Source organism: Anas acuta, chromosome 2, assembly GCF_963932015.1.
Source record: "Anas acuta chromosome 2, bAnaAcu1.1, whole genome shotgun sequence".
NCBI classification, from domain to species: domain Eukaryota; kingdom Metazoa; phylum Chordata; class Aves; order Anseriformes; family Anatidae; genus Anas; species Anas acuta.
The window spans coordinates 106988010-107060098 of record NC_088980.1 but is presented as its reverse complement, the minus strand read 5'-3'; the positions used below and the strand labels follow the sequence as shown (position 1 = coordinate 107060098).

The 72089-nt window shown below is 41.2% G+C and overlaps 2 protein-coding genes across 9 annotated transcripts; one reads left to right on the top strand and one right to left on the bottom strand.

The window, feature by feature from the left end:
* Positions 1–3381: 3381 nt before the first annotated feature.
* TMEM200C (transmembrane protein 200C) lies at positions 3382–9966 on the top strand. 2 transcript variants are annotated; one of them, XM_068671581.1, is made up of 3 exons: positions 3382–3848; positions 5199–5310; positions 5963–9966. In XM_068671581.1, the coding sequence occupies exon 3, from the start codon at positions 6006–6008 to the stop codon at positions 7653–7655; it is 1650 nt and encodes a 549-aa protein (XP_068527682.1). In that variant the 5' UTR covers positions 3382–3848; positions 5199–5310; positions 5963–6005; the 3' UTR covers positions 7656–9966. The 2 variants fall into 2 exon arrangements, with proteins under 2 accessions (XP_068527682.1, XP_068527681.1); XM_068671580.1 differs by lacking the exon at positions 5199–5310.
* A 10130-nt stretch (positions 9967–20096) lies between these two features.
* Positions 20097–55476, bottom strand: LOC137850963 (involucrin-like). 7 transcript variants are annotated; one of them, XM_068671576.1, is made up of 6 exons: positions 55123–55476; positions 39032–40171; positions 34898–35034; positions 32004–32161; positions 27609–27676; positions 20097–22891 (listed from the first exon to the last, which is right to left on the bottom strand). In XM_068671576.1, the coding sequence occupies exons 2-6, from the start codon at positions 40079–40081 to the stop codon at positions 22319–22321; spliced, it is 1986 nt and encodes a 661-aa protein (XP_068527677.1). In that variant the 5' UTR covers positions 40082–40171; positions 55123–55476; the 3' UTR covers positions 20097–22318. The 7 variants fall into 7 exon arrangements, with proteins under 7 accessions (XP_068527677.1, XP_068527678.1, XP_068527674.1 ...); XM_068671577.1 differs by having other exon boundaries at positions 27609–27721; positions 32109–32161; positions 55123–55475; XM_068671573.1 differs by having other exon boundaries at positions 27609–27721; positions 55123–55473.
* Positions 55477–72089: the final 16613 nt, after the last annotated feature.

Below are 72089 nucleotides of genomic sequence, written 5' to 3'. Positions count from 1 at the left end.
ATGTAAGGGCCTGCTCTCTGTTTTGGTTTTGTAAGCTCTCTGCACCAGGAACTCCTGGACCATGGCTGGAACCCGTAGATGCTACAGTATTTCATGTAAGTACACCAAGTACTTTAGGTTGTCCTTTGAATCATTTTTGGACCTTAGGCCTGCTGAAGGCTGAGATATATTAAATTGGCTACAAATCTCCTGCATTAGAGCTGACATATCCAGCCAGCCTGGAGTGGAACTTATTCAAGTGGATACACTAAAATTGATGGCATGGCTGTACTGAAGCACTTTCCAAGAAGGACCACATGAAGGTTACCATCTTATGCTCAATCAACCTAATAAAAACAAGTGTATGCTTAAAAAAATAGTGATTTTATATATTTAAACAGGGAGAGGAGAGGAGAGGAGAGGAGAGGAGAGGAGAGCAGAGGAGAGGAGAGGAGAGGAGAGGAGAGGAGAGGAGAGGAGAGGAGAGGAGAGGAGAGGAGAGGAGAGGAGAGGAGAGGAGAGGAGAGGAGAGGAGAGGAGAGGAGAGGAGAGGAGAGGAGAGGAGAGGAGAGGAGAGGAGAGGAGAGGAGAGGAGAGGAGAGGAGAGGAGAGGAGAGGAGAGGAGAGGAGAGGAGAGGAGAGGAGAGGAGAGGAGAGGAGAGGAGACCAAAAGGCAAGGCAAGGAGAAGAAGAGGGGTGAATGGAGAAAGGAAATCCAGTTCTAATAACCTCTTTACAATTCCTAATAATTATGTAGGTACATCACAGTTTAATGATAAGTAGCATCACGTAGAAAGTTATATAAGGGTAAGGCATGGGCTGAGCCTGCCAGAAGCGCTCAGTAGTCAATCCAAATACTGCAGAGAGAGTTACAAATTAACTCAGGCAACTAGTAAATCAGACCGATAGGAAAGCTGTCTTTTGCAACCATTCTGCTCCTGGGAGCACACAATCCATGTCAATTAAAAATAAAATAAATGTTTCATTAAAGCTCCCAATGTGTTTGTTAAAACAACAAGAAGAATCTGCAGGATACATAAGGATATGTAACACAGCATGGTAACTTGCTCTAAGGGATTCACTCTGACGTTGTAGAACTGGTCCTTATGATGTAGAGCAAATTAAGTCTGCATTGCTAGCTGCTGCCTAACAACATTTTCAGCAGCTTTTCATCCAAGAACATATATATATATTTTTTTTTTTCTCCCCAGGATTTGGACTCACCTACAGCAAATTTTGCTAGGAGTAATTTGAAAACCGTGAATGTGATGATAGCCTAATCACTCAAAATGTTAGCAATGAAAATATGGAAAGGCCGTTGTATAAAAAAGATAGCTAAATAGAATGGTTTAGTTTGACAGAAATAGAAAATATGACTCAGATAGGGAAAAGAGCTCTTTGCCCTTTAAAAACTCACTCTCATTCTCCCTCTTTCTCTAACACAGGAGCTTTTCAGGGAGAGTCTGATGATGCTGCATTATTGATAGGATACAGGTCTCCAGTGGAAACAGATGTGATATGTTTGGATTTCTCTGATAGTCTGGGCTGAACACAAAGCAAATTACCGAACGTCAGAAGGCTCACGTTCAACAAGAGTGTTCGAAGCACAGTTTTATAAGAAGTTCTTAAATAGTAAATCTTAAATTTCAAGCCTGTTGCATAACCAAAAGTTATATATGTACTAAAAGAAATGTGCCCCAAGTGGTTCTGCTGAGACAGACTTCAACTGAGATTAAAATGCATATGTGCAGCTTTAGGATTTGTTTGTTCTCAAAATAGGTGTTGATGGTTGGGGTGAAAGACACGCAATAGCACAGTCTGGATTAAAATTCACAGAATCACAGAATTGTTGAGGCTGGAATATATACAATTTAATTGAATATTCATAATCTCTCCTACATTTTTTTCCACCCTCAGTTAGAACTATTTTTTTTTAAAGCAGCACTATTTTAAACCATAAAAATTGTCTCAGTTTCTGGCAGGTTTTTACACACAGCATAGTCTTCCCATGCAAGAGGTCAAGCAGAGGTAGAAGAGGGCTGTTCTGGCCTGGGCTAGATCTCACTCCAACTTCAATAGTAATCCCAAACCACGTACAAAAAAAGGTGGGTTTGGCCTATTCACCACTGCAAAACAGGCAATGAATGTTGGGAGCAAACACAAGTTTTACAGGAGGAGTTTTCTAATTTATTGAGATACCTGCCTAAGATTTGCCGTTCAGTCTCACAGTGGACCTCTAACAAGACTCTACTAAAGCAATCAACAGCAGTCTTTTCTTATACATATGAGAAGCAGTGTGATGGGACATGCAAGATTATATCTCACTTATGCGACAGCTTAATGTGGCTTCAATTTAATCAGAATTTCCAAGAAGGTGCTCAGAAGAGAATATTGTTTCCTGGTCTCTACTGAAAATGTGAGATCCAGTGTAACACCACTGACACATCTTAGCTGTGACTTTCATCTTTCTTCCTTTATTACTCTCCTCATCATCTCATCTGCTTCTTGGCTGACTTCCTAGTCATTCCTGCAAACTTGAGGGGAAAAAGAAGTTGTGATCTTACTGTATTTGCCACTTCTCCTTTCAAAACCACTGTATTGTCACTTGAGATGCACACTCTCCCTCTTGTTCAGAGTAAGTATTTTGCAACCAAAGGCAGGACAGCATGCCACGAGGTCACTGGGATGTCACCAGTGCAGTCTTCCCACTTCCACCCCACTATGATGTTCTGAAACAGAGACATGACAGAGCCCAGAAGGATGAAGGGCCTAGAGGGGAAGATGTATGAGGAGCAGCTGAGGTCACTTGACCTGTTCAGCCTGGAAAAGAGGAGGCTGAGGGGAGACACCTCGGTCTACAGCTTCCTCATGAGGAGGAGTGGAGGGGCAGGTGCCAATTTATTCTCTTTAGTGACCAACTGGTCACTTTGCAGTGAAACAAGCTGCAACAGGGGAGGGTCAGGCTGGATTTGAGGAACAGGTTCTTCACTGAGAGGGTGGTTGTCCACTGGAACAGGCTCCCCAGGACGTAGCCAGGGCACCAAGCCTGATGGAGTTTAAGAAGTGTTTGGACTGTGCTCTTAACCGTGGTCTGAGTGTTTGGGCAGACCTGTGTGGAGCCAGGAGTTGGACTCCATGGTGCTTGTGGGTCCCTTCCAACTGGGGATATTCTGTGATTCTGGTTCTGTGAAGGCTCTGAGGTGAGGCAGAACCTTGGGCTGTTGGACTGGGACAAACACACCCCTCTGAGCCGATCTAATCCCGCGGGCGCGCCTAGCTCGGGCACGCACGACATGGCGGGGGGGGGGAGGAGGGGGCGAGGAGGGGCCGTTAGGGGCGGGGCGCGGCCGTTGGGGGCGCGGCCGTTAGGGGCGGGGCGTGTCCGTTAGGGGCGGGGCGTGCCCGTTAGGGGCGGGGCGTGCGAGGGCAGGGCCGCGGCGGGCGGGCGCAGGTGCGCAGGTGGGGGGGCGGCGGCGGCGGCCGGAGTGCGGCCATTTCCCTGTGTCACGGCTCCGTCGCCTAGCAACGGCCCCGAGGCCGGCCGGCAGCCCCGCGGCGGCGCAGGAGGAGGCGGCGGCTCGGCCGGGCCGGCCCCGCGGCGGGAAGGATGCGGCATGGCGAGGGGGCAGCGCTCCCGCCGAGCTCCCTGAGGCGGCCGGCGGTGGCGGCGGTGGCGGCGGTGGCGGCGGGGCTGGGCCGAGCGCTGGGCTCCCCCTCGGCCCCGCCGCCCGCCCGCCCGGGGCCGTGAGGGGCGGCGAGGCGGCGGCGGTGGCGGCGGGGCGGGCGCCGCGCGGGGATGCCCGCTCGGGCCGGAAAGTTTCTTCCCCGCGGTGGCCGCCTGGCCGCGGACTCCTCGCCGGTCTTCCTCGGTAAGTGAGCGCGTCCCCCCCCTCCTCCTCCTGCCGTTTCTCCGCCGGAGCCCCCCGGGCGCAGGTGGTCTCGCAGCAGGAGCGCTTTAACGCCGCAGAGCCTCCCCTTTCTGCCCCTAGTCCGGACTGAAAGCGGTCCCCGGCCAACGCAGCGCCTCGCTCGGCGTTAAAACTGTCCCTGGGCGCTGCCGGGGGGCCCTGGGGTAGCCCTGCAGCGCCCAGCCCAAGCACCGAGCGGTCCTCGGGGACTCGTGCGAGGAGCCGGCGGCGCTTTGCCGGTGCCCGGAGCTCGCAGCCGGTTCGTAGCGATGCGGTGTGTAGCCCCGGGATGTCTCCCCGAGCCCTGGGTTATTCCGCTGCGTTGCGATCGCTGGTAATGGCTGGGGGTCGTAGGATGCTCTACGCTCTTTCTGTAAATCGGAAAAAACTAAGTGCCGAGCGCTGCCGATTTGCAAAGGCTGCTCTGAAACGCTTGCCATCTGGTTTTGTCGTCGTAGAGGAGAAAAGCGCCTGTCTAGTGGGGCACTAGGAAGAATGGGATCAACGAACCGGCAATTAAAGCAAATCGTGCCCCGGTAATCACACTCCTCTCCAATAACTAATGCCTTTTTTCCCCCCTTTTTGTTTTTTTTCAAAGTGAATAGTTCAGTGATAGGAACGAGAAGGCAAGTCTCTGCTCTTTGTTTTGAGTATGCAATACCTCAGAGAGTAATTTAACAATGTCCTCGCCAACAACACCCTTCTTTTCCAGGGAAAATACGAACAGAGTAAATGGGACACAACATTATTGCATACGTGGCAAATCTGGGAATAGAATAGAAAAGAAATGAGACTTAAAAGCTGAAGAGGGACACGGTATTTTTTTTTTTAGGTGCTTACTTAATCATCTTTCAATGCAATGAATAGAAGTTTATAAACCAGATTATATTTGGTGCTGTTATCTTTTGCTCCCTAAAAAAAAAAAAAAAAAATCAGCTAAAAAGAGAAAGGGGGGAGGGGAACCTTCTCGGTAGCATGAAGGAGGATTCTCTGGAAAAAGAATTGCCACGGTGCAGGAATTGTTCCTCCATGGTGCCTTTTGTAGCTCAGATCACTGGGACATGCAGACGACTCCTGATGGTCCAGGGAAATGAAAGCCATAAATGCTAGCTGTTTAGTCCCCTGCCAGTTTCTCTACAAGCAACCCTTGCTGTTTCCCCCAGGTGATTCACAGGGGTTCGCTCCTCCTTTAATAAGATGTGACATGCTATCTCGTACCTGCCAGCCCCCATCTCCCCTTTCTGGAGGTGGGGGGAGCTGGCCAGGGTTACATAACACTTACCTTGAGCATCGCACATGTTCCCAAACCAGGCGGCCGTCCTGATGCTCCCCAACCACAGGCAGGAGATGGATCTCTGTAATGTTGCAGATCGAATGCAAAGGAAACGGCTAGGAAGAAAGTTCGACAGGGCACCACTTTCTGGTATTCGAATGTTTCCCTTGTGCATTTCACAGTAATTCCTTTGCCACTTATTTAGGAAAGGCAAGCAAAGCAATATGTTTAACCCTCCCCTTTCCCCACAGCAACATGCAAGTAGTGTAATAAAATAAGTGGTATCCGTAGATCAAATATATTGCCTTCCTGCTTTTATTTCCCTCCTCCCCTCAAATCCAGTCCCTGCATGACATCACTAACCACAGTCGCCATGTAGCACAACCTGACCCCATGGGAATGGGGCTCGAGGGTAGGGAAGCTGGTAGCTGCCTCTGAATCCTGGTGCTTTGCAAGCTTCTTCTGAGAGCAGCAGGATCATTTTTTTGTTTACACCGCAGGTACCACCCCATCTATCATTTACCTGAAGTATAAATAAATTAATTAGCTGTTTGCCAAGGGTCTAGTGGGGCACATGGTTGCATCCCTTCCCAGATTGCTTAACTGTCTCATGGGTCTACCAGTCTCTATCACACACAGGAGCTGTGTGGACAAGGGAGATCAGCCTGTTGGTGCCATCCCCTGTCCCATTTGTTGGGGATTTTAGCTATCAGGAGGTTGAAAGTTAAATGGGAAACAGTGGCAGCTGTTTTGCTGTGGATCTTTCCTCAGTCCTCACCCTTTTCTCTTTTTTTTACTGCAGGAGCTGGAGCGGCTGTAGGGAGCAGTGCTCTGGGTAGCCAGCCATGATCGCCACTGGAGGTCTCCTGAGGATCTCAGCTAGGAAGCAGGACCCCTTGCGACCCCAAAGCCAAGCCCCCAAACGCAAACGTAAGACCAAGAAGAAACGCAAGAACGATGTGGTGGTGGTGAAAGGCAAGCTCAAGCTGTGCTCCCTCTCGGGGCTCATCGCCCTCTGTGGCATCCTGGTACTGCTAGTGGGCATCGCCTTGGCGGTGGTGGGCTACTGGCCCAAGCCCAGCCAGGTATACAGAGAAGGTGGCGTCAGTGGGGGCAGACACCTGGCACCGCAGGGTGGCACCCCCAGGAACCGCTCCCGCAGCCAGGAAGGGGCACAAGCAGACATCCATCTGGAGTCACCCCCCAGAGCCAACTCCTCCACCACTGCTGCCACCCGGGGGTTCCCACAGTCCCGTCCCACTTCCTCATCCCCCCAGGCCTCCGTGGGTTTCCTTTTCCGTCTTTTCTCAAGCTACCTGCATTCAGACAAGCTGAAGGTGCTGGGCCCCCTCATCATGGGTATCGGCATCTTCCTCTTCATCTGTGCCAATGCAGTATTGCACGAGAACCGTGACAAGAAGACCAAGATCATCAACCTGCGTGACCTCTACTCCACTGTTATCGATGCCCACAGCCTGCGGGCAAAGGACGGAGGCACCCCGGCCTCAGCCCCTCTCAACGGCTTTGTCAACTACGTGCAGTCCCGGGGCCTGGAGCTAAAGCCTGGTGGTGAAGGCCTGGGTGCCACGGCCATGCTGGCCAAGAGCTCCTGGCCACCAGGGCTGGGTGCCTCCCTTTCTCCCCCTGACCTGGCATCCTCGCCACGGCGTTCCTCCTTCTGCACCCCACCGCAGCCTCCCAGCCTGGCTGAGGCCGTGTACAGCATCTACCGGGAGCGTGCAGCCCTTGCTGGCCGCACCTTCACCAGCCCACCCTGCAGCCCACCGGAGAGCTGGGGCCAGCGCAGCACGGCCAGCTCCATCGTTGGCTCTTCACTGAGTGCTTTCACCCTTCTGCCCTTGGCGCAGAGTGGCGGAGGGGGAGGCTGGCGGAGGCCCCCTGGTGAGCGGGGGGCCCGGGAGATCCCACGGGGGGAGTTTGAGCTGAGCCTGACTGACCTTAGCAGCAGCCACGTCGAGGGAGGCTACGGGACAAGGAGGCACAAGCTGGTTCTGAGGCGGCAGAGCACCAGCTGCTTGCCTGATGCTAGGCGTCCCCTTTCCCCCGAGCCACCTCGGTCTCCAGCTGTCAGCAGGGGCATGGACTCCAGCCTCTTGGCAAAGGCATCTTCTAGCTACTCCAAATCTCTGGATCTGGGGGGTTCACCCCCCTCCACTCCCCCTGCCGTCACCAGGACGGACTCTCAGAGCTCCCAGTCTGATCCTTCCAGCAGCAATAAGGGCTACAGCCACCTGGAGGAGGCTGGCACCTCCTTGGAGTCAGTTGCCAACATCCCAGCCAGTAAAATCCAGGACTGTGAGGAAGAAGCAGTTGAGAAGACAGACCCCCTCAAGGCTACCAGCAGAGAACAAACGGGGGAGCAATCTCAGCAAACGCAAAGACAGTACACAAATAAAGAGAAACTCTTTATGATTTCTAGGTCGCACGCTGCATTAGGGCTGGAGGATGGGGAACTGGAGAGTACTGGCATCTAAACGAAACAGAGAAGGACACCTTGCAACCCTCCACACCTTTCCCCACTTCTCCAATGTTTTTGTGGACTTAAGAAACCAATCTATATCCAAAGAGCTGCAGTATGCCACCCTTGAAAATTGAATTCAATAAATCCTGTAGATGACTTCAGGAAGAAAAAGAAAATCCTTCTGTCCGATTGTGATTGTATGTTCCATGCAAGCCAAATTGTATTAAATATCCACAGTCCAATAGGTTCTTTGGATCAGATTAATACAATTTCGGACAGTATAACAGTGCACTTTACTTGTCTTGATTTCCAAGTGCCCCTTCTTCTCCTCTGATTTCTTTCTTGCTGATTTGCCACTAACTGCTTGAAAACCGCAGGTACCTTTTTAAGCTCAAGAGCGACGTGGTCTTCAGATCAAGAAAGCCTAGCTCTCTCTTTGTTTTGGTTCAATCACTCTAAAAAGTTTGCAAGGCCTTAAGGATGACGTACCTTGACAAAGAATGAGTTTGTTTAAATTCTGGAAAAATGACATTTTAGAAGAGACTGGAGCAGAACAGAGCTCTGAAAATTTAGTTAAAACCATGACATTCCTGAATCCAAAATACCTACTACGACGTGATACTTTATTAAGTATTATTACACATGTATTGACTAATAGCATTAAAAGCTTTTTTTAATAAAACATTTACAAACAAAACTGAGAGACAAACAATCCTTTATTTTGGTAAGTACATACAGAAACTAGAAACCTCTGTTTTTATACTGTGGATGATTGTAGAGATGCTACAAGGCTAAAGTTTGTTTATGTTTTTAAGTGGATAATAATCATTTAGGAGTAGTTTCAAAACAAATAGTGGTTCTGACTCTGAGAAGCTGTCCTTTAGTTCAGTCAGCAGATTCTGTCTGCATTTCTAGGAGTGCTTTGTGACAGTGGAAGAAATCTGAGATTTAGACGTGCTAGGGAAAAAAACAAACACATTTAAATCAATATTATATTTTTGTGAGTAATGTATTAATCTCAAACTGCAGCATGTTCTTTTTGGATTTTTCACTTACAACTGTTGGTTTAAGCCTTCCTGCTGCTAAAGGTTTCCAATTTATGAATGCATATGCATAACCTTAATTTTAAAGCATAATGGAAGTCCTGAAAATCTCTTAGCCGTGCACCCGATTGAAGTCAGTGTATGTTTCTCACTGACTTTGATGCGGTGACAATTTCTTCATGAGTGAGAAAAGCAAGTTTCCTTAAGGCTGGGCTCTGCAATATTGTCTGTGGGCAGATTTTTAGTAAATTGGTGAGCTGTTTCATTTTTGTACCTGCAACACAACAGGCATTCTTTTATTTTGCTAAAGCAGCTAGCTAGCTTTAGATCCTCAGAAGATTTTGTCACTATTTCAGATTCTAAATACAAATATGGCATTTCATTGGTACAATAAGAGAAACTGACATTAAACAAATACAATGTGTAGGCAGGAAATAGTTTTTCTGTTGCAATTAAAATTTATGTAATGGTTTCATGTTTTAAAATGTTTAGTTTTATATTCAAATACTTCTATTACAGCACATTGCAAAATTGAATATAACTGTCACAAAATACAATGCAAAGAGTAATCCAGCAAAATTATTTATTAAATAAGGCTAATTAAAATATATATATATAATAATAAATGACTTGCCATGTCAGAATTCCGAAAGTGGGGAAGCAGAAAGTGCTTGTTCTCTTGAGCAACAGAGACATCCAGATGGCAATATCTTTTCTCCTGTCGGTGGCAACCAGTAAAATGACAACAGGAACATCAGTACGACATTTTTTGCTATCAAACTGCTAGCACACAGCTGGCAAAAAATGTGTTTTAAAACTGCAGGGACTGGAAGGGGTTTGATGAAGCCCCACATGAAGTGGTTGGCCTTCCCTGTGAGAAGGGAGCTCAGCTGGAACTGACGTTCACACAGTTCTTTCATTTCAGTTCCAAATCAGCAACGGACCTGCACTTCTGCTCAGTGTTTCTCCTGTGATTCCCAGCAAGATTTATGAGATGTATCTGAGCAGTGTTACCTGGTGCTGACAGAGATGCTGATGGCAGCGTTATTTACACAGATGAAGACACCCTGTTATTTTCCACATGAAAACTTCATAGAGGTGCAGGGAAAGAGGCTAGTCGTGGAGGCTGCTTCCTGGAGGATGAGGTCCTCTTGACAGGTTATTTTTATTCTGAAGGGCAGACAAAAGTATTTTATATGTATATATGTATTCTCAGTAAATATTTATTCAGTCATCTGAATTCACAGTGTGCTCTGAAAAAACAAAAAAAAACACACACAACTTTAAAAAGCCTCTGGGAACTCCTTAGACTAATTTAAAATAAAGCAGTCCAGTAATTCTTCTGCTGATTAGTTTTCCGCAAAGCTTTCTGAATAACAAAATTACAGCAAACTTTGTTTTTAATAAGGACATTTTTGCTTTTTCCTGTGTTGCCAAGAAAAAGGAGATTTGAAACATGAACTTTCATCACTCAAGCTGGATTTTTAGAACAGCAGCTAGAAGTGATTTGTAACATACGCATTAATAAGCAGATAAAGCCTTTGCAAGTAATAAAAAAAATCTCTCTCCTTAGTTTTATGAATATATTAATCAAATATATTTGTTGAACAACATATGCAGTGGTGGATTTGAAATCAGAAAATTTTGTTTAAAATTCAAGATGGGCAAATTAGTTTAGCACACCAATATTGGAAAATAGGTGAGGAATTCAACCCTTGTGCATGATGTGTGACTGCTCAGAGTACCATCAGATTTGGAGAGAAACAGAGAATGGTCAGCATCTGAACCTTTCCTGATGACACCAGCAGGAGATGAGTGCTCAGTTTTGTGCATTAACCTCTTCTTGATCTTCTCCCAGTCGACCCTGACTGCTTTTCAGGACTGCCAGACTGCCTGTTGCTATCATTTGCTCTTTTTACTCTTGCTTATTCATTTTCCTCCACTCTAGTCTTTCTTTTAACCTTCCCTCTGCCACCAAGTGCTTCCACCACACGCCTTGTCAAGAGTTGAGATGTTGCTTCTGCTTACCGGTATCTACCTGCCTACGTGTTGCAGAAAGAGAGATGTTTGCACGCAAAATACTTTTTAAGATGGAATTGCTAAGCTGGAATACCCAGGTGTAAATTCTTACAATGGAGGAAAACAGATTTTGGTACAGAGATGTTTCCTTTAGCACAGAAGAAGTGCTATGATGCTTATATAAAACTTCCAGAGGAAAAGATTATTTCTACCTGAACTCTCAGAGTATTCCCATCACTAGGTACAAGGCTGCATCTGTGCATTATGAGTGTAGATGCTTGGACAAGTCTGAGGACATAAGCCAATGCCCTCAATATACTTCAGTTGTGCTGCTGTTTATTACAAAATCCTCAGGACGCTAGAGAAGCTGCTCACATGATCATATTGTAGCCCAGTTCTGGCTCAGTTTTCAGTGTCTAACAAAATATTTAAAATCCTTGTCTTAACCTGGCTCACTTGACTCAGCTGATCTGCTGAACGCTTCCAGAAGCAACTCAGCTGACAGACCTCAGCAGGCAGCAAAAAGGGCAGGAGTAGCAAGAGAGAGGAACGAGGGGGAGACATCACCCCCTGTGCAAGAGCAGCTCACACTTTCAGCCAAGCAGCAAAATGGTTTCTGTTTCCTAAATCAGAGGAAAGGAGTTTGAATGTTGTATTGTGAGGGGTGACACAGTGGTTATCAACCACACATAAAAGGGAAAGCAAATGTTTGTCTTGGGTGGGATATGTTCAGGAAATAGAGATGCATTTAGGGAAGCACCTGAGGTTCGTAAAATGTGTTTAATGCAAGTTTTGATACACTTTATTAGGAACTGTATTTGTAAACTCTAACCCTTGTATCCAACAGGTGCCATATCAGCTGTTATAGTACAAAAGACAATAGCCCAGATTTATTGCACTGTATTATTTAGATACATTTTTAACAGCCTTTTCAAGAAACCATGTTGTCCAACAGTGAGTAATAGTGCATGTGCAAACATCTAATTAGATAACTATTAACCTAGTTGTAAGTCTGCAGGCTGTGATAGAGTACTTCCATAATAGCTAAAACAGTTTCAAAATGTACACAGAACATGACTTCAATTAAACAATAATTTTATTAAAAATAATGGAGATGACATAGTAACTGATAAAAGTTATTGGATTCCAATGTGATGAATAGTCTTTGATAAAATTTACAAATTTTTTCTTTCTAAACAATAATATATTCATGTGGCTGCAATAAAACAGGACTATTTATAGTGAGAAATGAAAATTGCTCATCATGTAAGTAGATCACCAGTTAATGCTTTGCATCATTACCATATTTCAGTCCTGCATTTTTCTTTCCCTGTGAAAAAGAGGAAGAAAGAAAGAAAGAAACACCCAATCTCTGGCTGTAACCAAGCCAGATGTCAGACTTTATTACACGAGAGGTACAAGAAATACAAGTTCTCAGTGGAAGGTGACAAATTAAAATCTTAAAATATTTAGGTAGTGCCTTTTTTTTTTCTTCTTTTAGAAAAAGTGCATCAAATTTCCCTCAGGAAAATAAATAAATTAATAAATCTACCTTCTTTCTCTCTTCTCCATGACTGTCACAAGCAATAATGGAATGCTTTATCTAGTCTGCTTAATTATTATTTTTCTCTACAAAGGATGAGTCAAGAATTCAGTTTGGGCCTGCAAACAGTGAACAGAAGCACAGCATGTGCAGGCACAATCTGAGAGGATAAATAGGGTCTCAGCCACAGGAAAAAATCTGCCATGGAAGGGTATGCTGTTATCTATTTTAGTTCAGACGCTACCCTTTCTGTTTACCAGTTTTTAAATTGCCAAAGCAGAAATATCTAAGTGCACGAGAAAATGTCTCCTACCATTTAGCTCTCACTGTAAGAGCAGAGGTAGAGGCAGGCCCTGGAAGCCCAACAGAGGCAGAAATGATCGGGTGAGATGGCACTGAAGTTTCTAGGTTACCAGAAATGAGCTGACTGGATCAGGCACTGGAAGAGCACGGCCTCTATTTGTCCACTAGTCTTTTATTTACATTTTAATTATAGACTGTGGCATGTGGGTGCCATCGTGCCTACTTTTAAAGTTTTTATCTCTATAGTTCTTCTTTTTAAATTATTTCACAATGAGACAGAAAGCTTGTTTGGTAAAATAGTTTTAGGAAAGAAGGTATCAAAAGAGATGCAAACATCAGTGCTTTCTTCTACCAGACTGGCAACTAGGCACTCCCGAGGCAGGGCCCTCTCCATAGCATTTAAATTATCAAGTCAAGATCTGCCAATGATTCCTCATGTTCGAGTTACCAAGGAAGAAGTTTGGAAAAGCAGTTTGAAGACTTTTGGAAAAGTGGTCAATTCCAAGCTAAGCTTTACAGCTTACATCAAAATCACAAGAAAAAGCGATCATTTAGCATTTTTGTCTAATGCCTTGTTTTCATAATGGTTTCAATGAACTCCAGTTTTGAAGAAAACAACATACAAGGCCAGAGTATAATTACTGCCAAGCAATTGGAAGTAACATCACATTAGTTACTGAAATATCTCATTATATATACATTATTTTTAATATTTTAATGGGTACACATGGACAGGGAATTTAGTTGGCAGATAAAAATCAGTAAAATACATACTTGAGGGGAAAAAAAAGTTAGAACCTAGGCCTATCACTTACTGCAATAAGTATATGCATGATGGTGGCATGTGCTGTACTTGTATATTCTGTGCCTAAGTACAAAGTTCATAGGCCTGTTTCTGTAGCCAAAACTCTCTTACTGCACATACCGGAGATTTTAGTTTTTATTTCACTCTGGCAAGTCTTCGGCTTACAAGTCTTTGAAGTGACAGCCATCACAGAACCTAGGAGTGCTGTTTGCTCATCACCCTTAGTAAGATTTGGCACGGTGCTGACACATCCTCCCCGGCCTGTCTGGGAGCAAAGTGAGGCCAAGCCACACAGCATTTTTTTATTTTTTTTTCCTTCATGCAGAGTTTCCAAGCTGGTACAAGCCTCATCAGCTGTTTTCAAGGGAGCAGAACTTCACAGCTTGAGCACAAGTGCTGGTAAGAATTAGAGCTGGTAATGACTTTGCAGACGGAGGTGGCACACTACAGGGTGTGCAGTGCAGCTCGCTTCACACCTCAGAGCAACACAGAAACCTTCTGTAAGGGTCTCACAAGGGACTACCTGGCAAACTAACCTTTCTGAGATACGGCACATAAAAGTCACCAGAGGTGGCTACATCAGGATAAAAACCCCATGAGCTAATGTGGTACTTCCACAACACCATAAAATTGCCTCTCTCCATCCTGAAGTGTACGTTAGGTCTCCCTCTGAGGGCTGTAGCATATGTTTTTTACTTCACTGACTTTACAACAAAAAAGCACTTTAAAGAAACACAATTTGGTCTCAGGGCCTAACAGAACCTATTTAAAATGCTTATAGAGTCCCCATTAAAGTAGCATCAGATCACCTCACAGTCCTTAATGCATTTCTGTCTAACATGCCTTGGGAACAGAGAGTGATTATCTTCCTCTTTAAAAACAAGTCACAGAGACACAGCCACAGACGAAGTGCAAAGACAAAAATTATGTTTTTTAAAGGGAGAAGAATATAGGCACCAGTATGCAATGATGACAGCATGCAAATACCTGCCTCTAAGTGACTTTTCCAAACCGTGAAAGTAGCCTGCTGAGGAACAGAAAGCCGTTGAGTGCTTTTCTTCAAAGAGGAGAGCCATCCCTCATCTTTAACATAGCCTCTTTCTGCATGCAAGGCACTGAAGTGTTAATCTATTTAATTATCTTTCAGATATGTTGCACACAATATTATAGGAGACAACAAAAGAATAAGATTGTCCTAAAACATCCCTGCAGAATATTTAAGGACAGAGGCAATGCTGGACAGCTGATACCATTTTGTTTCAAATGGATAACTTAAAAGGGGAACAAGTCCAGTGCTGATTATTAGTTTGCTGTGGTAACAGGAAAAGGTGATGATAGTAGCAGCTCTTTGGGGTTGGAAAACTTAGATCTGCCTGCTGGCATTGCCAACCACACTAGAAGTGACCTTGGTGCTTGAAAATGCAGCAGAACAGTTCATGTCCTCGTGTCTGTCCTTACAACTTGTACAGCATCTGGAGCAGCAGCACTGGAACAAGGGCACAAGCTAGGGCTGCATCTCCCAACCCATCAGAGACTAACAGGTACAAGCTATAGAAGAAAGTTGCCTCTTTTAGACCCTTGACCTAGAGTTTTGGTCCATCATCACCTTAATGAAGCAATTGAGCTTTTTAAGTGTTCAGGACTAATACGCAGGAACCGTGAGCACACCTTCTTAGCAATGGTCTTTGCAAGGATCTAGTGCCTTGCCTCCGGCACAGAGGAATACAACCCCAAATGAATGCTGCAGCACAGGTCTGGGATCCATCAGCTGCATCAGTGCTGTCCCTTTGTAGCACTCTGGCTTGTCCAAACTTGACAGAGGTGAGCTATTCACTGATATTCTGGGGTGAAAGGGAAAGGGGCAGGTAATGAACTGTGGAAAGGTCTGCAGCTTCTAGCCCTCACCAGTTCAAAAGGCATTCTTTCCCTTGAATGGGAGAATTTGGTGCAACATCTAAAAGAAGCCACCTCCCTTCTCCCTCTCCATCCATCATTACTCTCTGGGAGAAGCTGGATGACCCCACTGCCACCAGGGTTGCAGCAGTAATTTTGTCACCAATCCTTCCCACGTAGCTGTTTGCCTAATGAAGCTAGTGGAGCTGAGGGGCCTGAAGTCAAAGGAAGCTCACACATTTCAAGTAATTACACATGTAAGGCAATATTATAGTAGTGTTTACCCTATCTTTCATTTCACAAGCAAATTGGTTCAGTCCTCTGCTCAAATAAACATTGCATGCTACCTGATAATTCACCAGCAGGATGAACCAATTCTTATATGGGCAGCAGATATTTCAACAGCAATGTATTCCTGCAAGGTGTAGTAGGTAAACATCCGAAGTGTACAGTAGAATATCTTTATTTATAAGGCATGTTTATTTTGCAATTGTAGACAATCTCATTGATTACTTAGGCAATCATAGTTTAAGTAACTCTGCCACCACAAGAATAGGATAGAACTATGCTTTCCAGCAAACCTGAACACATTTTTTTTTTTCAATTCCCTCTTAGAGAAATGGTTGGGTAGGAGACAAAGATCTGATTTGGATCAACCATGATTTCCATACTCATCAATACCATTTTACAACTGTCTCTCTTACTGAGATAGAAGTGGCATTTCCAGCACAGTGGAGTTCAGAAATCCCCAGGTACTTTGGTAAATTTGAGATGTCACAACATTAGGAAATTAAGGCATAAATTATTCAAATTATTTTAAAATGAATTGCAGATTCCTCTACTCAACTGGAATGGTTATCAGCTGAAGTGAAAATAAGGATTACCTCTATCTATTTAGGGGGTAATATTAGGAATATTTTAGATATTCCTAAAACATTTTTTCTTTAACACAAAAATGGAATACAACTAACAACATTGGGGATGAGACAGGTTTTATCAGCAGGAGTTTCAAGTGTCCTGGTGGTATCAGTAAGTAGTATGCCCATTTTGAAAATATGCTGTTAAGTACTCCATGTCCTGATATGGGATTGCTTAATCTCTTTTGTTTCCTACCACATGTGATGATAAATTATTTGTATTATACACAGTAAATGGGCACACTATCCAATAAGCAGCCTTCTCTTTGAGAGTCTGTGGTTGATGAACATAGACAGTACTTGGTCTTCATGACTCTGAAACAGCCATTAATGCACATTTTCTGTATTAAAGTATAGAAGTGGTAGCAGGTCTTGTTCTGTCAAGGAGAGGCCCTTAGAATACTCAGCCGTTTCTCCTCTGACAAGGGCTACAACCTAATCAGCCTTTGTTTAAATGAGTAATTCTTTTACAGCACAGAGTGTAAGCAATTACATTACAGGTGCGTGAATCTGCATACTGCAGCAACACAGCGTATATAAATCATCGTGTTTATGCACAACTAAAATACATTACTTCTACACAGCCCTGAGAACTGAGCCAAATGATGAAAAACTGAAATTCTGGTGCAACACATGGAGTAACATATGCACACAGGGTAAAACAGGTGTCCCAGACAAAGAAGGTAACAAGGAAATAGCTGATCTCATCATAGCAGTGATTTAAAGGCATAAGCATGGTAATCAGAGCTGTTCAGTCTAACCTCTCTTTTCAAACCTGCCAGAAGATACCCCAAAAAAATAAAAGTGCAGCAACTGAAGGCATAGCCAAGGAGCTTACCCACAGGCCATGAAAGCAGTGACACCCTAAGGGGGGTTCCCTACCAGAAGTGCTTCTTGTCCAGCAGACCCCCCACCCTATCTCAGGCACACAGGTTCCTGTAAGGCAGCAGCAGTTACCACAAGCAGCAACATCCCTGGTGCCAAGTCGCTGCTTTTAGACATTGCACTACCATGGCTCTTGCATCATTCTGTCCCCAGTGGGCATTACTCCTTCCTTCAGAGACTGGTGGAGCATCGCCTGCCCTCGCAGACTGCAGCAGACACCAACTTTCAGCAAGGAGCTGGGATGCTGGCAGCAGCAGCCTAAGTACAGCATCCCTGTAACAGAGCCCAACAACCTCAGGCACAAGAACATGGCAGAAACATTTCCTCCTCCTCCATCCATTTTGCACTGGCTCCCCTTCCCAGCCACAGTAAGGCAGGGGTATGCTCAGTTGTTCTCTGAGTAGAATTACAGGAACTCTGAGATCTTGTGACAACCCAGTACTCCCATTACAATAGGGGCTATGCAAACCAGAGCAAAATGGGCTTACAAGCAGCAGCCTAACAGTTGCCAAAGCGAGCTCAGAGACCCCATGAGCTCAAAGGGATGATGATTGGTATCCTCCCCTAGAGCAAGAGGCTTTCATGAAAGACTCCTAGGGATAAAGAGAACAGAGCTATTCTTACTCAGCAGTATTCACTACCCAGAACAAGGAACAAAGGGATACAAGCTGGCAATGTCAAGAAGCATCATGGAAGAGGCACAAGTGCAGGAACCCAAGCCAAGCTAGATAAATGCTGTGGAGGGAAAGTAAAACAGGAGCAGCATAGAAAACAAACAACAGGAAAAGCATTAAAGGAAGGTCCAATAGCAGGGTAACAAAGCAACTTTGGAGACTCTACAGTGGGCGAAGATGTGTTTTTATTTTTCTAGATGGACAGTGGAGGAAGGGAGGTAGATTTAAGTATATCTTCTGGGTATAAAGGACCTAAGAAGAGCTGATTTGAGCTGATTTTAAGAACCACCTTCACAAGCACTGCTAACTGCTTTATATGCAGAAAAATTGGTTGGTTAAACAATGGCTCTCACTTGCAGCTCTTAAAAACCAGCACAGTGCCACTTCAAGTCCTGCAGACAATGAGGGGAGCAGTAGTATTGGGGTGGTGTACAAGCCAAGAGCAAAAATGTGTTTAATACTTTTTTTTTTTCCAGAAAGCATTTCATTCCCCTCCTGCAGACATAGAAAATATGCTCTAATCTAAATACATAGGCTTTTTAGAGTCTCTATGAGACTTATTCTGTATTTCTGCTGCGCAGGTCAGTGACTGAAATCCATGGTAGGAAGCCAGCTTCTGAGGTGTTAAGCCTACACAATGCTTGGACTTGAGCCCATCTAGGACTGATTTTGAGAAGGAAACTGCCCAATACAATTATACAAAGTCACTTAGGATTTATGGGCCTGAAGATGTGTGCTTTCCTGGCTATAATCCTGAATAACCACTTCCACAAAAAGAATATTTACCAGAGTTTAACAGTCTTCATCCATCTCGAGACTCAAGTACCACAGGTACTTGAGCTATTCTTGGCTATGCAACCACAGCCATTGAGTTGGGTTTAGGATAAATATGTAAGAATGGATAGGTGAAGAAATTATTTCAAGGCTAAATTTAGAATCTGTCTTATGAAGATAAAAAAATAAAAATCAAGATTAATAACTTAAGTATGTTTACACACACTCACTGAATTGAGGGGTTATTCCATCCTACCTGCACCAGTAAAAAACAAACAAACAAAAATATAAGGTTATTATTGTATGGCATACTACAAGCAGAAGCTTTGACTAATAACAGCAGAATATATGCATTAATATGAACTCCAAGAAGAACAAGCAAGAAGTAAGGCAGACTGCTTCTCACCCCCCTCTCCTAAAGCTACCTGCTCCTAGTCACAGGATCAGGCACTTAGGGTACCACAATAAGAAGATCACAGGACTTCACAAAGTGGAGCATGGCATCCTCCTGACATGGGGTATAGGTGAAGGATGTGTTTGAAGGATGTGTTTCTGCTGTTGTGTATAGAGCACGTACAGGACTATGGGAAGAAAAAGCCAGCTGGAACAGCTACAATCTTTATTTATTTTAATTTAGAACATATACAGGACTCTTGCTTAGTTGCATTTAGCCCCCAAAAATGCAACATCCAGAACCAAACTACCCTAGCTGTTCAGACTGTAAACGCCCATCTGATTGTCTAACAGCACCCAGTAGCACAGCAGAAAAAAATAGAATAAATACCAGAATAAGGTATTTACAGGACACTTTCAGTTTTTACATCCTGTTTATTAGAACTGCTAGTTTAATACATATCCAATTAAAAAAAAATCAGCCAAGAAATGGGGAGAAGCTACTGTTAAGGCCTCCTTTCAACTTACTTGGAAAACATTAAAACAGTTCTTTCAAAAAAAAAAAAAAAAAAGATCACACAACCAGTGGGTAATATTTAATACAAGTTCTCTCTCACTCTGAAGTTGTACCATTGTTTCAAAAACTCAAGTTACATTAAGCTAAACTCAATTAGAACAAATTAGCAGATTGCATTTATCTTCTACATAAACTACTGGTGCCTGTAAAACAAATTACTTAAAGTGAAAAAAATAAGCAAGTTAGCAGCTATAAAGGAAAAAAATGTCATGAAAAGAACAGTAAATGCAGGAATCATAAAGAATGACTCGAATTCACTTCTGAACCTAGATTTTAGTGTTGTTTCCCTACAGAAGTCAAAGGGCAATTAATCTTTCCTCAGTGCAGTTATTTCAATTTAGAAGCTTTTTCTCACCTGCCCTACCCTCAAAAAATACCTAATAATCAACCATATTTCAATTACTTTCAATAAAAAAAAAAACATTAAGTTACAAACACATGGATCCCCACGTCCTAAGCAGAGTACTAATGAAATTTAGGACTTGTTCTCCATCACAAGGCTGAAAATATGTTATGACTTGAACAGCATTATAGGAACTCATTTTGAATTGGCTGTCATTAAGGACTAAAGAACTGAATATTTGGTAGACTTTTTGGTTTAAGTGTTATTTTAAATTATCAAGATAAATTGTAGTGGCATAGCTTAAGTATTTATTTTAATTTAATGTACCAAAACAAGACTACTATACTCTTAAGATAAGTGAAATTAATTACCCTGCAATCATCACAATAATCCTAAAACAGAAATAAACTTAAATTGGAACCTGTAGGCATTAAACACCCAAACGTTTTTGAGCACAGGTTCACCACGCATTTGCTACACTCCAGTGCCATCTGTCTATAAAAAGATAATTAACATTTTCAATAAGAACAAATGCAGTTTATTGTAAAGTGTACTTGGTCCAAGGCCATTGAATCCACTTAAATTCATAAGATGAATGACTCTACTGATCCTCTTCTGAATTAGGAAATCATTAAGAAACACTGTTTCCTCGGTGTATTTAAGGCAAAGTTTTCTGGAAAACTGATTCATCCAAAATGTGCTGATATAGAGATGCAGTACTGAAGCCTCACTCTAACTACTCTTCAAAATTAACCTTGAAGCCTTCCTCTAGCATTGAGCAATTTAGCTGCATTTTAAGACCCCAGAGCAGCTGTGAATAACTGCTCTCAAATTTGCATTTAGAAGACCATTTGGGGACAGGCTTTTGAAAGTCCACAACCTTCCGTGGACTGACAAAAAAATAAATGCTCTGCCAAGTGCTGCAACACAAGGCGCCTGACCCAAACCTCAGCACAGAGCACAAAGCGGGCTCATTAAATGCAGAGCCTTCCCTTTCCTCCTGCTCAGTGGCAGCCTGGTAGGTTTGTCTCTCCCTCCACTCCCCACCAAAGGGGCACAAATCCAGGTTTATAAGGCCAGTAACAAGCTGGACAGCTTTGCAACAACCTGGTGTTAATTTAATAGAGTGCATCCTAAACACTCTGCCCAAAGCCGTATTCCCACACATCACGTATGGAAGCCAAACACCACATGCTTAATGCTTCTTTTGGGAAAAACTACTTGAGGACACTTCTCTCCCCATATAGGCGTGCATTTTTAAAAGCTTCATCTTTCCTCAGAAAAGGTCAAATACACCTCTTTTCAGTGATCGGCTAAAGCAAATCAGGGATGTGCAGGATTTTCTAGGCATCCTACTGCCTTTACCCCATGCTCACTGCCCCCTTTTCAGCCGCCCAAACCGAAAGTGAGCCGCAGGGGCCTCGAAGCAGCTCATTCCCTCTCGTCCCAGCTGCAGCTGTTTTTCCAGTAGTGCCATCTACTGGCTTCGCCCTGCCATGAGGCTCCGCAGAGAGATTATTTGCCGTGCAGCAGGTAGGGCAGGCTCTGCTTGTTAGCCACAAGCCATCTGCATGGCTTCAGTGAACAATATGCATAGCAAGGAGGTTTCAGCACCAGCAGTGGTACAAAGCCCTACATTTCTTCTTGACAGAAGTGAATACAGTGAAGGACAGGACAAAACAGAGCTAGCTCATGTATATATTAAAGATTACAACATTACTTCAATTTAGAAAAAAAAAAAGCTGCTGTGCCTCATTTCCTCTAAGGCATTTTACAAAAACAGTTCATTATGGATTCCTCTTCCTCTGCTGCCATAACTTAGCGGTTTAGCTAAAGAAAAATACTTTGTATTACAATATTTCTGGAGGGATAAATCGAGCTATTTCCATAAGTCAGACAAAATAATTAAGTAGCTACTATTTGAACTGAAGCGCATATTTCACAGACACATGTTAACAACAAAAGTCATACCACTTACAACACAACATGATCGATTTCTTGTGTCTTTGTCACAGAAATGGCTTGGAGCCTTAAGGTCAGAGCAACTGTGGGGATCAGGAGAGCAGTGGTCTGTAGGCAGTCCTGGGAGAGAGAAAGCAGGCAGGCATAGGAAGGAGCAGAATTAGGGGAAGAGGCAAGGTAGAGTAGGAAAAAGAGAAGGGACTATGGTAGAAGTGTGTAACTGGGCAACAGAAGTGTCTGACAACAACTTTGGTGCCAGAGCAGAGCTTCTGCCTGATCCTGTAAGCCCAAACATTTACCTTTCTAGTACACTGGCTCTCACACGCCTGCGGTTTAGGTTCTTGTTACTGAATGCTGCATCCAAACATTTCCCCTCAGAGTTTGTTCTACATTCAGTTTTATTAGTCTCTTAGAAAGACCATTTTCTGCCAAAGATTAATCCACCATCCATACCCCCATCCAAGTTCAATGCAACTAAGCACTGCAGTGGCTGCCTTCCTTCCATCACCAAGGGTGGGATCTGTTCACCAAGGACTACGACAGCTTTACTCTGAACTTGTTGGCAGATCAGGTGCACACACTGTTGCTTCAGTTTTCTGCAGTCTATTGTCTGTTATCTTTGCTTTTTCTTGATTCTCTTCCACACTCAGCAATGCGTCTAATCTTACTGGCAGCAGAGCAGGCGCTGACTCTGAGCAGATCTCTCCAGCAGCAAGAAAAGTCTCATCTGTAGCTTCAGGCTGTCCATTCACCTCATTGATTTCTTTCTCTTTACTTGCAATTAAAACCTCAGCAATATTTTCAGATGGTTTGTCATCAGCTGCTACCGGATGTGAGGCAAGGTAACAGCTTGCAGGAGTTCCCTCTGTTTCAGTCCCTGCAGCACTCCCTGGGGGGTCTTCACTGCTTGTTTCTCCCTTATCTTCTGTCTGCATTTCTTGCTCTTTGCTCTCTTCTGTACCTCTGGAGCCCACATTAATAGAACACTCACAATAGTAGTAACCAGATTCCTGTTTCTTCTTACGCATGGCACAGAGATCAATTTGACTGAAAACCTCTGTGCCAAAAAAACTGTCTTCATATTCTTTATACAGATCCGAACAAATTTTCCTGAAACCCTAAAATATTGAAAGAGCAATAAATGTGTATATATACACGAATTATACACACTTCAGAAGAGTACATGACATATCAAGTAGTATCTTATGAATTCTTTTCTTAAGAAAACTTAGGAAAAAATACCCACCAACCCCATTAGGATAGCAATATCTACTACATTTTGTAGTACTTAGGTTAATACTGATAACACAGTACTGACAGCTGATTATTTTTAAGTTTGTCTTTTTTCCGAATCCCTCACATACCCTTCTTCCCTCAACAAGCCACAAACACACCAAAAGAACTAGAGATAAAGCAACAGTTCAATTTAATCATATTATTGAAAAGCATTCATGTAATTTTTAGATATTTCAAGCAATTTAGCAGTCACAACATTAACTCAGAAACTATTCCTTCCTTTCTGAATTGCCTTTAGGTGGAATAAAGAAATCTTCCTAAAGTTTTCTTTGCTCAGTTTCTCATCCTGTTGCTACTTCTACAGACTGAAAAATGCATCCTTTTCCTTGGTGTGCACATGTCACAACAGTAATTAAATTGCATGCTAGAGACAGGTTAGAAATATAGCTGACAAAGCTGTATAGCTGACATACATTAGCAAAATATTCAAAAGAAATTTAACAGTGGCTTATTGTGAAAGCAAGCTAGACAAACAAACAAAAATAGAAAGCCAGAGCAGCTCTTAAATCATAACTAAACACTGCTAATATCTCAACAGCCGAACACTACAACAGTCACAACATATAAATGGAAGTTTTTACTCCTATAGATGCATTTTGAACTGCTTACATGATCGTTTCAGATTGAAAAGAAAAAAAAAAAAAAAAAAAAACAAACTTCCACTGCCAAAATCAAGGCATATCAGAAAGTATTGTAATTTAGGACTGTCAAGATGGAAATCATTTCCAAATTGGTGTTTCCCCACAAGACAAGTTCAAGTACAGCAGCACCGACTCAGCTGTACAGAGACCACCAGGGATGGCTAAACAATCCCTACATGTTTCCACCAGCCACAACAGGCTGCTAATTTGAACTAGGGGCTCCCACAAAGCATTTAGCCTGTAACAAAGCTCACGTCTGAGGGGCACACACGGAAGTGAAGGACAGATGAATCATTAAGCAACAAGGAAGAGTCTCCACCTTCCCTTAAGGAGAGCACACTAACAAGACCCTGAGGAGCCCCTTGCAGCACAATTCTTTAAGGGAATCTCAATTATTTTCAGCCTTGCCCCCAGATGCTCAGGAGTGTATGTTTATAAAACAACAAGAGATCTCTTTACAAGCTTCCTTCCTTGTAACAGCCTTTTTGGCAGGTCTCTGCATGAGTAGGCATGCACCATAGGGGAATTGCAAGAGATAACTGTTGTCACTTGAACAGAAACACATGTAAATAGCTTCAAAAAAAAAAAATCAAAAACTTCAAACCATTTAGACACTGCTGCTCCTCAGAGCAGACCTAATGGCCAAGTCACTTCAAAGTTTAATTGAACAAACTGTACATCTTCTACTGTGCCCTGGAGGTACCCTGGTGGCAGCTAGGGCCAGGCCATTGGTCACACAAGAGACACACATCACTTCTACACCAGCTACAAGTTCTGCTTAAATGCAGAGGTACATTGTGCATTGGCTGCTTTCTGGGTAATTCAGGAGGACAATGGAAATTCAAGTAAGGCCATGTCATTTAAGATAACTTATCAAGTAGCTCAAAGAGGCCATGTTTAGAACTGCCCTTTCCATTAAAGAGCCAGAATATTTTAATACAAAGTGATTTTCATAGGATTGCTGCTCTCAACAACCAGGATGGATAGCAGCTATTTGCAGACCTGCACCGAGTGAATCTACTTTGAGCAGCATAAAAGCAAGAACAAATGTTTTACCCTTTCAAGTGGTAGCACTTAAAACCCAGCTTTGCTTTGTCATAGGTGAGCGTGGGCAGTGCCCATCACTGGAGACCAACAACCTGCACTGACAACAGCAGTCTGAGTGCTGGAAAAGGCTCCACAGTATCAGGTACACATTGAAGTGGATACTCTTAAGGTGAGCTGTTCCCTCTTGGCTCTCTGGAAAGACAGGTCAGAAAAATTTGAAAAGCCCGTATTTTAATATTTATGCCAGAGGTGTCCTACACAATTTGAACCTCAACAATAAACAGAATATACCATTCCTTCAGCAGCTTGTCAAGCTAAATAGTACACAAATAAAGCTCCCTCCAACCTTTTGAGGTCTCTAGACACAAAATCCAATGTGCATAATTTCCTGAGCTCAAACTTCGAACATATAGCAGTTTTAAAGAGGAATGAATCCTCCTTCCCCACAAATACAAACAAGGTTTGCAACAACTTCATATGCATCACATATCTATCTTTTATTAAAACGTTTGTGAGAAGTAAAATGTAGCAGACAATACTAGTAATTGTTTCTCGAGCTTCACTTTGGAAGCACTGAAGTTGCATGAAGTACCTGAATTGCATTCATATTACATGGAAACAGTTATTTATGATATACAGCAAGTAATTACAGCCAGTAGATGGCATCATAATAACTAAAACAATATTTTCTCACACTTGGCATCTTCTAGTATTTAGGAATTTTGGTTTCTCTCCTGCTGTCTTTAAGAACAGGGTATTATAGGTGTATAGAGTTTTCCTTCTTTAACCCATTACATTTTGACTCTGGAAAAGACGAAGCAAATACTTAGTATTTTCAATTTGGTATGTCAGATTTCAAACTCATACATTAATATTCTGGTCTGATCTTTGAGGTTAAATCCTGTGTCTGGGGCTGAGCATTAACTATGGTGAGATTGTACAGGGACATACAGCACCCATATGTGCCCTGATAACTAACTTAACATGCAACCCCATTACACTTAAATTTCATGGTCATGATGTGTAGAATAGTACTTAGAAGCAACAGGGTTAAGGTGCATACAAATCTGGAGACAGGAGTGAACAATACATGTACTCTATAGATGAGAAAAGCAGGAGATATTCATAGACTATCTTTAGTAGCCTAGACTTAGCCTAGAAGTAATTCTTTTGTCACTGGCTCCTGTAAGAACCTCACAGAGAAGCTGTTGACATATATGGGCTGGATGAGCAGACAGCAAGGTGGATTAAAAACTGTGTGCATGGTTGGATTCAGAGGATCCAGGTCTAGTTGGAGGCCAGTAAATAGCAGAGTACCCCAGAGATCAATACCGGGTACAGTCCTATTTAACACCTTCATTAGTTATCTGGGTGATGGGGCAAGGCACACCCTCAGCAAGCTTGCAGAGGGCAAAACGGATAGGAGTGGCTGATACACTAGGTGCTGCCATCCAGAGGGACCTGGACAGGCTGGAGAAACAGGTCAAGAGGAAGTACATAAAGTTCTACAAGGGGAAGCATCAAGTCCTGCACCTGGGGAAGAGCAGTCCCATGCACCAGGACGTACTGGGTCTGCCCAGCTAGAAGGCACCTTTGCAGGAAGTGGCTTGGAGGTCCTGGTGGACACAAAGTTGAAAATAAATGTGTAACCTTGTCACAAAGAAGGATAACTGTATTCTTGGCTTCCTCAGGCAATATATTGCCAGCAGGTGAAGTGGTCCTTCCCCACTACTCAGCGCTGGTGAGGCCATGCCTGAGAACACATTTATTTCTGGGCTTCCCTGTATGGAGCTACTAGAAGGAGTTTAGTGAAGGGCCATGAAGATGAAGTGACTGGAACATCACTCCTACAAGGAAAGGCTAGGAGAGGTGGGACTTGAGCCTCGAGAAGGCTCAGGGGAATCTTGTCAATGTATATTAAATATCTAAAAGGAGAGTGCAGAGAGGATGTAATCATGCTTTTTTCAGTGATGCCCAGAACTGTATGTTCAATGGTGGAAGGAAATGTGAATTATTCTAGATAGAAATCAACAGCAATTCCTACATTTGTACTGTACTTTTTTTTGCATTAGACATTGCTGATGCCTGTACTGATGAAATTCTCTGTAGGCAATATAAAAGAAAAAAACCTCCAGCACAGAACTACTGTTACTATCCAACTTTGATTGTACAGAAGGCAAGTATCAAGTCAATTTGAAGTACTTGATGTGCACAAATACAAGGTCATTTTCCTCAGCTATTATAACATTTTCTGTTTTCTTCATGCATGCTCCTTTCGTGTTTCAGGTTTGCAATATATTGACCTCATAAATACAAGAACTATTCCTGGAAACAAGCAGGACAATATTCCACTGGGAAATGAGCAATCTAATCAGAGTTGTTTTTTTACTTTAATTGTATGTGATAAACCATACAATGCTGCAGTAAAGGTTAAGAAAGCACATCACACATTTCTAGCATAAATCAAAGCACCAGACTAGCTTCCAAAGTGACATTAATCTTGTTCTCAGATAAATATTGCTTGAAGCCATCCTGCCCTATGGAAGCAGCTTGACATTGTATTTTCATGCAGATCCAACTGCCCACAGCAGAAGGAAAGCACTCTGTATTCTACCATTAGAGCCATACACAATATGGACAAGAAGTCCCATCTCTTCTAATTGAATATGAAGAAATAAGTATTTTGGCCAGTTGAAATAAAAGCTCTGTTAAATAGATTATTTTTTTTCTGTAGTTGAAATGAAAATTGTTGAAGTGTATAGCCCACCCCTCCCCCCCCTCAAAAAAAGTCATTAAAATAAACATAATCTCTAGAACTGATACCAGTAAAAAGAATTTAAAGCCTACTCACCCTTCTTTTCAATCTCGGTGCTTTGGAGAGCTTTAGAAAAGTAAGATGGGGTTTGAAATCCTTGCTCCCTGAAATGTCGAGATTCATTTCATTAAAGCATTCTTCCACAGCTTCTGGTAAAAAGATAAAATAAGGGATAAAGTAATAACTGGGAGATGTGGGAACATATTTATAAGAAGGTTAGACAAGAATCCCACCATTCTGTTCTTGAAGACAGTTGAAATACAGTATGAGATAAGTAGTTGTCATACCATCATGGGAAACAGACAAAATTAGTGAAAACAAAGTTGGGCATGACAATACAGCCTTATGTTGCAAACCTGAAAATAGATCTAAACTTTCATGTTTGCAGTGCTGTTGTCTGCATTCACAAAACCTCCTATCACAATGGTAAGTTCAGGAAAATATGTGCCATGGCAACCCTTACAGGAGCAGAACGCAACAAGCTGTGGCCACAATGGGACAGTTTTGCAAACAGCAATATGAGGGGCAAAATGCTTTCAGAAAGAAAAATAGTGGCAAGATCCACAAAATAAGTGCATATCTGCAAAGACCAATTCAGAAGGAAAAGTCACACAGACATATTTCTTTCCCAGAAGATAAGATAGGAAGCATTTACACTGGTGACTGTTTAAAAAGGTTGACTACAATTTTAAAGCAATAAGGTTTTATTCTCCTTTGAATGAAGTGACTGTGAGCAACTCCAGAATTTATATTCAAGGTCTTTCAGCTTAGGACTGCAATGCCCAGAAATATTAAATCAAGTTGATCTATTCTTGGTTGTCATGAACTTTGAAATGGGGGATGCAGAGTCTCACAAGGATAGCAAGGAGAAGTCTGCAGCAGATAGACCCCACAAATTTGGCAGATACAGGAAGTTAAACAACTGTTGCAGAACAAGAAACACTTCAATGGTGAAGAATAGTTCCAAAATAACACTGAAATCCTTAGCTAAAGGTGGAGTATTTAGGATGTATCTGGCTTTCTTTTTTTTTTCTCCTATTAATAGAGGTCTTTATACTTTGGATCTATAAGGATGATTATAAATACGAAGATCAACACCTGCCCTGAGATCCTGCAACGTTTATATGTTGCTTCTTGCCAGACCCCAGTCCTTCACACTAATATGTTACTCCTAAATTACCCAGGCACTGGGAGAAGCAGGTTCCACGTGGAAATGTGTGTTTAAAGAAAAGCTATCATATTTGATAAGTGGCTTGCTTGAAGTCACCCTACTTTCATTTTATGTTACCATCAGGAAGTTTAACTACTGTGTTTACCAGTTTGTCATAAGCATTTGTATCAAGTCCAAGTCTCTGGCTTCCAAGTCTCTGGCTTGTAGTTTAGCTAATTAATACATTAAAATATTTCATCTCCGTATTTATGAGAGAACAGCAGCTGTGACTGCCTGGTCACTTTGCCAAGGCAACTGCTTTATGCTTTCCATCTGGAAAATATATGAAGAATAGGCCCCAGTTGCCTGAATAAGCTCCTGATGCCATTTCAGATGCCCTACAGGATGCCCACCTGCCACAGCTCTGCAGAAGGATGGGCATAGCAGATACTTTAGGCCATCTAAAAACTATACTAGGCTGTTATGGTTATGTATCAAACCACCCCTAAAGTGTCTCAGGCACTTCATGGAAAAAAATATAACATGAAGAAACACTATGATAAAGCCTTCTTGTGCCCATGCCACTAGGTGAAAGCACAGCAATCCCCAAAATACATGTGCAGCAGCAACATATTTGAACTCCTTCTAGTAAAGAGCTGTTCCCACACACTCACCTGGGCAAATGATATCCTGAGGGTGCTCAAAAAAAGTAAGCCAGAGGTTAACATATCAAAACAATGGATCAGAGTCTCCTCATGCTCAACCAGCTCCACTCCTACCAGACAGCCATGAGCAGTCATTGTTGCAAGGTGAAGGTCTTACTGCCACGAGCAGAGTTTCACCAGGAAGGCTGATAATGGGAGGAAGGTCAAGGCTAGGAAGTCTCTTCAAGAGGTCAGTTTAGGTACAAGGCTTGTAGCTGAGGTTTTGCACATGTCAGGATGGCACTTAATTTTCCAGGACCTGAACCTCAGAGGTTCAAAACCTTCATTAGAACAGGCTGAACTGTTAAACTGTTTCTGACAAATTATCAAATAAGGACACTGAGGTAGAGGCAGATGGCAGGAGTGGCTTGATCTTTGCCAGTCAAATCATTTGCTCATCAAGCTGCTTTACAAGGCAACATTTGGAAAGCCACATCTACTCCATGAGCAACCAAGTATTGATTAGAATTTGAGGAAAACATTTGCTATCCATTATATAATTGATTCTATGCTGGGGGGGGAGGGAAGGGAGAAAACGGGAAAAAACATTCCTTCACAGATGTTATTAAAAAGATAGATTTTGGTATATTTGCATAATCCACAGACTTAAGTGCTAGGAATGGTCAGAAATTATTCAGAAATGAGAACAATGAAAGTTGCGTCTCTCTGAATAGCAAAGCCATTGGTGACAGAGCTAACAGCTTGAATACTGGCAGCTTGTCTCACAGTCAAGGAAGTATTTTAGGCAATCAATGAACAATCATATTGCATGAAATAAATGCAAGTACTGACAGAATATTCCTGGGGTTTGCAATCAAAATGATTCTTTTCCAGCTTATCTGGAAAGAGGTTCAGATCAGAAAGTAGACGCCAGGTTTGTAGAACCCCAAAGATGCAGGTGATCCAGGCAGGGAACAAGAAGGAATCTGCCACCCACTATTGTAATGGCTTTCAGAGTTAATGCAGCTCCAATACTCTTTAAAAAATAAAGTAAAAAGATTATCATAGCATACATTCTGCAGAACCAAATTTAAACATTTCTGCAGATGCTAAAATAGCACGCAAGATCAACCTTTACTATGCTATGATTCACTGGGAATAAAATCCTCCATAAAGCAAAACAGAGTAGGGGGAAAACAGCAATAACCAAGGGAGAGGAGCAGGTATTCACTTCTGCATCTTTCAGAAGTGATGGAGGAGAGTGTTAAGGTGAGGGGCATCAAAAACAGTTAAGTGGTCCCTTTTTTCAGTGGTATTGAAGCATATACCTCGTGGGCTGGCATGTAGGAAAACTGATTTCAAAAGAAACTGCATCATGTGTCTTGTACTTAGTCATACTCAGTCCAGATTATTTTGTGTTAAACAGATTTTAGAAAAAACAGTTTGGGCATGGGGAAGTTTTTTTGAGGCACAAATCCTAATAAGCAGGGATAATGTCAGACTACTTTCAACAAAAGCACAGCTAGTTTGAATCAAAATTGTCTCTGTCATCAATGGAATAAGGGAAATGAAGGCTAGAGTCAAGCAAAAGGTAACAGTGAAATGCCTAATTTTATCTAGAAGACAAAGAAGCTGGTCATATTATGAGGTATTTTTTGTCTAGTTGCAACACTAGTTATTTAAGAGAAAAATAAAATAAGAGTGCAAGAGTGCAGTCAAAGCTAAGAACTGGAGGAAGGGTGAAGCAGCCTTTACAAAAAAGAAAACAGACTATTCTGAAAAAAAATAAATCATTTGAATATTACATAGTGGTTGTATTGCATGCCTTTTTGAGAAGCATTAGTAGAATGATGCTTCTTTTTTGCTTAGTATGAAAATAGCAAGCAAAAAGCATGTATTGATTATTTCTGCTCTGTTGGAAGTTGAAGCCCAGGACACAGATTAGGTTCTGCATTGCAGGCTAAACCAGCTTCTAAAAACAGAACAGGGTGAAGGGAAGGGGAGAGCACCAAATCCTTCAGAGACTGCGTTCAGATGGAGGTAAGCTGGTCACACCTGAAATACCTTCATGAACCCATCATTGCTTTGGGAAGTTAGAACTGAGGATAGAAGCTATTCTTGTACCTTTGTTCCATCTTCTATAATGGAAGTAAAAATGTATCTGCAGATTATATATGCAGTCGCTATTATTTGTCATCTCCTGTCCCATGGATAATAATTTCATGCATGCTCTAATTTACAGAAGGTAACTCAACTCAAAGTCAACACTTGCAATGTTTCCAGTTTATTAGAATGGATAGGGCACCAATTATGAGGTGTCTCTTTCAAAAACTATGTACACTACAAATCTGCAAGATCCTGACTGCAGGGTCTGCTAGAGTAGCCTTGTAGCGTGATCTTGACAAGCCAAATGTCTGTGCACCTCATCCCTTCCAATTTAGTACACAACTTATTCTAGCTCTCAAGCTCTGCAGGATCTCAGTTTCAGCTTCATATTTAACAATTAAGAAAACAACACAGTGAGAGGAAAGGCAGCACTTTATAGGCAAGCACAGCAGCTCAGGCCAGTATGTTGAAGAGCTGACAGACTGCAAACTTGTTTACTGCAAGCAGTAAAGATTTAGGTTAGGTACTTACTTGCAATTCTGCTAAGCATCTTCTGGTTTTCCTCTGACATTTTCACATATATCACTTGATTGTTAAACTGTCCAATCCCATGAAATGTCATAATAAGGTCTTTACCTTGCAAAATGGCTTCAACTTTAGCCTTGCTTTGCTTCAGTGCCAGAACAGCCCTTCAAAAATACAAAATCAAGTCTGAAATAAGGTTTTGACTATTACACCTAAAAATATCATTACATTTCAAATATCAGATTAAAAAGATTTTGGCCATTCTGCAACACTATAGAAGGTGTACCAAGCACACTATATTCCAGTGCTAATGGTTTTGTATCAATTAGCAGATGTGCAGACATTTAAAGTAAACTGTGTCTTTTAACTTCAACTTTAGTTTATACACTAGAAGTGAGTTTTGCTAGAAAAGTGAATGTTTAAGTCATTAACATTCCAGAAATGGCTGTGTGACTATAGTGTTGCTAAGCAGTCAAAGGGATAAATGTTGAACTTATATTCATCATGAAATTTAAACCTTTATCATTGTAATTTTCATCTGGTTCACTAACTTTGTTCTTAAACCTAAGTAAATCTATTCTCTCAGCCGAAGTACATCAAACATTTGTCTCCATTATATTTTATTATTCAAGTACAGTTAACAAAATAGCAAACTGTTTCTTGTGTTGAAAGCTCTAGGTCCCATTTCAACAGAATTAAGATGTGCACAGAAGCATCACCAAGAAGTTATCCATGACATAATAGTTCAACTATTTTGTTTAAAGATTCAAACAAAATATAACTATTAGACTTCTAAAAACAAATACCTCTTTGAGTAACTGAATACCCACTAAGGTGTTACAAGGACACCTTTTTACCTTGGTGTCACTGGAAAAGGAATTGTCAGACTTCAAGCCCAGAGCCTGAGCAGAAGCCTTCTAATAACACCTCACACCTCTAACAAAACACTGCACAACTAAGGACCACAAGAACACCTGCCCAATGGTTGCTGTGGTCCCCATAGCTAGATTTACATTTTTTTTAGCATAATACTTAAAGTTTTGACTACCTTGCTTCATTATTTAAAATAAAGTCTTTATTTTTACATTATCCAAAAAGAAAACTAGCACTACCATCCACATGGCACAAGTTCTGTGCCCTTATCCTCTTAGGAAAATATTTCATGCATACAAAGGCAATTTTAACCTACAAAAGTCAACATGGTAACTTGAATGCAATAGTGAAGAATTGTCATTTGTTAATTATAACTTGAGACCTGCTGCTTCTTGAACCTCCTAGGGACTGTGAAGATGAAGTTTTGATGAGGATAGCACTGAAGATGGAAGGGGGATGAGTTTTCTGCAGAGGATCTTGCTCCTTCCACCTTAATAACAAGCAGGGATAACTTAGCCCTTCATTTAAGACCATTATGTCTAGACTACCATTAATCACTGCTAGATATTTCATAGCACAAGTTCTTCAAGTTGCCTTCCTCTCATTTCAAGGGGCTAAGCATGCTGTTTCAGCAGTGCTATAAGCTTGAGAAGTGCTTGGCTTAACAACTAAGGTGGTCTCTCATATCATAGCACCAAGCAGCAGCCACTAAACTAGAGCCTGTTTAGTAGAGCTCTGCAGTTACATAGAAGATAAAGGATGAAAAGCTTTTGGCAAGTAAGATCTGCTTTTCATTAGGTATGCCCATTATTTTTTATATTACAGACACGCATCCACTCTTAAGTTCATTAACACTACTTAGCTCCACTCACCTCTCCAACTGATTGATTCCTATTTTCACTGCTGCTCTCCACTAGCTTCCTATCCTCTTGGATAACAGCCTGCCCAGTCAGCAACACTGACAGGGATTTTTATTGCCAAATTACTGTACATAGTGACTTCCACACACAGGTTCTTCAGCCCATGTAAAGGTTCTCCTATCCCTTCCCTCAGGCCTTCCAAAAAAAGCCTTGAATGAACACGAATACAGGTCATTTTATAAGGCACATACAAATCTGTCACGTGCATTTGCATCTTAGTCCTGTTTAGCCAACTCTACCTGTATGAGCAGAGATTTAAAAAAAACATACTTTTTTTTTCTGTACAAGTTCATTCCAGCAAGACATTCTGCTTTATGTCCAGGCAGATCCTTTGTCTTACCTGCACAATGCTGAGTCCTTATTCTATTTTGCCATTCCCTTGCCAAGACCCCTGGAGAAATGATTACTCTGAACAGATTCCTATCTCTACCTTGCAATACCTTCCCAGGTGCCTAAAGGCCTACCTATGCCAGAGACTTGTTTCCCCTGTGTAGTACCATAGAAGAAGGCCTAGAGAAGAAAAAGGCTCAGAGAAGAAAAACTCTAACATACTGGCTCTTGGTTCTACTTGTGCATCCACTCCAACAGCTTTAGCCCTCCTCACCACAGGGCTGCTTTCCTAAATCATCTTTCACTATCCCCATCATAATTCACGGGACCCTACTGACAGCCCCCAGCTGTAATTAGACAAGAGAACAGCTTGGAAAAGAACTAGCGAGACTTTTGTTTTCCTTAATGCAACATGTCCTATCAGTTAATGTTTTCCAGCTGATACAAGCATGGCTGATCTGAAAAGCTGTAGTTTCTCAAAAAGCTACATTCATTGAGTTATTTTATGATAAGAACAGTAATTATACCTTTAACAGACATGCTGCCTTCTCCCCACACCCCATGACAGATGGGCAGAATTTCAACCTCTGAAAAATCCCATTTAGCTCTTGTAAAGTGTTTTCCTTACTATGTATCAGGAGCAATACAGAAACTGATCAGAAAATTATAAGAGGAAAACTGTGGGTAAGACCTACTGAAAGTTGTTATTTATCACAGAAATAAGGCTCCCAAATTTACAGTGAAGTTAGCTGCACTTAAATCTTGCAGAATTCTTACTTTTTTACTTCTTCTTCTGTTGCCAGGTGAGCCACTATTATAGTAAGGTGCATAGTTTGAACAGGAAGAAAAGCTCTCAGTAGGTCAGGCTCTTTTGTGAATATAAGCTCTTGGACATCTTCAATTCTGTCCAAAATCTGCAATGCAGTAAACAGGAGACAGGGAAATAAAGCTTCATTGTGGGGTGTCCAGGTGTTGCAGGAAAAAATCAGAAAGCTACAGCCTCTTACACAAAAATGCAGTTCCAGTTTGAATCAAATATCAACAAGCAACACCCCTTCCCTCCCAATCTATCACATAACATTATTTCTATATTTCTGTTTCAAATTAGTGTTTGTTGTTTAAAAAAAAAGAAAAAAGATTGATTGATCTGTTTTCCCTTTCAAAGCCTACAGGCTAAATTCATTGCTCTCATGTGAGTCAGCACCCTAGATCTTAAACTAGGTCTGAATCTGACCCTAAGCATGTTTGAATAAAGCTCATAACTCTGTAAATATTAATGTGATCTTCATGCAGTAGTCAGTTGTTAATAGACTGTGGAAATTGAATAGTATTTCCATAATTAATCTTATGCCATTTTCTGATTACAAGTTTGATCACAGATTAAACTGATTTCTTCCCAAAAAAAAACTAGCAGCAAACAAAGATCAACTCAGTAAACATGTTGTTGTCCAAGTAAATATTTTCTAGAGCTGCAGAGCCAATTTTTAGCTCTTCTGGGTCTATTGTGTCTTTTCCCAATTAGCTCCAATGGCTGGTTACAAAGAAAAAGAACTTTTAAAACAATCTGTTAAGGCTGAGAGACAAGTCACAGGAAGAAGCTGGGATGGAGAAAAATTCAAATGCTCCAGGACTAAGCATTTGGTGGAAGCCGTTGTTACAGCCAAGGTGTTTATAGATTTTCAGGTTATTTCAGTGAGCCAATGCTGACTTACATGCCTAGATGCTTACACACGTTCGAGCTCTACTTTATTCTTACATAGGTTGAAACAGCTGGGTCAATATATTTTTGTTTTGCAATCTTTCTACATAAAGCCTTGGCAGTCATTGTGCAGTCCAGCTAACAGTACCACAACCTAGATGGCAGAAGAGATTAGTATAACAAGTTTCTGGTAAATGCCAGGATAAAGACAGATACAATTAAGAGAATCCATTTGAAGATTAAAACAGTGAACTCCTTGAATTCAGATGCTTACAGTACATTTCTCACTATGTTAAAATCAACATTGAAATGACTCTTAAATTAAAGCATTTCTTACTGTGACAGATATAATTGATTAAGGCCTGCTTCTTGCAATCTAGTATGGCCTGCACTTCTGCCTAGATCATGAAAACAGACCAGGAATCAAGATACCAAGTTTTCTGATCGCACAACCTAAAAATCTTTGCTTCAACAGAATACATTGAGTATTGACCCAATTCCATAAGAGAGCCTTACACTCCTAAGTACCCCACTCTGAGAATACTCTTGAAAGATCATCTGAGACTCAGTTTGAGGCTTAGACAACTGGGAAGCCAAGTTTGACTCAAATTCCTTCATGTAGATACCTGACTGTTGCAGAACCAATCTCTTAAAAAAATTATATAAGGGAAACTAGCTCTACCCAGAAGAGTTGTAACATCTTTAAATCCTTTCAACAGGTGGACTACAAGCAACTCAGTACATCACTGAAGCATGTGATATGTTCCCTTTGTAGAGTCAAATCCCTCTTCTTCATAGAGGAAAGAATCTGAAATTATTGACAAATATTACATATGGACATATACATTTATTTTATGCACACTCACTCCACATATACCAGGCCTGCATTTCTGGGAGCAGTGGGTAACTTCAATGTTTCCCCTCATACAGACTCTTACCCAAGGCCATCAATCACTGCTGCCATTAAAAGTAAAGCATGAGACTCTGAAAGAAGCATGAAACAGGAATATCTTGGGCAGAGCAGCCAGCCAGGGACAGAGCTGCCAGATTACTACAGCTGGTGCAAGACCAAAGAAATCTGGAAGAGCAGAATTGAGAGAAGAAAAGCAGAAGGGAAGAATATTCACAGAGTTCTATAAGATGTGGTCACAGGCCATATATTAGGACACAAATCTCATTAAAATAGCAGAATAAGTTAGGCACTCGTGTCCCCTCGAGCTGTTCCATGATCTCATTCCTCAGATGGCAGGAAATTTTCCAGTTTCCAGCCTAGATTTATTCTTTGCCCACTGCATACCCATTTGTTCCTCTGCCAGCATTGTCTTCCAGCTTACACAGTTATTTTCCCTTCCTGGCATTTATCTTCCTGATGTGCTCTGCACTTTTGTTCACCTCTCAAAAGCCAGTCATATGTAGGAATCACTGAAAGTTATATGGGGCCATCCTCCAGATAACCTTCAGCGATTATTCCACTCAAGACAAAGCCAGAGCAAATAATTGCCTACCAAGAGGAAGGCACCTTTGACATCTCCCTCTAACACATACGTAAAGGTTCCTAATCTTACTTAAGGTAAAAACAAGAATTCAAAAGCCTGCCAAACCAAGCTACCGTACTACAGCTTCTTCCCACACTTTAAAAAAAAAAGGAAAAAGATGTACAACAGACAGAGTCATTCTACTTAATTATTGCCTTTCAGTATTGTAAATACAGTTGTCCCAAATACTGCATGGAAGCCTAAGCTAGGAAAAAAAGCAATCAATTTATATGCTGCAAGAAATAACATCAGTTTGGTTCACTGGAAAAAGCAGCATAAACTAAGAGAAGCTGGTAGCCAAGAGATATGTAAAAAAAAACATATATATATATATATATGAATGTTAACTTGTATGGATGTGGTGAAAATATATTTTGTAGGAAAAGTTCAAGGTGCATATATGTTATAAATATTAATAACTCATGCTAATTATCCTATGCCTCAGTTCTGCTCATGCTAACTGGGATGCAATAGTTAATGATACAAATCAAGACTTCCTTCTGCCTGCTTCTGCCAGATGGAATAGCCTCTTTCTTGTATCTCCATCCCAATGCTTTTCTTCATTTCCTGTGTGCATGCTGTGGGGTCAAGAAGGCTTAGCCTAGGCAGGGCTGCAGAGAGTGCAGTGGATGCTGGTACAGAGCATGAGAGCTGTCTGATTTTGTACACTAAACAAATAATGTGACATTGCCATCAACAAGTCACATGTCTCTACAGAAGGCTGAATGGCAGAATTCCCAGTAAAAGTACCAACAGTACTGCTTCAGGAATGAAGTACTGTTTGTCTTTCAGAAGATTATGTGAGTTTCAAGACTTGTACCGGCTGAATGGGAATAGGTAGCTCAAGGTGAGGCAATGTCTTCCCCATTATATTACAAAAGAAATATGCATAGAATTTTGCAGAAATTAGAGGCTTCAAACCTGTCATACATAACTAGTTAAAAAGCGAGGTGTGCAATCTGTTTCCAGCTTTCACATCATCTTCAGAATTTACTTCCATGGATCATAAGATTGTGTCTGAAGTACTCAGGTCCTACAAGGCTAGCTTGACACATTTCAGAAATGTCTTCTGTGGTAACCGGAATGCTTTAGGGCACTCACAAAACCTCTAGAGAAAAATGCTTCTATCTGGATTTCTGCCATTTGCTGCTGTTTAGAGGTGAAAATCTGTTGCTTTCCCATGGAAGTCACAGAATGTAGCATACCTGGGTGAAGAACGAGCATGCAGACCCCACACAGGGATTCCTGGAATTAACTGTCTACCTAAAATGTCAGGATAAGTTTGTGGGTAAAAGAGAATAGATCAACACCCCTTTTTCTCTTCTGTAGGACAGAAGAAGGTTCTCATCCGCCATTGTGAACCTCGGTGGAGAAGGAGATAAGTTCTAGTTTCTACTGCATTAAGTATAAATTTAAGCATTCAGGAATGGACAATACAAGGTGGTGAAAGCCACTGCTTTCTTTTAGAAAACTACTATAAACTAAAAGATACTATTGCAGAGACGCATCCGATCAGACCTTATGAAAAGAACAATGGCAATTCTCAAGGTAATATTTAACTAGTTCAGGTAGGGGAGCAAAATTTGATCATTCATTAACAAACTTGGAAACTAAGGCAACTTTTTTTTTTTCCCCCCTTCTTAAGGCTTTGTTCTAGATAGAACTATTTTAAAATACCTGATCATCCGTGATTGGTATAGAGACAAAGTAATTTGGAATTTCTCGGGGGCGTTTCTTAGGCACTTCTTGCTCCAGATCTTCCTGTTGCTCTTCAACCAGTCCCTTGGGTTCTTCTTGGATGTGGACATCACTTTGGTCCTGACTCATCTCTGCAACTCTTTGACCCTCCTGTTGTGGTGACAGGTCTGCTTTTAAGTTTTCCCGCTCTTGGCTCTGGTTCTGCAGCTGCTCTTCTGTCACCATCCTATCCAGGCCTGCTTGGTCTTCAACCTGCAGTTCTGTCACTCCTACTCTTTCCCCTTTCTGGTTCTGTTCCTGCTGGAATTTTATCACCTCTCCTTCTTGATCCTGCTTTTGATTCCAAGCCCCCTGTGGTACCAGCTCCACTTCATTCACTTCTCTCTCGCTTTCATATCTTGCCATCAGATCTCCCTGGTTTTGTTTTCGTGTCAGCTGTTCTCCATTCCCTAACACCTCATCACCTTGGTCCTGGACATGGGTCACTTCTTCTGGCTCACAGCCCGAGTGCATCTGCACAGTGACCTTGACGCCAGCCATTTGTTGTCCCCGGACCTGTGGCTGTACCTGCACAGTTATGTGTGGGAGAGCTGGTCCTTGGCCCCTCTGCTGTAACTGCATTTGCACAGTCACCTCTGGCATCTCCCACCTTGGGCTCAGCTTCTGAGGCCACACCTGCACTGTCACCTCTGGGGCCTCCCACCCCTGGCTCAGCTTCTGAGGCCGCACCTGTACTGTCACCTCTGGGGCATCCCACCTCTCATCTATTTGCCGTGGTTCCATGTTTGGGACTATACTTCCTTGGGCTGTCTGCCTCTGCGGCTGGACACACACAGGGTCCAACCCCCGGGGTTGCTGGCCATGGACCAACCTCTGTAGATGTGCTGCTGGGAAATGACCTTCTCCTTGGCCAAGCTGTACAGGTAAGCACACTTGCTGAGATCCATCTGGACTGTCACACACCTGAGCCTGCTCCTGGACCATCTCTTGATGTCTTTGCCTGCACAACTCTCTTTTTACCACCTTCATCCCACAATGCCAAAGCTTTATCCTCCCAAGCTGGTGCTTCACCAAGATCTTCCTCTTTCTTTGTGTCTTGCAGTTGTTTTCTTAAAGGACCTGGAAAACAAACAAACAAAAACATAGTCCAGCAGCTAACAAAAGAAAAAGTAGCTTAGAGTTTTCTAGTCTGGATTCAGGTCTGCAGAGCCTGAGACTGACTACAAGGAACTCCAACTATGACAAATAGCTCAGCCTCCCCTACTCCCCCTCCTCCCCATAGAAAAAGAAATGAAACCGAAGAACCCATTTCTGTATTGAGCTGCTATCTCTAGAATGGTGTTCTCTGAGTAGCTACTGTATTGCTGTCTTAGCTTCTGCCCTGTTTAGGTTTCACAGACTAAGGTAGGAGTATGCTACTTCATAGTGTACAGTGGTATAGAAACATAAGCCTTGTCAAGGGATTGCAAATTGTTTATCTGAAAGAAGTTACCTACAGAAATCCAGATTTAGAGAATAACCTGAGCAAAATCCTCAGAAATTGAGTGTCCCAAATCAAGTTTGCCCAAGCAGTTTTGGTCTCCTGTAAGTGCAACGTTATCAAATCTAGTCAGACTAGTACATGCTGCTTTTTTTTTTCCTCCTTCCAAGTGCACATTAGCATTGTTAGTACCCAACCTTCTAAGTGCCACCTTAAGCAAATAAATTACTACCTTCCTCAACTTCAAATCTTTACAAGTCACAGCAATGCTGTGGTTTTCCCCAAAGCTATAAAAACTTAGGCAGATATTTTTCACAAATCCGCTCTCCAAGATAACCAAAGCATTTGTTCAAAGTTTACCAGAAACCCTACTCCCACAAAACCCACATCCATGAAAAATTAAAAATTAAATAAGCAGCATCTGAAAAAATCCACACACTAGCTAAGTATTTAAATATTAGGCAACCCAAACCACAGGTATTATGACTCTCCCTATTTGAAGGAAAACAAAACAAAACAGAAGGCATTATGGTATGCTAGAAGTGAAGAGATAAACAAGCTGACCCTGAATCCTTATGAATACTATTACAATTCCTCTCAAGAATCCAGATGTGGGGGAGCTGTTCTACAGAAATGACTAGTTTTAGAAAATAAATCTGAATGCTTGCATATATTTCATGTGCAATTTCACTAATCAAGTATCTCCATTTCTTGTGTTCATTTATGCTTTAAGAAGTTTGTTGACTGTATGTCAAATCCCATGCCTTAAGAGACTAATGATTTATTTTATTTTTTTTAATGCAAGAGAGAAAATGATTATGGAAATAGAAGGATCCTACCTCTGGAGATGAAACATTGTGGTCATAAACTGATTATAAAATCAGCTATTACCCATGATATTTGTGTCTGTGCTTCAATAGAAGATTTTGTCCTTCTGGAAGAGTGTTTAATCAAGGATATGTCAAGTCCCTGATCAGCGAGTAGATGATTCTTAATGAAAGACAAACTAGCATAGCACTTCATCATGAAATAACATTAAACTTACTTTTAAATACCTCCCTCACATCAGCTTTGATAAAGAGAAGCTCTGCTATTGCTGTCATGTTTTCACTGTCCAAGTGAGAAACTGGAAGAATAGAATAATACTGAAGTCTTCCAGACAGTCCCTTCCAACCACTAGACTGCTGTAGAACATATGTATATATTTAGAGTACTTGCAATGGGATAGCAGCTGCTGAGACATTGTTACACTCCCCTGCCTTCAGTCAAAGCTTCTTGAGAAGCCAAACCACTTTTTTTCTTTCAGAAGTCACCACAAAAATTAAACCTCAAAGCTATGCAAAATCTCAGTATGTATATATTACAATAGTTCAGTCAGATCAGAGAATGTACCATCTAATCCCTTCCCAAATAAACATTTAGACGCACGCACAACAATCAAATAGTGTTTAACATATATTAACAATGGAATTAATGCCCCTAGAACTTCGTAAGTACCATATATTAAAAGAGATAAAGGATAATAAGAAGGGTTTTTTCAAGTATGTAAACAGCAAGAGGAAGACTAGGGATAATGTGGGTCCCTTGCTGAATGAGGGGGGTCTCCTCACAGGAGATGCTGAGAAGGCAGAGATACTGAATGCTTTCTTTGCTTCAGTCTTTGCTTCAAGAACACTCCCCCAGGACTCCTTGCCCCTGGCAATAGGACAAAGGGTCTGGGAAATGGAGGGCTCCCCCCGATGGGCATGGGAGTGGTTCAGGAGCATCTGAGTGGGCTCAACGCACACAAATCCATGGGTCCCAATGGGATGCATCCGCGTGTGCTAAGGGAGCTGGCAGATGTGATTGCTGAACCACTCTGTCATCTTTGAAAGGTCCTGGAGAACGGGTGAGGTGCCTGAAGACTGGCTATCCTCCAATGTTACTACGGTCTTCAAGAAGGGCAGGAAGGAGGATCCAGGAAATTACAGGCCACTCAGTCTCACCTCTGTCCCTGGAAAGGTATTGGAGCAGCTTGTTCTGGATGACATCTCCAAGCACTTGGAAGAGAAGAAGATTATGAGGAGTAGTCAGCATGGATTCACTAAGGGGAAGTTGTGCTCGACCAACCTCGTTGCCTTCTATGATGGCATCACCAGCTGGGTAGATGGGGGGAGAGCGGTGGATGTCATCTACCTTGACTTTAGCAAGGCTTTCAGTAGTGCCTCCCATGATATCCTACTAGCAAAGCTGAGAAAGTGTGGGATAGAGGAGTGGACAGCAAGGTGGGTTGAGAACTGGCTGACTGGCTGAGCTCAGAGGGTGGTGATCAGTGGAGCAGAGTCTGGCTGGAGGCCTGTGACTAGCGGTGTTCCCCAGGGGTCGGTGCTGGGTCCAGTCTTGTTCAACATCTTCATTGACGACCTTGATGAGGGAATAGCATCTGCCCTCAGCAAGTACACCAATGACACAAAGCTGGGAGGAGTGGCTGACACACCAGAAGGCTGTGCTGCCATTCAGCAAGACCTAGACTGTCTGGAGAGATGGGCAGGAAGAAACCAAATGAGGTTTAATAAGAGGAAGTGCACCTGGGAAGGAACAACTCGAAGTATCAGTACAGGCTGGGGGATGACCTGCTGGAGAGGAGCTCTGAGGAGAAGAACCTGGGGGTCCTGGTGGACAACAGGTTGACCACGAGCCAGCACTGTGCCCTTGTGGCCAAGAGTGCTAATGGGATCTTGGTGTGCATTAAAAGGAGCGTGGCCAGCAGGTCAAGGGAGGTGATCCTCCCCCTCTACTCTGCCCTGGTCAGGCCTCACCTGGAGTACTGTGTCCAGTTCTGGGCTCCCTGGTACAAGAAAGACAGGGATCTCCTGGAAAGAGTCCAGCAGAGGGCCACAAAGATGATACAGGGCCTGGAGCATCTTCCTTATGAGGAAAGGCTGAGAGACCTGGGTCTGTTCAGCCTGGAGAAGAGAAGACTGAGAGGAGATCTCCTCAGTGTATATAAGTGTATATAGGGGTGGGGAACAGAAGGATGTAGCCAACCTCTTCTCAGTAGTTTATAGGGATAGGACAACAGGCAATGGCTGCAAGTTAGAGCACAGGAAATTCCACACTGACATGCGAAAGAACTTCTTCACGGTGAGTGTGATAGAGCATTGGAACAGGCTACCTAGGGAGATTGTGGAGTCTCCTTCTCTGGAGATATTCAAGGCCTGTCTGGACACCTACTTGGGCAGCCTGCTCTGAGGAACCTGCTTTGGCAAGGGGGTTGGACCCAATGATCTTTCGAGGTCCCTTCCAACCCCCACAGTTCTGTGATTCTGTGAAGTCTTTCGCTTCTCTGATAAATGCAGTTGAGGCATAATACAACAGAGGTTTATATCAGCTCTTATTTGTACTCAGCCTCAGTTTGTATGCGGAAATTTGTTAAAACATACCAACTTATTAAAACAGGCTACAAGCCAGCATAGTGGTGGATTTTTATTGTGTTACTTTATTTCCTCCTGGTTTCCCTCCCCCTGCCATGCCAACACTGAACAAGCATATGAGCTCTGTAGATCACCACAAATGGAACAAAAACACCCAGGACAAATATAAAAGGAGTGACTAGCCAGAAGCTTCAGCATCCTTTACAGTGTAAAGGACATCTTTTATGTTTGCCAATACATAGTATCAGAATAGCCTTGTCAACTCTACCATTTTGTTCTATACTATTTTGCTCTTAAACCTCCATGTTTCGCATGCACACATCTGCAGAATTTTCTGTAGACATCCTCACCACCTAAGAAGAATTAGAGCAGCAATATCTACCCAGCCACCCCTGCATTATTTACATGTTCAGAGTCCTTACAGACATTGTGTGGCTGTCGTCAAGCCTAGAATTAAGGGCTCATGAAGGTGTCAGGGAAATTAAGCCCTTATATTAGCATCAGACAGCGTGCCATGCCATCCCACATTATGCAAGAAGTATAGGGGAAGAAGTGGAGAAGATAGTGGCAAATGTGCATCATGCACATCCCCTAACACCTTCAAACATCTTTCAAGAGGATTTCTCAGATTCTAAGTAAAGTCTGAACTCCTCAGAATCTGATGAAGGAGGACATTCAAGGACATCTTGGTCCTTCAAGCACTTCAGCATCTGTTTAAAAAAAAAAGAAAAAATATTGCTGTAGATCTTGAGTGCTAGCAACATCCCCAAGGTCTCTGAGCATCCCCTGCAGACACATTTAGCCCAAGTGACAACACCAAATAGTTTCCCTCCCCTGTAACCTGCTCCAGTGAGACAGGTGGTTGTGAGCCAAGTGCTGAAAACTCTGCAGTCTATAAAAAAATAAAATCCTGCCCCTGTAGTACTCAAAAGCTTTGATATATGCTGTAGAAACGCCTAAGTAAAGCTGGAAGACCACCCAATCACAAAGTATTTCAACCGAGGACAGCTCTTTTAAATACTCCCTCCACCACCACCCGTCAGCATCTGCATCCCAACAAGCAGCCCTGAAACAGCAAATGTGCAAGCCCCAAAAGAAGTTCCCTCCACCCCTAGTCCCATGCCCAAAGTCTGGAAACAATTACTGTGTTCTTAACTGGTGCCACCCTTGATCACAGGAATCCAGAAACATCCAGAAGAAAAACTGACCTGTCCCACACAGCTGTAGACAATATCTCAGACATTTCAGCCTATCCTCTGTTGCTTCTTGCCTTTTCAAGTTTAGAGGAATCCAATGCTCAATGTAGTTGACAATACATAATTAAACTCCACTGCTCTAAGCTTTAATTCATCCAGTGTGAAACAATTCCCCTTGGCACAGCAAATTGCATTGCTAGTGTTAAACTACCATACAATACAGAAATCCTAGAAGCCAGGAAATGTTTTCTTCTACTCAGAAACAAAGTTTCTACACTCCAGGGAAATGCCCCTGGAAACTGCTCAAACTGCTGAGTGTGTACCTTCCTCTCCACCAGCACACAGAGAAACATTTCTTGGGGACTTGCTTTCAGCCCCAAGTCTTTCCCATTGCTCCTCAATCATAGCAGAGCAGGATGAAGATACAGCACAACAGTGAGGGGCAAAGATTGTAACCCATGTCATAAGAGGCTGCTTGGGGTAAAGGGCTGATTTGCCAACCTCTCACATGCTACCCATAATCCAAATGACTGCCTAAGGCCTCAGGGCACTACCCACATTGCTCTTCCCTATAAAGCTGTCTGTTTACTGAAATAATCTAATATCCATAAGGCAGAATGCATCTTGAGCAACCAGACTCAGGTACAGCAAGAAAGCCAGCGTCTAAATTTGCTGGCTACATGTACCTAAAACATCTAACTCAGCCAGCCTTGACAGAAGACAGCAGTTATACATTATACATTGGGGAAAGTCACTTGTATGCGTGGTCATGGGGCCTTTTTTCCCCCCACAAGTAACTGAATGCTGTGCTAAGTGGAAACCTCAGACATATGCCTGTAAAATTTACTTAAGATGCCATTTCAGTTCTTATCCCTCCCATTATTAAGTAGGAGAGGAAGAAGCAGCTGGTCAAGAAACTTGCCATCAAAACCCTTAGAAAGTATTTCTTATGAAGTTGCATCACCTTCTGCCATCACACTATGCCGCAGAATCTGTTAATTTTACTCCATATCAATTAAATCTAAATTAAGTTAAAGAAAAGAAGCAGAGTTCATTGGGACTGAGTTTCTCATCCTTACCAGTTATTGCACTTTAAGTGTGAAATTGTCACAGTTGACAAATAGTAGCAAGAGGAACTAAGAAAGCAAGTATAAATACAATAAACAAGTAGTCTGTACAATATAACTTTATCTATAGAGCTTGTTCTCACTTAAGCATATTTATTTTATCTCATCTCATCTTATTTTTCGGTAGATGTCAAAGGGAGGAGGAAAGGTGAAAGGGCAATGGGAAATAGGGGACCCAGGTAAACAACACCATACAGAGTAGATTGAGTGAGCAAAAAAATCCATGATCCCAGGTCTGCACATAGGGTTTCTTTGTGCTCTAAACCCAACTCATCCAGAGTATGGAATGTTTTTTATCTGTTGTCTTCTTTGTGCATAGCATTAACCTGTTAATCAAGAACATCAGTCCCTCTTGATATTTTAATTTATTAGCTTCATTTCCCCCATATGAAAGTGGCAAAGTCAGGCAACTTACATGTCTCTCAAAACTGATACTGTGTTTGGGGACATCTCATTTGTTACTTGGACTACTTGTCAGACAAGAGAAATAGGACATTCCAAGTTCATTTAACAGAAGGCCACTAATTTCGTTCCAAGAAAATAAATTACAGGGTTTGGTCACCTACAAAGGTGAAAACAAGGAAGATGCATACACAAGGTAGAGGTGAAAATAAGATGAGCAGCAACTATGAACTGAACAATATTTATACTTGCTGGAAAAACATTTGAGTGATACACCCACCATTCATGGAGGCAATATGCATCTTACAAAGACACTTTTTCCTTAGTGGCTCATTAGAATTCAACATACTGTCAGACCACACTGAATGAATTGTTCCCAGAGTACAGATGAAAGATGAGAAAGGCTTCACTTGTATTTAGTGAACCACCATTAACATGCATGTATGTGGGTAAAATTTCAGCCTTTAGCATGTAGTACGTGTATACTAGTGACCAGCGTCTCAATGACTACCACTGTGTAGCTGTGAAGGAAAATAACCACTCCATTTCAGAGAAATGGTATTTTCTAGCTTTTAAACACTGGTATGTAGATTGCTTTATTATCCATTGCTTAGCCACTCTAATTAGAAAAAAAGTTAAATATGCAAGATAAACCATTCTCCCTTGTATAATACACACTCCCTTGTGAATTGTAATGATTACACACTGTATTAAAAAGGTTTTTGTAGGAGGTTTTTTTACACTGACTGAAGTCATAACAATTGTGCCGTATTCCCATTCCAGCAAAACTGATACACTCAAAAACTGTGTCCCAGTCATTGCTTTTCTCTATCAAGAGATCTGAGCAGCCATTAAAACAGTGATTATCTTTGATGCTGTACTGATCTTTAATGTATAACAGAAGCAGAAATTCTACACCATCTCAACAGGTTTAAATTGTAATTCCCCATGCCTCAAGTGAAGTAAAATTTGGTTAAGGTGTAATTCATTTTGCCATGTTATTCTGCATTTCTGACTGCATCTCTATACTCCCTAGAACGAAACAAGGGTCTTACCCAAGATTAATTTAATGTTATTTGCATAAAATAATCAGTTAGCACACGCTTGAGATTACTTTGATTTTAGTAGGCATATCATTTATGCAAACAAAAATCATTCTTTAGAAAGGTAAGATTCAATCAATTCTGATACATGAAAAGCTAAAATATCAGGATCAAAGTAATAATTAAAAAGGGATGCAGTTACACAAAATTAGTTACTCAACAGAAAGCCTTGCAGGGATGCCCTGACTACTTTACCCCTTCACAAGGAAGGCCCCTGAGCACTCACTAAACAGGCAGGTAGGACCTCTAAGCACACAGCTAATTTGGGAGCCCTCCCATACTGATAAATAAAATTTCTTCTATGCCTGGACACCACCTGCCACCAGCTCAGAAAGACCCAGTGTTGCAGTGTCCATCTCCATTTGGCACCAGAACTTCAGCATCCATGAAATAGCTTTCCCACCACAAAGCCAGCTCTGTGGGGATGGATACCTCCTCAAGTGCTTCTTTCTTTATTACAAAGCCATGCAAAATTCAGGCATAACACTGCCAGCTTTACACCATAACCTATACCTATGGATTTGAGACAGCAGTCCAGACACTGCCCTGTTACCTTATTACAGAAAATTTCTCATTGCACTTCATCAAATTCAGTCATCTCAGCAGTATTTCACAAGCCAGAATACTACCCTACATGTGTTCTTTCCAGCTGTCAATTAAGGAGGTAATCTTTAATCAGAAATATAGTTCATCATACCACTTCTGCTTTTGATGGTCTCTAGCAGTAACCAGCCATAGTGATCATCTGCAATCTAAAAGACATATTCAGTAAACTAATGGCTTTTAATACCTCATATCCACCAGAAAAGGGAATATAGATTATTTGTTCTTTTAAAAAAATATTTTCCAAGAACACAGCAATATTTGGAAGCTTTCATCATAAGTGATTTACTACCCAAACCCTGAAGAGAGAGAAAATATCTGAACAACTAAGCTTTCACTACAAGTTTTAACATGCATACTTCCAAACTCAGCATAAACATCCAGGCCACTTGCTGTCATGTCCCGAGCTCATGCCTGTAGCCTTACTAATCAGCTAATTAGACAAACACAGTTTGGGTAATAAGAGTGAAAGTACTCAGGCTACCATGTTCTTTAAGGTAGAAGTGCAGATGGCAGAATACAGACTAGAAGGCAACTCTCAAGCACACTCATCTCACGCTTTCACTTACCTGGGAACTGGAGTTGATTTTAGGGAAATCAAACTACACCTACTTTGCAAGGTACACTTTAAAAAGACTTGTTTTTAAACCTTTTTTTTTTTTTTAAGCTCAGTTGTTATACTAATTGCCTGAAAGACACAGTAACAGTCACTATTTTTGACATCATACTTTATACAAAGTCTGTTTTGCACTTACTGTACCACCATGAAGAAAGGAATTGAATTTCTCATAATTAAAGCAACTTTCCAAGTGGTTATGTAAGGAAATTATACTTTTTGTATTTACACAATAGTTTTAAGTCAGCAGGTTAAGTATTTCTTTGCAAAGAGAATCCTATTGAATATGCTTTTGTTCTGTATTGGGGCATTAGAAACAGTATTTTCTATTCTTCAGCTGAAGCAATATAACAGTCTGTAGCTAACACAGTGAGCCTGAATAGTTTTCAATAATGTTTAATAATCTCTATTTTACATACCTCCTTGGAAGGATATTAGCCATGAATAATAAAAACAATTTTGAATATCGGTGTATGTAAATAAAATGAACCATTGAGTTGCAACTTGGATGATTCTTCTGCCATGTAAACAAAAGCTTCTGCAGAGTCACACTCTTGTTGCAGTTCATCCTGCACTGAGTGACTGCAGCCCTATTCAGATAGGAAAGCTAATGCTTTTCTTCCCAGCCTCCCTACCTGTACGACCCAAAGGAGAGCCCAATGAAATGAATGCATATGTATGGTGCAAGAAAATGCTGCTGGTTCAATAAGCAGCTCACATTATGCATGCCTTCTGTTAAAGCAACACCAGTCCTCCTTCCAAAGATGATATAAAAGCATCTGAGCAGGGGGATGGAAACTATGATGTAAGAGGCAGCTAGTGGAAAGACATATGGAGGTAGAGAAATAAGAAAGATATCAGTACTTGGCAAATCTCCTCTTACATTTCATATTCATATGCTCACCACATTTAGACAGAAATACTGTATCTAACACTCAAACACCAGAAGAGGGTGGATTTCCTGTGCACCCCCTCAACTCTCCAGAAGGACACATGCTATTATACACCATCCCAGTACAGCACAACAAATCTTCCTTCGTAAATAATAACGCTGCGTTGGTAATCTGCATTTTGGATTAAAGTCAGAATACACTGGACTATTGTGAAATTTTAATACTTTACTATTATACAATCATGCAGGTATGAACTGGCAACTGCTGTTCAATTTATACATTACCTTTCTGTCCTGTGAACATATAGTAGGGGAAAATAAACAGAGCAAAAAGTGTTTGTGATTCTTGAGTTGAAAGTAATTTGCTTCCCAAATTGAAGAATAGTTATTGGTTATAAATAAAATTAAGTTACCCTTAAGCACCTTTCTCTGTTCACTGCAGATGAAGCCCATTAATTTTCCCTTATGCTTTTTTCCCCCCCGGTTCATTTTTCTTTAGGACATATTTCCACCTGCATTACTGCAGTATGCCCAACAGAGAGAGTCAAGAACTGCTGCTCTTATCCCGCTGAGTGCACATTGTAACACATTTATGTCATACTCTCCCTATTATGATGCTTGTATCCTTTTGTCTGAGGGGAAACAAAGAAAAAGCTATTTCCTTCACCAAAAACAAAAGGGTTAAGAAAAATCTACTTCCAGTTATCATGACTAAAGCTGTTACTTAAACTGCAAGTTTCACAAAAATAAGACAGCAGTATTGCCTTCTTTTGTTTTTAACTGTTAGCAGGATGCACTGGAGTGGGGTGGGGAATAGTCCCTCAGTGTACACAGGGGAGAAGCAAACAAAGCATCTGCAACAACTTTCTTGACATGGGTTAGTAAGGAATCTTGTGACAGGATGGGGGGAAAGGTTACCTTCCAATCACCTCCTGGCAAGTTGTCACAAGGAAGTTAGAGCTTGCTACGTAAGTTCAGTATGGTATCACACAACGTTTTACTAAAGCACTTAATACAGAGTTATAGATTATAGAACACATCCTAATTGCAACTGTAATTTTGGACATCTCATTTCTGTATTTAGACACCCATTCACCAACATTCAGAAGTAGCAGATGTTATTGAATGCAAGACATTTCTCCTCCTTGCTCCCCAATATTTATAAATACATTGCACTGGAACATCTCACATGATGGATATCAATGACAATCAATTCCCAAATGAGACATCTAACAAGCATCCCCTCACTGCAACTTATTAAGGGCAAGGTCCTGCTATCCCAAGCACAAATACAGGCTGAGCAGAGAATGGATTGTGAGCAGCCATGAGAAGGACCTGGGGGTGTTGGCTGATGGCAAGCTCAACCTGAGCTGGCAGTATGTGTTTGCAGCCCAGAAAGCCAACCTGTATCCTGGGATACATCAAAAGAATTGTGGCCAGCAGGTCAAGGGATATGATTCTCCACCTCTGCTTTGCTCTTGAGGCCCCACCTGGAGCATTGCATTCACCTCTGGGACCTTCAACATAAGGAGGACATGAATGTATTAGAACAAGTCTGCAGGAATGCCACAAGGATAATCAAATGGAACAGCCCTCTTATTAAGGCATGCTGAGAGAGCTCACGTAATTCAGCATGAAGGAAAGAAGGCTCTGGGGAGACCTAGTAGAAGCTTTCCAGTACCTAAAGGATGCCTACAGGAAAGATGAATAGGAACTTTGTCAGGAAGTGTAGTGGTAGAACAAAGGGTAACAGCTTCAAACTAAAAGAGAGGAGATTTAGCTTAGATATTAGGAGGAAGTTCTCTCCTCTGAGGGTTTTGAGGCACTGGTACAGGTTGCACAGAGAAGCTGTGGATGCCCCATCCCTGGAAGTGCTCAAGGCCAGGTTGGGTGGGGGCTTTGAGCAACCTGGTCTGGTGGGAGGTGTCCCTGCCTATGGCAGCAGGGCTGAAACTATGTGAGCTGTAAGGTTCCTTCAAACCCAAACCAAATATGATTCTGTTACCTAAACTGGTGTCAAATTATCATCTACAATGTGTTGAGAGCCTTCTGTTTGCTACACTTCTAGACATAAGCATAACTAAAGTACTCATCAGGCAGGTATTAAAGCATATTACTGCCAATACTTGAGTAAAACAGGGACAGATTGAACAGGGATCACAATATCTCAGTGCAGTTAGTCTTCAAAGACAATTCTGAAAGATAGTACATCTTATCTGTGAAGGAAATCTTGCTTTGATTGAGTCCTCCTGGGGAGGATTAATAGTTTATTACATATTATGCAAGAAAAAAAATAATTATACATGCTGTGGCTCATACAGAATGACAGAATTATTGTGGATACTTCCTGCCCTAAAAAAAAAAAAAATTGCCATTGCACAAACACCTTGGAAATACTTGTTTTCTTTTAACTGAATTCTCAGGTGCACTCAAATAGCAGGTCAGATGGAAGGAGGCTTTTTTCATAGGTCAGCCATCTCTACCTCAACATATGATGCTACATATATGAAGTTCAATGCACAAGACAATAGTGGAAGTGTTGCAGAAAAGCAAATTTACAAACTAGATAAGATACTCTAGGGAACAAAAAATAAGTACTTTTGAAGTGGCAAGCATGTTTCTGTAGAAGTTCTAACAAGGATATTACTCAGAAGCATTCACATGAAAAGAAAATATGAATGCTACAACACGAGCAATTACTACATATTTATAGAATATATGTTCAGCATGTGTAGATTCATACTTTCTTCAGAGAGTGCTTTGAGTTTTGCTCAGTCACTGAAAAGAGAAATGACGCTATATTCTTAATTGACTGCTCAAAAGAACCATAAAAATGTTACTTACAGAAGTTAGTTTGTCTTTATTATGGATTTTTAAGAGGCAGTAATTCACCTTTCTATATGAAGAAGAGAGAGACCACATAATGCTATAAATACTATTAATTGCAGAGTGATGTGTATCATTAGAAGTTACAGAAACTGTCCCATCTTCTTTATTCCTTTTGTTTCTGACAATCAAGTTTAAGAGAAAGGGTAATTGAACCTTTCCATCAAAATCCTGGAGTGGATTAAGTCTTAACTAAAAAAGAACTAACATTGATTACTTCTAAGAACTACAGTTATAGAGCTGCTTTAGAAGCATGGAATAATCCCAGAACCTCAGAAGTCAAGCTCTGAATGAACAAGGAGCTGCATCACCAGAATAGAGAAGACAAAAGCATATGATCAGTAGCTTCAGGAGCAATTCAAATAGATCAAGACATCAACTGTACTTGATCTATTTAAATTCATGAGAACACATTTGGAAAAACGGAAGAGAGTTGCAGGAATATAAATCTGTTTGAATTAAGTCTTACATAAAACTTATCTTTTCAGAGTCTGTTCAACATCTCAACAGTCTAACACCATTATGTGCAACATCAGTATGAGAAATACAGAAACCACAAACCTAAAAAGGTTAGGATGAAGGAACCCTAAAAAGTGTTATGGATTGGGAGATTGTCATTTTCCAGAACTGAGACATGGCAACAAGAGTTTTCAGTTACAGATTGTATGCATATACACACACACTATTTTGGATGCATATGCATATTTGGATGCATACACATATTTATATTACCTAAACATTAATTTTACTCATACAGGCTGTTGATATGTATCTACAGTATAAACTGGCTCATCTATACTGTGGAGGTCCTTTACATGCCATATTCATATGTTTCTTTCAGAAATAAAAGGACCCCAAAATAAATTTAAGACACCCTTGCAGAGACCAGCAAACACTTATTCCTGTTAGCAGTCTGCAGAGGTCCCACCACTCCACTCTGCAGGACCAGATCAGAACAAGCAACTTTAGAACATTTTACCACTCTTAATATCCCCTTTTTGGCTTCCCAGATTAAGACATCTCACAGGACAATGCTCTTATTTAAACAGTCATTAAACCTAAGGAAAGTCACAGCAGACTTATTGCATAGTCAAGTGAGAGAGAGGCAGATTGGATGAAAGACTTATTCCATAGGTAAAAAGGAGACCGATGGAGACACTCTTGGGGCAGCAAGGCTAAACAGGCAGCTAAAGATCAGTGAGGGACAAAGGCAAAGAGATTTTCTCTTGTTATATCTTACCCAAACAGCACTCCTCCATCCAGCAGCAATACTGTTAATCCACAAGACTTCACTCTGGATGTGATGAAATGCTCTCAGCTACAGGCTACCTTCCCCTGAGAGATGCTATAAAGTACTCTGGGGGCAAGGTAGACCTGCATTACCAGTACTCATTACACTTCTTGGGCAAACAAGACAGGAGATTTACACTTCAAAGCTACTGATCTGGCATTTCTCCAATAAATACCAAGTTCAACTTGAAGTTGTTATCAAGATTAGATGTTAACCCTGAAGAACAACCTTAAGGCTGAGAAAAGCTTTATTTTTTTCCCCCTCCTCCTATGGAAAGTATTATGAGAGCAAATGCTAAAGCATAAACGAAAATAACACACACAAGTTACAAACAATGAGGCTTTTACCATTAACTAGTCCCAGTGATGGTTGTATGTTAGTTCTATAGCCAGTTGGTGACAACCTTAGATTTAGGTTATAAAACTCAAGCTTTAAGTCTTTGAAGGCCCGTTAAAGACAACATCAAGATATCCCAGCATATTAAGTTACGTTATCTTGGACAGTCAAGTTTCTACAAATGTTCATTAACCTGTAACTTTGTGTTTAAAGGCAATTTACTACAGGAACAGACATTAGTAAAAGAGAAGGAGATCTATGATCACCTCTCCCTCCCCATTGTGAAAACATTCAACTCAAATAGGTTCTGCTTCTCTTAAGTTCCCTAATCACTTTAGCAAGAGACAGTCCAAACACTGAGAACAGGATTTAAAAAAGAAACGGTATAAACAATTCATGATCTAGAGTCATTGCAGACTGCAGCTCCTGCTATGTAAGACAGTACTAATGGACAGCACTACAATACATTTTATACCTCAAGGAAGGCATCTCTCAGGGCGATTCCCTTAAAATGAAAACATTATCATAAGGCATAACAAAGAACAATAATAAAAAGCCATAATGCAAATATGCTGAGCAATTAGGGTTTCTGCCAATAATTGATTCATTTTACTCTCACTAATATCATATTAGTTCAGACCACACCATTCTCATTCTCCTCTTTCATAATCTACAATGTCCTATTGCCCTTAACCATTTCTCAAATAAATTAGAAAGAAGCTTACCATTTCTCTGGGTGAAGCAAGTTTGCATAACCAGCTACAGATCTTTAGAGAAGTCTTTAGCCAAGTTATGAAGTAAAAATTAACCAGCTGCTTACTTATCTGCTTGTTACTAGACCCTTACACATGAATCCTATAGAGGAAACAGCTTGCAACACCTACAAGGTACCCTTTTTTTAGCTCTTTAAATAAAACTTAAGCTACCTATAGAGAAAACTATGTTCCTGACACAGATTTTTATATGAAGGCCAGTTCACATGGCTGAGCCTTTCACATGAATGTGAACTATCTGCACCTGTGGTGAATAAAGTGGTCATTCAGGAGAAGAAAAAAAAATGAGGTTGAGTTACTGCAGGTTAAAGCTTATCAGATAAACTGGTAAGGCAGCAGGACAAACACTGATAGAGGTGAAACACCAAATATTTCCTCAAAAGATTGACTGCTTTAGCCTGTTTTCTTACTCAGAACACCTGAGGCTCTGGGATACTCTCAGGCAAGTGTTAATGAATAAATGCCTACGGCTGGTTACGACCTACTTGTGTAAGAGCTCTTTCAGCATGCTCTCTTTTTTTTTTCCTTTTGTCCTGTATGTGCTTTGAAATTTACTGGAAAGTGACTCTTGGTGGCATTTAGAAATGAAGTCAAGCTAAGAAAATGTGTGTGATAAGGCTTTACAGAGGGAGTGAGTTCTTTAATGTATTTTAAGGGGAGGAAACAAAAATGATTTGATTTGAGGCTTTTCCGGCATTCTGTCACTAATAAAGTTACTAATATTAAATATGTGCCCCTGAGCAGCCTATATGATGAGGCAGAATAGTAGGTGTTTGGGCAATGATTCTTTTTGAGCAGACAAAAAAGCTGGAGCAGTAAATAACGGCCTTGCACAACTTGCTGTTACTACCAGATGTTGCTTTTTCTAATTGTGCTTCAAAGGAATAATATAGATTAATTTTCAGGAACTATCAAATCTTGTATAATAATCCTTGTTGCAAGCTCTCTCTCTAGTATATTAGGACTCTGCATATTTTTAATAAATAAAAATAAATTGCAACACACTAGGTCACAATAACTAATACGATTTTTGTACAGTACTGGTAAATATTATACAGAAAACATTTTATTTGAGCTTTGCTAAAGGTAAACTGAAAGATGGATTGACTAGTAAAACAGGAAAATCCTGAAATCTTCCTGCACAATATACCCTGAAGTCAAGGCTATCTTTTCCTAAGTAAATACAGTTAGTGAGGTGTTCATCTGTAGCGGTGGGCCCAGATGACTTAGGGAGACAAGAGCTAGGTTTTCTCTTTATTGCATTGGGGTGGAACCAGTTGAACTCCACCATGACTGCTCTCTCACTCTCCCTCCTCAAATTAAAAAAGGAGAAAATATGATGAAAAGGGTCCAAGGGTTGTAATAAGGACAGGGAGATCACTCAACAATTATCATCATGGGAAAAGACAGGCCCAGCATAGGGAGATTAATATAATTTATTGCCTATTACTAACAGACTAGAGCAGTATGAGATTAAAAGCAAACTAAAAGCATCTTCCCCTCATCCACCCTCTTTTAGCCTCACTCTCCCCCTGAGCGATGTAGGGGAATGGGGGCTGTGGTCAGTCCCTAATGCCCTAGGTCTCCACTGCTCCTTCAGGGTCCCGCTCTGCCCCTGCTCCCTGTGGGGTCCCTCCCACAGGATGGCATCCTTCTCAAACTGAGCCTGCGGGGGCTGCCCACGGGCAGCAGCTCGTCAAGAACTGCTCCCACATGGCTCCCTACCATGGGGTCCGTCCCCCAGGAGGAAACTGCTCCAGCACAGGTCCCCCACGGGTGGGCAGCAGCTCCCCCCAGACCCCCTGCTCCTGCGTGGGCTCCTCTCCATGGGCCTCAGCCTCCTCCAGGCCACATCCACCTGCTCCTCCACGGCGGCAGCGGGGGGGGGGGGGGGTGGCTGCAGCATGGAGATCTGCTCCATGTGGGACTCATGGGCTGCTCCACCAGGGGCCTCTCCACAGGCTGCAGGGGAACTGCTGCTGCATGCCTGGAGCACGTCCTGCCCTCCTGCTGCACTCACCTTGGGAGCTTCAGGGCTGGTTCTCATTGAAGCCAACTGCATTGAACTGTGATTTGCACTGTGGTTGTAGGATCTCATCCCCACTAGTGACCTGAGCCAAACAGGATGTCCTCCACTGCTTTCCTGTCAGGGCAGTTCATGGGATCCTGACACCTTCCTGGGCACGTGCATGGGTTGTAGCATGTGTTTGGCATGTGTTTGGCAATGGCATGTGTTTGAGTTGCATACATCCATGTGGTGGGAGATACCAGCAGATATTAGTTTCCCTTTCCCTTTACTTTTCCTTTTCCCTTAGTATTATTGCTTTATGCATGTTATTATTTTTCTATGAATTTAGTAGATAAAGCGAGTATTTGAATCAAGCAAAGGTTCATCTGTGAACCTGTCCTTAGTGCAGTCGCAGCCTTGCTAAAGCGTCTCCTGTCAGAGCACACTAATGAAATTTGGTGCCTCCTGTGTGGGCAGGAGGCACTTTTGGTCGTAAAGGAACAGTCTGGTAGGCAGTGAGCAGCAGCCCTGTGACAAATCTTCATCTCCAAAACAGTTTAGAATTTTCAAATGTTTCCACAGAAGGAAATAAATAAATATATTTACTTCTTTTGTCCTACGACACAAACATATTTTTGTCTTTGGACTAGATCAGCAATAAGATATTTTTATGGTCATCTAAATGGGTTGCTCCACTTGCTGAAGACTTATCCTTTTTGTTGTGAATGCTGTCACTCGAACAGCTGGCTCAGTTACATTTTCAGAAAGGTAGTCTTGAAAAAAAGCAGTGGTGTTCCAATAAAGTGCTGCTACTCTTCCCTGTTTTAGGTTTGAATTAACTATGTAGGGTGTCCTCCAGGAGCCGATAATGATTAGCTCTTTTATTGTGCTGCCTTTAAAAAATGTTATCAGAGCAATCCTTTCCTGAATGGAGTGTTTTCAGAAGAATCCCACACTTTTGTGTGGAAATTGCATGCCCTTTACAGATTTGATACCTTTTTCTACCATTTATAGATGCTGTGGTGAACATTTAATCTCAGGGATGTTAACCTTTCTAAACTTTGAAGTATAAAAATCTTCAGTTTACAGGCTGAGCTCCCCACAAGGAAATCTTCAGGTTTTTGCACATCTGGTGCTTGAGCTGCTGTTTTTCTGTCCAAAGCAGTTTCTTGTGGGCCCCACCCAGGATGAAAACAGTGCCTTAACTTAGGTGGACCCCATCTGGGTCCTCATGTCAGGCATGCAAAAATAACTAATGGCTGACAGGCAAGTAGTTGCAATCCACTAGTCCCTGCTTTTGCTGTATATTGGAGTTGCGTATGATTGCTTCTTTCCTAGCAGACGCAGGGCAGGATGTTCTCAGTGGTCTATGCTTAGGGATTGTGTGTGAAGGCTATGCAGTTTTGGATGTGAGCCTGGACATAGCCCTGCACCAGATGTACGATGTGAACTAGTTTTTGTGAAGTGCCTTATGAGACATGATGGAGAGATTGTGATGTTGATGCTGAGAAAGAGGATTAACAGTTAATTTTTCCTTGAGGAGAGGTTGAGAGAGCTGGGACTGTTCAGCCTGGAGAAGAGGAGGCTTGGCAGATCTCAGCAATGTCTATAAATATGTAAAGGGAGAGTGCAATGAAGATGGAGCCAGGCTCTTTTCAGTGGTGCCCAGCACCAGGACAAGAGGCAGGGGCACAGACTGGAGCACAAGAGTCTCCCTCTGAACATCAGGAAGCACAGGCTCCCCAGAGAGGTTGTTGGGTCTCCTCCTTGGAGATCTTCAGAAAAGCTACCTGGAAGTGGTCCTGGACAATCTGCTCTGGGTGGCCCTGCTTGAGCAGGGTGGTTGGACCAGGTGAACTCCAGAGGTCTCTTCCTATCTCAGCCATTCTGTGATGCTGAATCCCCTACATATTTTCCCACTAAGTGCTTGTGCAGCATGAATGAAAGTGCAATCAAGTTAGATGTCTCCTACCCATAGCTGGTAGTGATTTAAGCAGCTGCATGAGGAATGAGAGTCTTTTATATTTTCTAGCTTCTGGAAGTGGCAAGGGCCTTCATAATAGAACAAACTTGGGATATACACAATGCTAAAGTAATTGCCAAGAAAGAGCTAGGAGGAAAGGAAGAAAGGAAGAAAAAAAAAAAAAAAAAAAAAGATTTCTAGCCCTCGAGCTTGTTCTTTTCTTAAATAGTATCTTGTGAGATTATCTTTTAACAAACAGCTGTTTTAAAACTGTCAGCCAGTACTTGGTATCTTTCTAACTGACTGGGGTCTTAATCCATGCTCACAGTACTCTTGAGACAATATGATATTCTCTTGGAGAGTGGTTCTTCTTTGGCTAGTAGAGGGAAACCTGGATGACTATATGTGCTGACTGGCCAGCTACCTTCTGCCACAGTAGAGAAGAGCAAGTGTGCAAGGCTACAGGTGAGGTACCCAGGAACTACTCTACTAAATAGCTTTTTTTTAAGAATCCTTCAAGTCTGCCATCCAGGTATGAACAGACAAAAATCACATAGGAGACCTAACAGTTAATTTTTCTTTAGCTGTCTCTAGGGATATCATTCTCTGATTTTCTTCGGTTCCTGAAGGATAATTTGGCTGCCTGTGCAAGCTTGATTTGAGTGTGATTCCACAGCTGCAGAAGCCCATTGATATGTGGTGGTGAGCAAATCACTGCATTTTTTTCAGGGCTCAGCTGTTTAAAATATACTGAATGCAAAATCACTGGTAAGTTACAATGTGTTTAAATTACTCTAATTAAAGCTTCTGTAGTATGGCACAGTTCATGATATTTCATTGCAAATTATAGCTCATGTACCTACCATGGCAAGCAGGCGTTATCCCTTATCTCTTTATTCAAAAACTAGGAAGAATGGGAAGAAACAAACTTTTCAAGCTAAATTGCAGACTTAGTAACTGAAGTCCTTTCAAAAAATTTTGAGCACCTCTACAGTGAGACAAACAGTTAAATTATGGGTCTGAACTGCTTCATCTGATGGTGGGAGAAAAAGAAATCCCTCCTAAGGAAGGCTTTGGTCTGTTTCTATTTTTAACAGGTCGGCTATACCATATAAAAAGGAGCATTGAAAGTCATTCATCAAGCTGTGTATCATATTGTGAAGATTGCAACATTTCCCGCTGCAGACAGGAACAAGTCAAACTCATTGTAGATGTTGAAGTGGTGGGGATGAATGTTTGAGAAGGGTTGGTTTGGAGCTATCACATAAAAGTGAAGACTAACAGAGAGAAGCTTAGAAAATATTTCCCTGGTTATCTTAAAGTAGATGTTACAGAGTTTCTGCAGTGCCATTTTTATATTTCTTGCTGAAGCTTGAATTGTGTTTTCTGTCTCAGCATAGCCAAAGATGGGCCTGTGTAAAAATGATTAATTGTAAAAACCAAACAGACAAAAAACTTCCAAATAAGTGCCAACAGTGGTTTCCATACAAAGAGGCTGCAGCCACCAAACTGAATATGGGCTTGCCCATTGCTGGTGGAACCGCTGCCCAAGAATATGTACAATTAACTACATTTAAACTAAATGGTGAAAATAACTATAGGTCTCAGAAGGTTGTTCATCCTATGCTTGACAAACAGCACACTGAATGGATGGATGTGCAGACATGGCCACATTGGTCCGCAGTGCTGCATCAGTGTTGACAGAGTAAGATTTAGTAGCTTAGAGTTTGATTAACACGTACTACATCTAAGCCTGACCTGGCTTGGGATGAGTGTGTAGAATTTTGTACCTGGATGCATGCCTGCTCTGAGATAGCCTCTTATGAAGAATTTCATTTCTGAGTCTACACTCAGGTTTTATGGAGTATCTTTTATATATTGAAATTGAAAGTGACAACAGAGGGCAAAGAGGAACATAAACATGCATAGAATGGGGAAGGAGACACTAGGAGCCCAAAAGCAGCTCCAAAAATACTGTCACTGAGATTGGAGAGGTGGGGTGATTTGTATGACTGGAACACTAATAGATGACTGAAAGATCTTTAAGAAGTAGAGCCTAGGAAGACAAGGAGGAGAAATTGTACCCTCTGCAGAAGAATGTCTCAAATGTGTAGGACTGCTGTGAAAAAGGTAACAGGCCTGTCTAGAGCTTATGGGTAGGGAACAGAGAGGACACTGTGGTGGTGGATGTCTGCATCAGACTTTCATCAAGAATAATTGGGCAAAGCTTAATATCTGGAAGAAGCCTCAGAATCATAAGCCCTTCTTTTCATACTATACTTTAACCATTCTGGTATCTGCTGGAAGACCAACACAGCAAAGAGCAAGCAGCTCAGGAAGGTTTCTCGAGTGTATCAGAGACGCTTATGTGACGAAGATGACTGATGGACAACTGGCTATTAATAAGTAATGAAGAATCAGGGAGGGATTTGACAGCCTTGGTTGCCACAGCATTGAAGCTGCAGTGTTTAAGATCTTTTGGGCAGGGAGGAAAACAAGTAGCAAAACACAGACCATGGACTTGAGCAGACTTAGCTTGACCACAGAAACAGCAGCTGGAATCCTGGGGGATATTGCACTGAGAGGCAGTGGATCAGCAGCTCAGGAGAGCTGGTGGATATTCCTATGCAGCCTTATCAAAGGGTAATAAGGATGCTTTGAGTGCTCAAGAAAACGAGCGTGTGTCAGGATGCCAGCTGGGTTGAGCAGGTAACTCCATACTGAGCTCAAATATGAAGAAAGGTGGAAGCAGGGAAAAGCTATCCAGAATCAGTGCAGAATTACCACCCATAATTAGTCCAGGAACAGAGCTTGGAAAGCCAAGGGACAGCTGGATTTGATTCTGGGGAGATGTGAAAGGCAAGAAGAAGAGGTACTATTGGTACTTTGACAGCAAAAGAAATACCAAGGGAAATGATGGCTTACTGTTTTACAGGAGCAGGAAACCTAATGACAAAGGACATCAAAGAGGCTCAGATTCTCCAGGCCTCCTTTGCTTCAGCCTTTATTGGAAAGGTTTACCTCAGACCTCCAAGTCGGTAGTAGCAGCATTTAGAAGAGTGAGGTAGAGGAGGCAGAGGCATATAGCATGATATAAAAGATTGGAGTTCAAGAAGAGAGCTAAGGAAACTGGCAAATTTCAAACAGATCTGCCTTCAGTCAGGGTTGTGGTGCTCAGGCAAGGTTTGCTATGACAGAGAGTATGCAAATGTAGTGTCCACTTTCAAAAAAGTAACTAAGGAAAAACTGTAGCCTAGTCAGCCTCACCTCATTAAGTGGAAACATCATGGAACAAGTCCTTTCTGAAGCCATTTTCAGGTACATGAAGGACAAGAAAGAGTTTGGAAACAGCTAGATAGTTTTACCATGAGCAAATGGAGACTGACCTACCTGAATGCATTCTGCAACAAAAATGATGGGCTTTGTGGATAAGGGCAGAGCAGTGGGTGTTGCAATACCTTTATTTAAGCTTTTGCCTTAACAGGATCTCACGTAGTCAACTTGTAGACAAACTGAGAAAGTACTGACTGTGAATATACTGCAAAGTGGATGAAGAACTGTCTGGATTGATGGACTGAAAGAGTAGTAGTCAGTAGCTGGAAGTCCTGACAGCTGTATAAAAGCAGTATTCTTCAGGCATTGTACTATGTCATGTCTTTATTGATCCTCTGGATGAAGAGATGGAATGAAACTTCAGCAAGCTGGTGGGAAACACAAAATTTTTGGAGAAGTTCTGATAGACTGAAGGACAGGAGTATTACACCAAGGATCCTCAGGACACTGCAGCAGTAGGTTGACCAACAACCTCATTATACTCAGCAAAAAAAAAATAATTGTAAAGTCCTGCATTTAGGGTGGGATAATCTGATGGGTGCATTAGGACTCACTGGCTGTGGAGCAGCTCTGCAGGACAGGACCCGGAAAACCTGATGGATGGGTTTAATGTGTCCACAATAGGTTTTTATGGCAGCAGTAGCTATCTGCGTAAGTGCCTTACAGCATAGAAAAGAGGCGGAGCAAAGCATTTCTTGGCACCTGTTGACCACATCTGGAGAACTGTGTCCAGTTTTGGGTTCCCCAGCACAAGAAATACACACACATGCTGGAGCATGTCACAAAGATGACTGGGACCTGGAGTACAGGCTTGTTCATCTTCAAAAAGCAAAGGTTAAAGGAGACTCAATTGCTGCCTACAAATTCCTCAGGGGGTAATTACAGAGAGGATGGGGACAGACTTAGCGGAGTGTAGTGACAGGGCAAGAGGCAGTGCTGCAGCCCAGGTAAATCCCAATGGCTCAGCTCTGGAACACGCTGTCTGGAGCAGCTGAACATTCATCATCCTTGGAAAGTGTTCAACTTCCACTGACCAAAACCAGATTGGTCTTTTGACATCTGCTTTAAATCTCTGCTGAACACCAGGGCTGATTATTTCATGTCATAGTCCTAAAGTACATGCAGAACATTTCCTGACTATCATCTTTTATAACAAATAGTTCATATGCTTGGATAGTCTTTTCTCCTTTCTCAGCAAAGTCTACTTCCTTTATCCTTTCCACTTCAAATCCAATGCATTTTAAGCTAATGCTCCCTGTCATTTTTCTTCCTCCTTGTAAGTCTGTCTGCATCTGGTCATATCCAGAACTGGACACTTGGGCACAACATGTGAAAAAACCTGTTTCCCATATGCATATTATACTCTGGTCATAACACACAGAAAGTCAGTTTGCTTTTGCTGAAATAGTATCACATTGCCATGTACACAGTTCATGATCAACTAAACAAGCTAGTTCAACTTCTGTTGCAGTGCCATTCAGCTGCTTAGTTCCTACTCAGTGTTTGCTTTGTTTCCTGTCTCACTCCTCTGCAGCTTCATGTGTTGAATTTCATTGTATTGATTTCAGGAGTTGTCCCTGTTTTCAAAGGTGCTGAGTTTGTGATGCTCTTTTCACAGTGCTCTCTCCAAATTGACATCTAATCCTATTCCATGGTGAACGTTATTAACAGAAATGTTGGATCATGGCACTGTGTTACACACTGCCAAGCTTTTAGCTAACATCAAGTTTAACTACAATGATTATCTTCTACTTCTTCACTAGGACAGGTAACCAACAAAGAAAAGAAGTATTTGATATCATCATATTTTTGACATTTTTTATCTTTAAATAGTTGCTAGTTTAAAACTTGTTCTTCCAGAGTATTAAGTTAAGATTTCTGTTTTGTTCACTGAATTTTAAGAGATAATTTCTGAACTTTTCCTGTTCTCAGACCTTCTCTGTCCTCAATGAATATTCAAAGAGACTTGTTCCAAGATTATTTTGGCTTATTTCCCTAGACTCTTTCCTGGAATTTTATATATTCTGACAATTAGAATACCTTTAACTCTTTATGAATATTAAGAGTTTTCTTCCAGATTCTAGTTTGTATCCTTGCCCTGTGTATAAAATTGTATTAAATGTCTGGTCACAAATGAATCCAATTGCAGATTAGATACAGATCTAAAGTATAGACTCAAACAAATAATGCTTAAAAATATCCCAACATTAAGAGCCACTGTTTTTGATGATAATTAGCCTTTAGGTAAACATTTAAAACTAAGTTGTTTTTCTTGGATTCTTCTGCTTGCTTTTTCTCTCTACAGCCTATATGAGACATGTAACTTTGTGTGGTTTTACTGGCTTTAGCTTCATTTTTTGTCTCAGAAGTATTCTTCACTGCACATTGATCAATGTTTAATCTCCACATTGATATTCAATTCAAATTGGATGCTTCCTCATTATTTTAGTACAGCCATTTGCTACAACCTTCTCTAGAAAGTAATCTGGCATAACGGATATTTTACAAGTTTCGTGTGGGCTGACATGATGGAGGCTATTCTCTCTGTTGTTAAGAGAAATTATGCACTTATTTTCAGAACAAACCATTGCTCTTAGTATTGATGGGAATTTTTCATTACAACAGGACAGGGATTTGGTCTAAATATTCATTACTGAGCCTGTTCTGTAGGAACAATAAGAAAAATCCATGGATGTTCTAGTGCTTACTTACAACATTTTGCTATTAAACATTCTGTTTTGATAGTAAATATTCAAAGTCTATGAATAGGTATTGCTTAGGAATGTATTACTTAAATGTGAATATTCTGAGGCTAGTATGCATGTACAATCTACACTTCCCTCTTTCCACTGAACAGGTGCAGCATAATAGTTAAGGAGAAAAACTGATAGAAGGGAAGTAGTCTGTCCTTCATGGATAAATTAACATGAAGAGAAAAAAAAAAAAAAGAAGAAAAAAAAAAAAACAAAAAAAACAGCAGAGAAACAATCTTCATAGCTCTTATTGATCTCCCTTTATATCATCGCAAGCTAGAAAACCAAGCTATTTATTAACTAAACTTTGCATAGCCACCTCTGATTAGCTCAGCTTTCACGAGCAAATCTTACAGTTCAGTGAAAATGCTGCATGCTGTCAGAAAGTGTAGGAAGATGTGAGGTTACAAAACAGATGTCATTTTTCTTCTTTCCCAAATAAATTCAAAAATATTCAAGGTTAACCTTATCACAGTTGATGACAAAACAGAAGGTGTTGACATGCTTCTGAACTTACTTTTCTCTCATTTTTATTGACAAATGAGCTAAGATATTTGTCAAAGACTGACAAAATGCAAACTCACAAAAAGGGAAATATTCAAAGTATAATAATTTATCTGGATGGAGTCCTGCTTGCCTATTAAAGTTCTCAGATCAAATGTAGTGATGCTCCTACTTTCATGTTTAATTCGGCAAACATACCTGCAGAGGTAACATCACTTAAGATCCAGCCTGGCATCCTCTTGTCACTGAGGTATCTCCCTGGGAAACTCTGACTTTGCAAAACACCTGTGTTTGGATTCTGCATTGGCAAATTAAATGGGGTTCAGGGAGCTGCTCCTGGGGTCTGTCCCAAGCCATTGTATGTGCAGTCTGTAGGGCAGATAAGGGAGGGCAATGCAGCCCTTGACATCTGACACTCCAAAACTTCTTGGTTGTCTATAATAAACAGAGGAATAAAGTCTATAAATAAGGTTAAGAAAAATAAGGTCAAGAAAAATCCAGGGCTATGTCTGTATCCTAGTGTTGTGGTTTAACTCCAGTAGGCAGCCTGCACCATACAGCTGCTTCCTCACTCCCGTCTAAGTGTGATGGGAAAGAGAATGAGAAAGCAAAAAGTGAGAACCTGTGGGTTGCAATAAAGACAGTTTATAAGGTAGAGCAAAATCTTTAAGTGCCAGCAAAACAAAACAAGAAATTCATTTACTACTTTCCTGGATGTTCAGCCACTTCCAGGAAAGTAGGGCTTATCACATGTAATGATTTTTGGGCAGACAAAAGCTATCACCCTGAACCTCCTCCATTTCTCCTTCTTACCCCTCAAATTTATTGCTGAGCATGGTGCCATATGTTATGGGATGTCCCTTTGGTCGTTTTGGGTCAACTGTCCTTCCTAGCTGTCCTCTCAGCTTATTGTGCACCACAGCCTCTTCCCTTCATGGCAGGAAATTTGCTGGTCTCCAAAGGGTTTTGGTTAGAAACTAGATGCTGGTCCAGACTCGGTGAAAACAGGAGATCTCCAGCACCCCCTTGCTGATCTGTTCAGAGGAGATGAAAATTTCTATCTGACTCCAGATCTGGTGATAGGTGTAACCGTGAACATTTGGGTAAAACCCATTAACCATGTACCTAGTGACTTGTGTATTTCTAGAAGCAATAGCAAATGCTGCCTGCTTTCTCATTTTAAGTCTTCTCTCTAGTACTTTAGAGGAACAATTGAAAATATGAGCTCTGATCTACAGGAATAAAAATGTGTAATCTACAAATAAGTGGTGTAAAATAGAGAAAAAAAAAAGGAAATTAATAGCAAATAATTTAAGCATATTGTCAGCAGACAGAGAACAAGTGTCCTTTTAAAATCCCATAATAAGACACTCAAAATCTTACAAATCCAGGATCTCTTTCTGGATAGCTTCTGCCTAGCTAATTAAAATCTACCCTAATGTTATTCAGACTGCTTATCACCACAGCTGCACTGAAATACCTCGCTGTGACTCCTTTCTCTGAGTGACTCAACATATTTGAGTTTCAAATCTGACCTGGATGACCAATTTATATTTATCTAATCAGGTAACAATTTGGGATTTTCCACCTTTGGTCAATGCAGAATGTCCAGTTCCCTCCAATGAAATGATCAGCCATGGAGGGATCCAACAAGGCAGAACTACATTTTCCTCTTTCCCTTTGGAGCCCAAATAAGACTGTACGTTTTCAAGTGCAACTCTTCTCTTCTGGAAGAAATTCATTTCCAATTTATATCGCATCAGTTGCGGTGCTAGAAAGTTGGTGGACTTTTGCTGGCATTTTCCTAAGCTTCTTAAATTCATTACAGCTTAAATCCAGTAGATAAATATTCACAGGATTTTCAGTTTAAAACTGCTCCTTTTGGGGTGCTTTTTTTAAGCAAACTTATAAAAGTGCTGCCTGGAATGAAATGCAAAGTAACAGCATCTTGGATTAACAAACATCAATTTTAAAAATAGCTGCTTTTAATTACTGAGCTCCAAATCAGAAAGTCACTGCAACATCAAGGGGCTGCTTCTCTCTATTGAATGTGAATAATATTTAAAAGTGAGATGTCTTCTAACCCTTTAATTTACACCTTCTAGGGACGGTTCTGACTCACAGTTTTAATTTCTCCCTATTTTTTCCTCCATGGGTTGCAAAAACACATTTCAAAGCCTAGAATAAATGTAGAGATGTGATCCAAAATTCCTTGGCAAATCTCCCTCCTATTGTGAGGAACACTGGTTGCCAAGAGTCCAAGACTGAACTTTGTAAAGATGGAGTTTTTCCAACACTCTTTGGTCACTTCAAACATCTCTTGAAAATCTGAGCTTTGTCTATCAGGTGGCTAAAGCTTTCCTCTTTTTATTGTCCTGCGGTTGCATTCCTTTAACTTGGGCATTTGAGAAAATGAGAGAAATGCTCAATTTCTAAGTGGATTCGTACCCAATACGTAGAACCTAAATGTGCATAAAATTAAGGGTTTGCATTAGAAGTTACTATTGTCAAGCTCTGGTATTCCTCCCAGAAGTATGAAGGGAAGGCTATTTTATTTATGTAGCGAATACCTTTTCCTTAACTGCTTTTACAAGTCTCATAGCCTCAGTGTTGTTGTCACAGAGATGAATGAAAAGAGTCTCATTCACAACTGAGACAAGGTTCATTCAGTTATTTGTTATGTCTTACTGATGACTTGCAACTTCCAGTAGGTGAGTTTTTTCTTAAATTAAGGAAGAAAAAAAATCATTTCTCAGCTGTGATTTTATCTGAAGCCAATTGACTCCAGATGTGCAAAAGGCAAGTGGTGTGGTGGTGAACGCTAACCTTTTGACAGTGCAGGCTTTGGTATGGGGGAATGTTTATTAAACAATGTTAACTTGAACTAAGACTGACTTTGAAGTTTGATCTCTAGCATGAAGACCTATCTAATGATTAAGCCATGGAATTAGTCTCTTAGGACCATAACTAATAAAAGCCTCGGGTGCTTATAACTAGGATGCTGCAATTCCTCATTCTAGACACATGCTGACCACAATGAAATCCAAGGACTGAGGGAGATGATTCAAAGCTGTTCACTGAGCAAAGAGTTCCTTCCAACCAGCTCAAAGGAAAAATAAGCAGATCAGTGTAATCTGGACTCTGACCTTTTTAGAGGCTAGGTGCCTGAGGGAGGCATATGAGGTGTCTTGCAGCTGGGCAAGATTCAATGAACCAGAAGGAATAGCTTGACAAAGCTGACTCCGCTTTTCTCAGCTAATGTACACAGTTTAGAGCAGGCAAATGTAGGGCTGTTTTCCCTGGGTCAGTCACAGAATATAAGAGTGGGAAAGACCCTCAGATCAGAGACCAGAACTTAGAGTCCCCACCCCAACAAGGGCTGCAATTTGGAAGGTGGGTTGCTGCCTGGGGAAGGCAGGCTGTGTCGGGAGGAGAGAGGAAATGGAGTCTCATTGCTCACCCCTTTGCACATCAGATTAAGGTGTGTGAATGGATTGGAGCACATATTGTTGTCTCTTTTTCTCTCCCCTACCTGTGACACAAGACTGGAAGCCTTAAAGACTTCCTCCTGCAGTACTGTGATAGGACTCCCAAAAATGTTTACAGCTTGCCTAGCCTAAGGAAAAGTGAGCACTGTTAGAGTGTGTTTCAGATTCTGCATGAATCTTAAAAAAGCTTTTCTGAAGCCAAATATACCACCTTTAACATGAACTAAAATGGTTACGGTTAGCTAAGAAGGGAACTTTAGAGGTGAAGAATATGTGAATTTGGAAAGACCTTTTTTCACAATAGATTTAAAAATAGCTATCAGAATACTTTTACCATTTGCTGTATAACATTCTATAATGATTTTGGTGCCACCAAATTTTTTTAGACACCAGATCCTAGATATTTTAAGGTATTTAGATACTCACTGCTATGAATGCAGCAGGGGCTTGGGGTGAGATTCAGGTGCCCAAACAGAGGCGGGCTGTACCTTTTCAGATGCCCAGTGGTACCCAAAATATCTGCACAAGGCAGGCAGACATGACATAGGACCTGCAGGGGTCTTGTGCTCTTACGGGGAGGCAGCTGAGCAGCACACCTTATGGTCAATACAATGGCTCCAGGTTCTTGTGTCAAGGCACCTGAATCACTTTTTATTTTCTGGGAGGCAGAATTTGCTGCAGATCCAGAGATGCCCACACTGGCTCTACGCAAATGTTGCACTGAACATCCTGCCTCAGCCTTTGCTGGGGACTTCCGTATCACACTGTGTTTTGCGGGGGAAGATGGTCACTAAAGTAGTGGTGAGAATCTGTGTCCAAATTCACAACTTCCCAAGTGAGAAATATTTCTGTTTTGATTTATGAAAATGAGGATCTTAAAGATTATATTTTATTATGTGTTGAGAAAGCACCATGAAAATGTTCAGTGCTTTATTAAAGGTTTTTAATATGGATGATTGCATATATCCCAGCCAAAATCTTCTCCATCCTACATAGGTATTTATCTCAGCTAGCAGATTTTGTTTGCTCAGATCCAAATTAGAAAGTATTTAAAGCAGATAGCACATCTCTAAAAATATACTGAATTTACAATGAAGCTTTAACATTCTCTTGCTAAATTTCACACATCTCATTTGATTTCTAAAGAGAAAAGGTAAACACAGAAATTTCCTTCACTAGCTCTCATGCAGTGTTTGCAACAATAAAATAGGAATATTTCTCATATTGTGACTATGTATTTTAAGTAGAAAGCAAATGGCCATTCCTTTTACAGGAAAGGAAGTCAAATTCCTGACTGCAGTTTGGGCCAATTTTGTTCTCTTTATTGGTGGGAATGTAAGCTCCTATGCAAATTGAACTGCTGCTGTTCAGATACAGCTGAATAAAACAGGGGAGGATGGCACCAAATTACTTCTGTCCATCTTAACAGGACTTTTCAATAAAATTGACTTTACATGGACCTGAATCTTGCCAGGTTAAATTATCACTTCAGCAACACTCACGTTCTTGTTAATGTATTTTAACCATGGTGCAAAAGGTTAGGGTAATGGGAAGCACTGAAAGCAGAATGGTTACAGTGAAACCCAACTGCTGCCTGAGTTTAGATAATTTTCCTTCCAAGTGACAGTCCATTAAATCCCTAAATTGTTTTATTTGCTACTTATGAAAGTCTTTGCTTAGTCTTTGGGCATCAGGAACTAATGAAAAAAAGCCCTTAGGAAAAAAAAAAAAAAATCTGCAGATTCTGTAAAAGTAGAACTAATATGACATGCAGAGCTTGTATAACGTTATAATTTTTGACTTTCTAGAAATGTGATACTGTACATCATAAAGGGATTTTTCATGAGATTATAAATGTTCATTTCTTCATTAATTTTATTATTTTTTTAAAGTAGTTTCAAAATTCAGGTTTAGCAAAATGTCCTTGTTGTTACTGTGGAAAAATTAATCTACATGACATAAATTTGGTATAATTTTATTATTTTTTTTTGCTGCTGAAAAACAGCATAGAAAGAGGTTTCAGTTTTAGTATCACACAGGTTCACTCTGATTTGTGTCACAGAGTCCAAAATAAATTATACTTCGTTGCTTCATGTGACCTCAGAACTGCTAGCCCTTCACCTCTTGTCCATGTCATAGTTCTTTCAGCTACTGTGGTTTACAGCAGGTATTCCTACCCTAACTGGAAAGACAACAGGATTTACTTCAAGAACCTAATACGTATCTCCTGAGTTATACGTTCATAACCAGATGTTATCAACACTCATCAACAGAAGAGTTAAAACCGTCATTATATTTTTATGTTTGAGTACATTATACTCTCATATTTGCATATATTTTTCAGGGTATTTGCATTTCTGTCCCACTTGTGAAGAAATATAAGTTTATATAATGCTTAGAGAGCTGATTTTATGGAGTATTATGGTTTGGTGCTGTAACCCAGATGTTTCAGTGTGTTGGGATTTTGACATTTCACGTATGGATCTAGCTTTCAGAAAGTGCTGAGAAGATACTATGTGGGGAAAAAAATGGAATACCAAGCCATACACAGCTGGTTTAAAGTAATGAAAGAAAAAAAGTTGACTACGTTGTCTAATGTCTGTGCTTGGGATTATGAGAGATCCCAAATGAGGAAAAAGTAGGGTGCCAATAGGATATTAGAAAATATAGGCAGTGGATTTTAAACAGAATTCTTAATTAGCTGTAGAAAGAAATTATATACAAAATACCCTTCAACAGCTGGAGAAGAAACTTTCTTTTTTTTTTTTTTCTGTTAAAAAAAGTGTTTTTGTTGTTGTTTGTTTGTTTCGTTTTGTTTTGTTTTTTACAACAGAGTGGGAAAGTCTTAGCTTTGTCTCCAGTTCCAGAAA

What these genes read in the sequence shown, in the direction of transcription:
- TMEM200C (XM_068671580.1), top strand. Translation starts at nt 6,006, where the DNA reads ATGATCGCCACTGGAGGTCTCCTGAGGATCTCAGCTAGGAAGCAGGAC.
- LOC137850963 (XM_068671573.1), bottom strand. Translation starts at nt 40,081, where the DNA reads ATGAAGGTGGTAAAAAGAGAGTTGTGCAGGCAAAGACATCAAGAGATG. An exon ending in ACAGAAGAAGAAGTAAAAAA is followed by an intron (nt 32,162 to 34,897) that starts GTAAGAATTCTG and finishes GTATTTTTGAAG; the next exon opens with GGCTGTTCTGGCACTGAAGC. An exon ending in CACCGAGATTGAAAAGAAGG is followed by an intron (nt 22,892 to 27,608) that starts GTGAGTAGGCTT and finishes TCAATATTTTAG; the next exon opens with GGTTTCAGGAAAATTTGTTC.